Below are 72,089 nucleotides of genomic sequence, written 5' to 3'. Positions count from 1 at the left end.
CTAATCCTGATGTTTTGTTGACATTTCCTCATCTTAGTGATATGGCAAACAAGCTACCACAGTACCAGCCTGATCTTGATATTGGATTGCTAATTGGAAGCAACTGCCCTCTTGCCATGCAGCCACAGGAAGTCATTCCATCACAAGGTAATGGTCCCTTTGCTGTACGATATAAACACGGATGGACAGTCAGTGGACCACTCCATATTAAATACAACCCTTCTGACAACTCCCTTACCTGCAATCGTGCAATTTTCCAAGAAATACATGCAGTCCAGGAATACCCGACTCGAGATGCCATTCTGAAGATGTTTGAAATGGATTTTAGTGAGCGTGACATTGGAACAGTACCTGGTGAACAAGGTTACTCAAGAGAGGATCAGAAGTTCATTGAGATTGCAAAGACCAACATGAAGCAAGTCGATGGCCATTATGAGCTACCACTGCCCCTTAAAGATCCAAAAGCAACTTTCGCCAATAACAGAGAACAAGCTGAAAGGAGAGCAAAGTGGCAGAAGAAGAAAATGGTTCAGAACGAGCAATATCGTCGGGACTACACAGCATTTATGGAAAATCTTATCTTGAAAGGCTATGCCTATAAGATACCCAACGATAAATTGACAGTAGAGTCAGGAAAGGTGAGGTATCTACCCCATCATGGCATTTACCATCCAAAGAAGCCGACGAAGATACGTGTAGTATTTGACTGTAGTGCCAAGTATGATGGAACATCACTAAATGATATGCTCCTGCAAGGACCAGATCTCACCAATTCATTGATTGGAGTGCTGACCAGATTTAGAACAGAGCGTATAGCATTCATGGCTGATATCGAAGCCATGTTCTACCAAGTAAAGGTTCCGCCTCACCAGCATGATCTCCTGAGGTTTTTGTGGTGGCCTAATGGCGATTTAAGTGCAGACTTACAAGAATACGGCATGACAGTTCATATCTTTGGAGCAGTGTCCTCACCTAGTATTTCTAACTTTGTTTTGAGGGCTGTAGCTGACAGAGCAGAAAAGGTTTATGGACTCCCTGTTGCTGACACTATTCGGAACAATTTCTATGTTGATGATTGCCTCAAATCAGTCAGCACTGAGGAAACTGCAGTAAAATTAGTAGACAAGTTGAAATCTGCATGTGAAGAAGGTGGATTTCAGCTGACCAAGTTCACATCTAATAACAGAGATGTTCTCAATTTGATTCCATCAGAGCATCGCTCAAAACATGTTCAAACTCATGACTTGAATTACGATTTGCTCATCGAAAGAGCGCTTGGAATGCAGTGGCATATCAGTACAGATATGTTCGGGTTCACAGTTGACTTGAAAGAAAAACCGTTTACTCGGAGAGGACTACTTTCAACAATGTCTTCATTATATGACCCTTTAGGTATTGTGGCTCCTGTCATGCTGCCAGCTAAGAAAGTCTTACAAGATCTATGTACAAACAAGCAGCTTGGATGGGATGATGAAATACCAGCAGAACAGAAACTCATCTGGAAGGAATGGCTAGGAGAGCTACAGTGCCTGAACGTATTGAGGATGGAAAGATGTCTGAAACCGGCTGTGTTTGGAAATGTCGTGTCCACACAGCTTCATGTGTTTTCGGATGCAAGTACCATCGGGTATGGATGTGTAGCATATCTGCGCCTTTGTGATGATAAAGACAACATTCATACAGCGTTTCTTATGGGAAAATCCAGACTTGCACCAGTTAAAACAGTCTCCATTCCTCGCTTAGAATTAACAGCTGCCACTGTAGCAGTGCACATTGGTCAACTCCAGCTTGACACCAAACCTGACAGTGTAACTTACTACACTGACTCAACAACTGTTCTACATTATATTAACAGTGAACAGAAAAGGTTCCCAATCTTTGTTGCCAACCGTGTGAAAGTCATCAGAGACTTTTCAAAGCCTGATCAGTGGAAGTACATTGATTCTAAAACAAACCCTGCAGATATTGCATCTCGAGGCGTGACTCCTTCAAAGCTGATTGAGTGCCATGACTGGCTCAAAGGTCCCACGTTTCTTATGAAACTGAGTCAGAGTGGTCCTTACAACAGCCAGCTGTTATGATAGATGGTACTTTTGAAGAAGTAGCCGCTCTGACAGAAACACTATCAAAGGATTCCCAGGATACCATGTGTCAACTGATGAATCATTACTCTAGCTGGTATCGGTTGAAGCGAGCAGTAGTGATATATCACAGACTCTTTGACATTCTTCAAAGTCGAAGACAGACAAGGCAAGGTAACAGGTCTTCTTGTAGAAGATTCAATCAACCTTTCACAGTACAGGAACTAGATAGAGCAGAGAATGCTATTCTCAAGTTCATTCAGTTGCAGCATTTCGACAAGGAAATAGACTCGAGTAGCAAACGAGGCCGAGTACTCAAGAGTAGCTCAGTGTATAGACTCGACCCCTTCTCAGACAATGGACTACTCAGAGTCGGTGGTCGACTTAGCAGAGCAGATATTCCAGAGGAGATGAAATACCCAGTTTTATTACCATATAGAAGTGCCGTCACGTCACTGATAATCACTGACGTACACCTGAGACTTGGGCATGCAGGACGGAATCACGTCTTATCAGCACTGAGAGAGAAGTACTGGGTCATTAAAGCTAATTCTGCTGTTCGTACCATTTTGTCTCGCTGTGTTACATGTCGAAAAATGAGAGTACCAGCATGTGAACAGAAGATGGCCGACTTGCCGTCCAGTCGAGTCAAACCTACTCCACCATTCACCTACACAGGGGTAGATTTCTTTGGCCCTCACGTTATCAAAGAGGGGCGGAAATATGTCAAACGTTATGGTGCATTGTTTACATGTCTTGTGAGCAGAGGAGTCCACATTGAGACAGCAATTTCTCTTGATACAGACTCGTTTCTTCATGCTTTACGTCGATTCATAGCTCGAAGAGGACCTATCCAAGTAATTTGGTGTGACAATGGTACTAACTTCACCAGTGCCGTTAAAGAACTAAAACAGACAGTAGCAGAAATGAGTCAGGAACGTATTCAGTCTTACCTGCTGAAAAGTAATATTGAATGGAAATTCAATCCTCCATCAGCAAGTCACATGGGTGGCGTATGGGAGCGGCTTATCAGGTCAGTCCGACAAGTACTTTCTCCTCTTCTCAGAGAATTTGGTGAACGTTTGAATGATGAATCATATCGAACACTACTGTGCGAAGTTGAAGCTATTATAAACTCCCGACCCCTCACCACTGTATCTGACAGTCCTGATGATCTGAATCCTTTATCACCTAATCATCTGTTGATGATGAAGTCAAATGTGTATATTCCACCCCCAGGACATTTTCAGCGCAACGATGTCTACATGCGACGGAGATGGCGTAGGATCCAGTATCTTGCGAATGTGTTCTGGTCACGGTGGCGAAGAGAATATCTATTGAACTTACAAGTGCGTCAAAAATGGAATGAGTCGAAACGCAGCATGCAAGTAGGTGATATTGTTCTGATCACGGACCAAAACACACCAAGACTGCAGTGGCCTATGGGTCGAGTGATCGCAACTGAGTCAGACAAACGTGGACATGTGAGAAGCGTGGTATTGAGAACACTAAAAGGTGAACTACGGAGACCAGTGCACAAACTTGTGCTGCTTCTATCGTCATGTGAATAAGTGACATGTAGTGAACAATGTTTATCACACATTAGTCTGATACCAGACGTTTTGCTGTGGTATATTGTGTTAATTCTGCACGTTAGAAGTTTTTGTTAAACAGGAATGTTTAAGAGGCCGAGTGTGTACGTGCAGAACACTGAACACTCAACTTGATTTAAGTAAAGAAGTAAAGGTTTATTTTAATATTTAAAATTGTCAACACATCTGTGCAACTGCCTGTGGTGTAAAGGATTGTTAACTGAATTATTACACTAACCATTTAGAAACACGCAGGTTATAGGTTCGAATCCAGGTTGCTGACTAAACTTTTTCATATTTGTAACAATTTACATCCTGGCAATCTGATCACATGATCAGAAGCACATGGGCTCAGGCAGTCAGAAGGCCTCCATGTTGCGAGCGAAACACACCGAGTCAAGGCAGAACACAGATGTGAGTAACGTCTTCAATTTTTCTTGCTTCTATGTCCAAACGAGATACCAGAAAACTTATTAAACGTAATTGCTTATTTGCTTATTTTGAAATTAACGATTTGAATACATGTACATTTCATTAGGTTGAGTTGTATTGTTTACTCAAAAGGTATTTCGTTTCTTTTTTTTGTAGTTTTTCTGAACCTCTCGTCCACTGTTTTACAACGGTTGAACGTATGCTACAACGGCGATAAATGAAAATAAACTTTGGTGAGAGTGTTTCAGCCCAATGTGATTCTTGCCACAACAGTCTCAACGTCACATCGTATTATCAATCTCAACTCCCTTGGGTGTTTACATCGCTTGCTGCCACTAGGCGCACCGTGGCTCTCATCCTAACGAGGTACGCAATTCACAGCTGGGTGGACTGGCACATAGTCACGGTACTTTGTTCACAGTACTTTGTCTACGTTTACTGCACGTTACTACACCCACAACTGGGTGTTTTCGCGTATTCCTGTAGCCACCATCTGGCTGAATACGGTACACTAGTGGTTGTGACAACATGGAAAGATTCTGCACACAAAGTTGACTCCAAAGTTTTTAGTTAGTTAGTTCTAGTAAACTGGATCACAATATTGGCAATAGTTTCCCCCATGTTCCTGATTTGTGCCTAATTATTGGGCCTCGTCACATGTTTCCTTTCACCGTCTTTCAACACATAAACAACGCCACTTGAGTCAGAAGGTCCACATACCAAACATTTCCCGGTATCCACGCAAGTAGCCCTTATATTTAATACTGTAAATCCCGTAAAAACCGAACACGCGTTTGACGAACTGCCGGATATAACGAACTGCTTTCGATCAACTGTTGCATATTTTAGTGAAAGTGCGTATAACGAACTACGATTGTAACGAACTACATTAACTCGATTCTTTTTAATCGTCAACATATCCTCAGACTATTCCAGTAAGCAAATCATCTGAGATTCCAATACATTGCCTTACAACAGATTGTTGTACAATACAGTGCCTTACAACAGATTGCTGTACAATACATTGCCTTACAACTGATTGATGTACAATACAGTGCCTTATAACTGATTGCTGTACAATACATTGCCTTACAACAGATTGCTGTACAATACATAGCCTTACAACTGATTGCTGTACAATACAGTGCCTTATAACTGATTGCTGTACAATACATTGCCTTACAACTGATTGCTGTACAATACAGTGCCTTACAACTGATTGTTGTACAATACATTGCCTTACAACAGATTGCTGTACAATACATTGCCTTACAACTGATTGCTGTACAATACATTGCCTTACAACTGATTGCTGTACAATACATTGCCTTACAACTGATTGCTGTACAATACATTGCCTTACAACAGATTGCTGTACAATACATAGCCTTACAACAGATTGCTGTACAATACAGTGCCTTATAACTGATTGCTGTACAATACATTGCCTTACAACTGATTGCTGTACAATACAGTGCCTTACAACAGATTGCTGTACAATACATTGCCTTACAACAGATTGCTGTACAATACATTGCCTTACAACAGATTGCTGTACAACACAGTGCCTTACAACTGATTGCTGTACAATACATTGCCTTACAACTGATTGCTGTACAATACATTGCCTTACAACTGATTGCTGTACAATACATTGCCTTACAACAGATTGCTGTACAATACATTGCCTTACAACTGATTGCTGTACAATACATTGCCTTACAACAGACTGATGTACAATACATTGCCTTACAACAGATTGCTGTACAATACATTGCCTTACAACTGATTGCTGTACAATACATTGCCTTACAACAGATTGCTGTACAATACATTGCCTTACAACAGATTGCTGTACAATACATTGTCTTACATTGCTGTACAATACATCCTCTAACAATGCCTCCTCTTACAGTAACAGCCTTACAGCCTAACAATACAGCCTCTTACATAATACGTTGCCTTACATTACACCGCCATGCATACAGTGCCTGACACAGATGCAATGTTATTCCTGACTAGAATACAATATTACAGATGCAGTATTATAGATGCAGCCAATCTGACATTTAATATTCCCGTGCTAGGCATCCATACACGACTCTGTAGCAGTCAAGGTTGTCGGGACACCGCACCTGCATGAAGCATGTACCTTCCACTGAAATCTATAAATGGCTATAGGTATAGGCACCTGGTCACGAAGGATATTGAATTCCGAGTATGTGGTAAGAAAGAAGGGTGGCGATGTGTTTGATTCAAGGTCACCTCGAAGGTCACCTTCCTGCGAACTGAACATTGTAGTGACAGTCATCGCGTAAAACACAAATTTATTAACTCTTTTTCAAAAGAATATCCGATTTCAGTCCGCAAGAGATACAAGTTTGATTAATATATGTATTTAATTAACACCATTCACAGTAACTGTTTACTGTGATTAGGCCATTTGCCTGGCGAATGTAACTGGGTATGCACGAATTTGTGCATTTATAATGCATTAATTATTTTGGAGTGAACTTAAATCTCAGTTATATCAGTATTAGATTTTACAGGTGTACGTCGGTTATGGTGCAGTGTCTTTACATCTACTTATTATATTACAGAAGCGTAGGTAAACCTGTTAGGTCCGTCGGTTATGGTGCAGTGTCTTTACATCTACTTATTATAATACAGAAGCGTAGGTAAACCTGTTAGGTCCGTCGGTTATGGTGCAGTGTCTTTACATCTACTTATTATATTACAGAAGCGTAGGTAAACCTGTTAGGTCCGTCGGTTATGGTGCAGTGTCTTTACATCTACTTATTATATTACAGAAGCGTCGGTAAACCTGTTAGGTCCGTCGGTTATGGTGCAGTGTCTTTACATCTACTTATTATATTACAGAAGCGTAGGTAAACCTGTTAGGTCCGTCGGTTATGGTGCAGTGTCTTTACATCTACTTATTATATTACAGAAGCGTAGGTAAACCTGTTAGGTCCGTCGGTTATGGTGCAGTGTCTTTACATCTACTTATTATATTACAGAAGCGTCGGTAAACCTGTTAGGTCCGTCGGTTATGGTGCAGTGTCTTTACATCTACTTATTATATTACAGAAGCGTCGGTAAACCTGTTAGGTCCGTCGGTTATGGTGCAGTGTCTTTACATCTACTTATTATATTACAGAAGCGTAGGTAAACCTGTTAGGTCCGTCGGTTATGGTGCAGTGTCTTTACATCTACTTATTATATTACAGAAGCGTAGGTAAACCTGTTAGGTCCGTCGGTTCAAGTTCCTCGTATATCCCTGTAGGAAGCATACACATAAAACACATCCCTGTGATTGACGCCCTGCCTTCAGCGTGACTCCTGGAGGTGTCTTACAATATCTTTGATTGAGCTAATATACTCCTTGTGATCAGTTGATAACACGCGACAACCAAGAATGAAAGGTATATGACATGAATCGCATAGATGAACAGATTGTGTGAGCCAAAGTAGACAGAAACAGGAGATTCAGTCTGAAAGAAATAGAAACTGTACATCGATGCTGATTGTGACGCTGCATGTGGCCTAGATCTTCCACCTCGTGCACTGTTCCCTGTTCTCGTGGAAAGTATGGAAAACCTGCACTGAGGTATCCAATATCAGCAAGGTTGCTACATCAAATTTACGGCAAATAGGTATTGAGTTTAAGCTACTTTGACCATCAATTCTCTCCTATGATGTCGTATCAGCCAAATGTATCACCTAAATGATTCAGCTAAATGCTCAAGAGGAGAGCCCCAGGTCTTACAGGACTCAGAGGTTTAGTATTTCCGTAAACCCAAAGAACACAGGTGTGTGATAAATCAAGAAACATAGTCCGTCGATTCTATCCCAGAGTCATAGGTTTCTGATGTTGTCAAGGGATAAACTCTACACAAACCTTTACGGGGCATCAGATGACTACAACCATCAAATTGACAGACTTCGTTAGCTGGATTGGAGAGACGCCCCGGGTTTAGTTCTCTTAGTTTTTGAAATTGAGAAATGTCGTGTGAACTAGATGGTGACAGTGAAACGGCGGTCCTATCCTGCATTTTGGGCTGATCTACAATTCTGAATGGAGCCAGGCATTATCCTACTGATGAATGATTACTTGAAAGAGCACAACTGAAATGTGATGCTGAAGGAGGACACTTGCAATGTGGCGTTAAAAGAGGACAAATGAACTGCGATTCTGAAGGGCACCTGAACTTGTTTTTAGCCTACTAGTGCCACTGTGTCTCACACTAAAGCTGTTCTAGCCCGTTATATCATCTTTTCCTAAGCGCTGTCAGGACTTGGTATTCGTTTGTTCTCACTTTAATTATTTTCAACAACCTATTGAACGCATAGTATTTGCACGGCTTGTGTTCTGTTCACGCCTGTAGCTCAGAACGTGTGAAATAAAGACCTTTTAACCATGATGATGTTTATTAAAAGGTTTAGGAATTTCAAAGTAAATTTATGAGACTTATCCTGCGAAATAAACCAATTGAAACTTAGACAAACATGTACTGAAGCTGTATGTAAAGCAAAATATAGCACAAACAAGTCCAAAATATTCAGTATTTTGTATTGAGCAAAAACAGGAAAGGTACAACGATTCACAATAGAGATTTCTAGTACAGTGCAGAGTCTGAAGTTTGTGAGTGAAAAGCAGTTGACGAAGATGCAGGCAGTTGTTAAGTCGAATGATGTACTCCAGTTATCCGTGTATTCGTGTGGGTGTGTTAACACACCATCCAGCCTTTTATATACACAGTCACTGATTCTGGAGCATTCCAGAGAAGTATCGAAGCTTCACGATTGACAGGTCAAAACACACCAAAGGCGTACCTTTAAAACACTATTACCGATGAATGTGACCATAATAACTATCACTCAGAACTCTAAACATTGTGACCCAACAACAACTATTACTTAATCAATAATACAATTTACAGAAAATACACTCTCGTAACAAAAGACTTTTTGCAAGAAATGATAACTCCGACATCAGAGATGCTAGAGGACATTAACTGGCGTCAGGTATGGCCTGACATCAAGGACAACACTGATGTTTTATAGTGGATATGAAGGCAGACAGACCCATCACTGATTCTTCAGCTGAACGTTTCCAGAGGCACATTTACGTGATGTGTACAATACGTCTCGGCTTGATTACAATCATCTGATTCTCTGGTCCAGTTTCCTGTCTGAAGTAATATCATTTCACCATCGTTTGCAACTGCCAATGTCCATTTTGTTCTCACTGTTAATGAAATGTTTGAAGGGCATCTACACGTTATGGATGTCAACTTCTTTATTGTGAATAACACGACGTTTGGAAGTGCATGCTTGTGCCTTCATTAGGTGGGAGAATGTGATGAAGGAGCAAGCATACACTCCGAAACCATGCGTTATTCACAAAAAAGAAGTTGACATCCGGGAACGCTGCTTTTCGTACTTCACTTTTCTTTAACTGATTTAACTTGATATTAAACGGATGTATAGATCCGCGTATTTGGACGTTTCTGACAACATTACTTTGAAATATATTGCAGTTTTAATGCTATGCTGGTCTGTCAATCTTAGGTTCATGGCACAGGGAATGGAGGCAAATATGTACAAAAATGCCGGCATCAGATAGTAATAGTGTATAATCTTCCAGCACCTATTGATTTTGGAGAGACATCTAATTCTGAAATGTTATTTTATCTGTTGCAGTTGGACAGAACGCATGTATTGCTAAAACACCTTTATATGCTCGTCAATGTTCTTCTAATTTCCATGATCATTCAAAAACACTCACATTACGGTGGTGCAGAACGTGCACTGTAGGACATATCGACTTACACAAGTTTTCAGTCCAATTTGTACTTTGCCATCACATTATGTTGAGCCTGTTTGAATTGATGTAATTTCAACAGTGTTATTCATCCCAGTCTTTCCCATTAGCATCCCCGAGTCGACACAGGGGTTCCAATGCGCTTATTACGCATTGATCCCTTGGATTCACGCTGACAATCAGCCTTTGATCTCTGCCGACTTCTATCACACCTGAGATAGCTCATTTAACGTCCTCGTCAAAATAGCTCCATGGTGTCCATCTGGTAATTGATATACAAGATTGTAAATGATACTGATCTAGAGCGTCAGTTGACACTGTTAGGCTGGGAAATAACGACGCTTTAATACGTACAATTGTTTGCTCCCGATAAACGGATCACTCTTGTTAAACATTGCTAGAAAACGAGATAGCATCTGTATCGATCGATAATAACCTGATCAAATTATCCAAACGATGGATGGACATCCTGGATCTTCTTCTCTCCAAAAACGTAATTCAAGCTTGTCTATTCGTATGAAGTACATCAAATATCTTGCATTTGTGTCATCGATATCCAACGTCGAACCATGTGTATTGACTTCTAATGACAGTTGGTTGACGTATAATTGTTTCCAAAGAGGAGAAACTGGAAGTTCAAGTATTTTTTAAAGATTGTAATGGGCATATTCTCTTTGAAACTGAAACTGAAATTCTTTAAGGCACATAACTCTTGAACATGATTTGATTCTTGCTCACTCTGAGATTTGATTCCTGGGAAAAAACATTTTCGAATCAGAAATGTAAATGCTGGCCCTGATGCTTCCTATGACTAGTGATTGGGAGAAAAGGGTTTAAAGTAAAAATAAAAGAAACCGAATATTTTTCAATGTAAAATTAATGTCACTGTAAGTGTTGGAAACAGAGATGAAGAAATAAGTTTAGTTACGCTGTGAACATCTGGGTTAGACTTGGTCATCAGTAACAAGGCTTGTCGTGGAAGGGACTGATGGGAGCGGGTGCTCCATTGTTCTCTTCACTTCGCACAGATCTACCCTTGAAGATCCGTGTTAGCATTGATCTTCAGTACCCCAAGCTTGCCCTAAGAGACGATCGGGATAGGGTGGTCAGGCTCTCTGACGTGGTTACCACATGTCATCCTATCTCAGTTGCTAGATCTATGCTCATGCTGTTGGTCACTGGATTGTCTGTTCCATGCCGCTGGCATATAGCTGTAATATTGCTGAGCACGGCGTAAAACTAAACTCACTCACTCATTGTGTTCTCATTGAGAAGCACAGCTTTTTTGACGCTGTGGATGATGAAGAAGGTTGACGTGTTGCTGAGTCTTCATTCTCGAAAGGTCCCTGTGGGTTCGACTAGACAGTATCTCCTGGGAGAAGCCCGATGCGGTGTATATGATGCGAGTAGTCGGGGCAGGGGCCCTGAGCTAAACCAGACTGACCGTGCCAGGACCACTCGAACCCTCTTCCTTCGTCCATCCAGTTATATATAACTCAATCATTCAAATCGCCGTCTTATACAAGGTGGAACGGTTTCTTTCACATATAACTGAATCACACGATTTGTTGTCTCATACATGGTGAAACCATTTTCATGACACATTTGTTAGAAAGATTGTCACCAAGATTGTCATCTTGTAGAAGCTTCAACAGTTCTGTGGCCATATTAAATATCTGTTCCATCTGTTCTGTTTATCTGTGTAAGCACCGCAATGGTTTCATACCAGATTGTTCAGTGATGAAAAGAGCGTTGAGATGTTGGTATGAACTTTATTCCCTTGGATATGCTCAACAGACCCACTATGGCAGAAGCCTGCACTTAACAATAGTTCACGAACCCTTTTTGTGCTTTCATCTCAATGCCTGTGTCATACAATGGCTCAAACTATGTTAGCTCACAAAAACAGGTGAACGTTGTAACAATATACTTCATGACATAAACATTCTACAAATGGAGCTGTGGCGCTTGACTCATAGAGAAACAGGGCGAGACGGGCTTCACTCGTACTTGTTGTAAAGACTGTTGTAAAGCGTGTCAGTAATAAAACATAATCCCAAGCTCAACATCAAGGAGATTGAAATAGATTGGGTATTATCGTGCATGTATTGTGGATACAGGTAGTCTGATAAGAGAAGGACAGCCGTTACTGAAGTGACACATGATGGGCACACAATAATAACACAGTAGAAACTGATAGGTCCCTGAATATTCCTGTAATGGTATGTTGACTTTAGACTATTTATTGCACGGTATTCATCAGCACATGTATAGCACCATATTCATCCATGCACATGGATATCGGTATCAGTAACTCTGACGTTCTGGTACGTTAGCAAATATCCAGTTTCCATAGTCGCCCAAGTCATCACTAGAAGGGGCACGTAGATGTTGTATTAGCCGTTGTTTTCAGCTGGTTGAAATACATCAGATGTTTTCTCTTTAATCAAAGAGCATCACACCTCCGCAACGCTGACTTTGTCGTTAGACTTTCGTATTTGCATTATCTTTGAAGGTTGTGTGCCAGACCATATGGACAGAAAGACAGCCTGCTGCGAAGTTCTAGGTTGTAGTAAACGTTTTAAGAACGTCACCATACTTGATGGGTACAAGGAGCAGGTGGGTGTTGGATGTGTCGGCTGATCCCTGTCAGCGTTGATGCATGCTGTGTAACAAGGTGAAACTAACATGTTAACCAGGAACCAGTTAGTGAAACAGCCAGGCGTTAAGCCTACAAGCAGCCAGGCATGAAGCCAACAAACGGTCAGGCGGGATGCCAACAAACAACCTAGAAATGTGATTTAATTAATAAATGTATTCTAAAGTGTGGACAAAGCATCCCACTGCCCTTCAGATACGGTTTATATCATGTGAAACAGAGTTGACAAAGTATCCCACTGCCTGACCTTCACTTAAACACGAGTTACATTTAGAAAACAAATTATCATCAAGCGAGATGTGTAATATCACGAGCACAAAGCAATTCGTCATTTATTCTTATACCTAGAGCTATCTGTGTGCCAGGTAGTCCGCATGGAGTCCCACAAGAGTGATATATATCATATATAATATCATTTGGGTTTTTTTTTCACCTATGATACAAGCAAAACATGAAATCTGTAAGTCAATACAAGTAGTTCACAAAGCAAACTTTAAACTGTCAAAGTTATATTGTCAAGCATTTTAAAGCAACAGATACTTATTTCAGGTCTCAAATGTAGCCAGGAATATTCTTTGTGGAAATTTGCAATATATTTATACGAAGACATCTTAGATTTGCGTCGTCAGGCGTGCCTTGTGTCCGCCTCCCTTTGATTATCTGATCAATACTTCTAACGTGAACCCTAAACTATTTACCTTTAGAACAGTTACAATAACGCAGGATATTTTAGTGATTCTCATGCGGTATCCCTGCTCTACACTTAGCCTGTCCATGACCTTTCAACCATAAACCACCTGGTACATCAGAAGGTATGACGTTGTCGCGGTAAATATGTGGATCCCCAAAGGAGACATGATGTAGATGACCCTGTTATATCTACTACCCACGCCAGTCTGTCCAGTATGTAAAGTAGATGTCGGTAATGTCACACATGCTTGACTTGAGATGAACAGTATTACCCTCACAGCCGGTTTTACAATATCAACAGGCCCGACTGGAGGTGGCGACACCAGGAAGTGGCTGTCTGCGTGCCTACCAATGACCAGCGCACCAGAACTGTTCCAAGTGACGTGAGCAAATCTCAGTAATGAAATTTATTAGACGTAAAACAAAGTGACGCGACATGCGGTCTACTTGGGGTGTCTACAGCTAGGTTATGGGGTCCAGAGGTCAACCGATCTACAGATGTCCTGAGAATCAGGCGGAGAAAAAGCCCGGAGTCAAATTGATCATAGCAAGGTTTACTCAGGAAATACCAGTTCCACAGAATGAAGAAATAAGTACTCAAGACACGTGTAATCTGGCCACTTTTACAGAAAGCAATGCTTGACGGCACAGAAATACAGAAGTCACATGTAATTAACATTTGACAATTCATGTTAACTTTATACTTCTTTTGAAGTTGTTTTTTTAATTAACACATAGTAAACAGTATCATTTGATCCTGTATACATTGGGGGCGGGGGTTGAATGTAATATCCGATTTCGAAAGTCACGCTTACACTGCCTTTTACATCATAAATAATGACGTCAGTGCAAAACCCTCAACTAAAGTGAACATCAGTTCTTTGCAGTTGAATACTGCGTATTTGAACATCTTCCCGTGGACAAGGTTCATGCTTGAAATATGTCACTGTTCAGATCATAATGTAGGACATCCACCTTGACATAGCACGCAAGGATATTCCGTGTAAGTGGAAGGCTGAATTACCCTTACATATTATTGCTGGTTAAACAGTGCACCACTCTCCACAGCTTCTAGTCAAGAGAAGGACATTCTATAGACATCCGTCTCGAGGGAGGTACCAACAAAACACGAACAACAAACATTTAATTTGTCTGACTGTGGCTGCACGTGTGAAACCTCTCTTCAAAGTGTGCGGAATGTCCTGAAAATGAACGATGTAAACGTTGATGTAAACACAAATATACACATTAGATATCGCCTAGTGACGAGTCATGTGTTTCCTTTGTGCTGACGTCGCATTACAAGATGATGCAAGGTGTAGATACCGTGGTTTGTGGTTTAAAGAATTCTTGGATATGCATATGGAAATATTTTATGACCAACATCTGCAAACCAGAAACAAAACAAAGATTTCGCTAAGAATGCGTTTTAACAATACCAGGAAAGAGGTGCAGTGCGTGTGGGCAGTTCACTAAATGGCTAGAATTTAAAAACAAAAAGACAACTGCAATCTTTTAGATGAGGTTGCCTGCCTCTTGCAGTAGAAACCAGCCATGTAACAGATAGGCCCTGCACATAATCTCTTGACTATTGTAACATTCGAAAAACACTTTGTATTTGATTAGCTCTTTAGATTGTGACAAGAGTGCATTTTCCGTGATTTGATTTATTAATTATTATTGCGGTAGTTGTAACTGGGTCACAATATTTAAGGTTTTAGTGTTAGTCATTATGGGTCACACTTCCTACAGAGAATTATTCAAGCAGCATGCCTCTAGGGCAGTACTTTGGAGTTGTCTGCCCTTGGCTTTCTATTTGTTGACTTCCAGGAGACTGTTCTAGAATATTCCACGTTAGTGGCAATGGTCATATGTACTCGAACTTTCAGGAAATGACTGAAGGTATAAAGGCTAGTTGCCGTGTTGTCGATGGACACGGACACACATTACTAGATTACATAATTCTGTGTCTGCGTCAAAGCTTGATCTACATGACCCCTGCCTGACTGCTCGCTGTGTTACATTCTGTTTAACTGTTTCTTACTCTCTGTGTAAATCAAGACTTTGGTGAGTTTTACTATACATCTTGTGACCCATTGCCTTAGATTTTGTCTCATTTGCATTGTATTTGAAATCGGTATTGTGAAATTGACTTGTGACTTTGTATAACTTGCTCTCTTTGCTTAAAAATACAATATTTGAATGTTTTAGACTTGTGCTTGTTCTGTTCTGCTGGCTCACTAGGGATTTCTGGCACCTTTTGTCACGGCAAAGTTTTAACTGCAACAAAATAACGATTTGAAAGTGAAATTAAAGCAAGTAATATTGTTCCACATTTTGAAAATCTAAACCAAAAGGATCAATGAATCAATGTACTTAAAAATGTTTGCATTCTTCCTTCCAAGCAAACAGATAATTCATATCGGTATCCTGATTTAAGTTTGCTTAATAACTCAATATATTATGTATGCATTTATGTAAAATTGTATGCAGTGCTGTGTCGTGTCTGAAAGGCCAAAGGTTGGTCAATATTACTGAAATGTTTTACGTTCCCTTTTTTTGTCCTTCATGTGTACGTTGTGGTTGCAATGCATGCAGCTGTATATGTGCGGCAATACATAGATTGACGGAATTAGTACTAGTGTCTTATGAAACCTAACACTGGAAGTCTACTAAAACAATGAATCAGATGTCACTGGGAACTGATGAACTAAGATTCTTGAGATTGGAGAATTGGTTTGTCACTTTTATTTACCCGAAGGACTAGTTTTAGTGACGAGGTAATAAGTGCTCGCTATACACGTGGCTTGAGTTTCGTGATTCTCCTTGTCACAATCACTGGTACTATGAAGTCCGTCAAGTGACAGGCACCATGTGTGAACACTTCACAATCCTTGTAGCGAGTACACCCGGATTACTATACAGTGTACCGAACCTTTGCCCTCATATAGATACAGGTAGTTCAACAAGATTTGCCAGCTGTTACCTAATAAGTCAACAGAGAGAGGACATTCCAATAAATAGTAACGCTCGACCTAAATGGATATTGATTCTGATCTCAGGGACCTCTGTGGTGGCAGTCTATCAAATAGACCTGTGTTCCCCTCGTGTAGAATCTGTGGGTATTTTGCATTCAGCCGATTGTTTTGGATTGACGTATAGCGTCACACGACGTTCTGAGTGGGATACAGTGGTTTTATCTGCACCACCCTATCATGATGAAGAATAAGAGAACAGCTAAATTTTGAACACTCATTCCCCACACTGTCACGCTGACGTGTGTTTATTTGTCGCGATAAATTCAAGATGATCTGTGGCACTTTTAAAATTGCAAATGATTAGTAAAAGTCAATACAAGCTTGCAACGAAATGGTATAATGATTACACCATTTCAGAAGAGAAGGTGGTCTTGTTGAAAGTCTTTCAGACAAAGTTAAATACGTGCATGATGCCGCCAAACAGAAAAGAGAATTTAAATGAACCCATTCTGTCAACGCGTGATATGGTGTTGGGTAAAAAGCAACAAACTGAAATTGTAGAAACTACATTTGATTAACCTATCCTGTCCTATCAAGCTGGAATTTCCCTGCATGAAAAGTTTGTCGTTCAAACTGGCGAGGCCTGAAATAACAAAACCCATTACTTGTAAGCATCAGTGCACTAATTGTTCGCTCAAAGAACAAAGTGATATATCAATAATGCCACATTAAAGGCAAGGGCTGTAACGGAGGAAGGAATCAGTCAAACCCACACATCCATTGTCGGCTTCTGTCACGACTCTAAGACCTGGAGACATGTTCATCCTCTGGTTGTTCTGGATTCCAAATGGCCATGTTACAGTTAAGAATTTACCGAGACAATCAGTGTAAGAAATCCCCTGTGAACCAGCAAGACAGAACAAAGACAAGTCATAACGTTCAAATTGTATTATTGTGCAACGAGAGCAAGGTATACAAAGTCACAAGTCAATATAACAATGCTGATTACAAATACAATGTAAGTGAGACAAAATCTAAGGCAATGGGTCACAAGATATATATAGTAGCAAACTCACCAAAGTCTTGGTGTGAGAGAGAACAGCTATGCAGAATGTAGACACAGAGATCAGTTTGAGAGCAGATAATGTAGGTCAGGCGTTGACGTGTTTTGCTGATCAAGCGTGGCAGTGATGCAACTCCCGCAAATATGAATGAGTGTGTGTGACCCAATAATAATACTTAATTAATGACAAAAATATACACAAAATACACACTCGTAACACTCCCCCCTTGAGGAAAAGAAAGTTTCGGAAAAGAAAGTGCATCAGCACAAACATTGTCTTTGCCTTTAATGTGTTTGATCACAAGATTGAACCCTTGCAAACTCCACCTCATAAGTTTTTGATTCTTGTTCTTCATTTTGTGAAGTCAAGGGATTGTGATCAGTAAAAACTTCAATTGGCAAAGTGGTGGTACCAAGGTACACTTCAAAATGCTGTAAAGCTAACAAAAGACCTAATGTCTCTTTCTCAATGGTAGAATAATTTCTTTGGTGCTTGTCAAATTTCTTTGAAAAATAACAAACTGGATGTTCAATTCCTGAATCATCCTCTTGAATCAGGACAGCACCTGGACCAACATCACTTGCATCAATTTGCAACTTAAATGCTTTCTCAAAATGTGGTGCCTGCAATACTGGAGAATTCATGAGTATGGCTTTGACTTTTCCAAATGCAGTCTAACAACTACTATCCCACTGAAATTTTACATTTTTCCCCAAAAGGTTGGTAAGTGGAAATACAACATCTGAGACGTTTTGACAAAACATTCTGTAATAGCCAGCCATAGCCAAGAATCTCATGAGTTCTATCTTAGTTTGAGATACTGGAAAATGCACAATTGCTTCAACTTTAGCATGAACTGGTCGTACCTGGCCATGCCCTACAACATGCCCTAAAAATTCCACTTGTGCCTCTCTGAATTCACACTTGGCAAGATTCACAGTTAACTTCGCCTCAGACAGTCTTTCGACGAAAGCACAAGCCCTTTTAAGATGGTCATCCCACTCCATGTCAGAATCGATGACATCATCCATGTACGCCTCGACACAATCAAGGCCTGATGTGAAATTGTTGACGAGTCTCTGGAACATTATTCAGACCAAACGGCATTACCTTGTATTGATACAGTCCATCTGGTGTAGTGAATGCCAATATTTTCTTTGCATGGTCTGTAAGTGGAATCTGCCAGAAGCCCTTCAGTAAGTCCAACTTACGTATATACTTGGCTTGACCAGTGCGATCAATGCAATCGTCCACTCTCGGAATAGGATACGAGTCAGTTCATGAGAGTGCATTGACAGCTTTCATGTCAGCAAAGCAATGTCAAACACCTCCACTCTTCGGCACAAGAACACATGGTGAACTCCACGGACTGTCACTGGGTTCAATAATGTCATTGTCCGGCATGTATTTCACCTCTTTCCGCAGAAATTCATGTTTCACTGGATTCATCCGATAAGGCTGTTGTTTCACAGGCACAGTGCGATGGACCCATTTGGGGAACCTGTAGCCTGATTTTTAAATTGGAGTTTATAACATGCAGAAATCAAATCACTTGGCTTCTTACAATACGCACAAACAGGATCAGAACCACTGGTAGTCTTAGGCTTAGACTGAAAAGTATGTGACTGCCTGCCACTAGAATTTGAACCTGTTCTAACACCACCGTAACCTGCATGTCCTGAAGTCTTAACCGGGGAAAGGCCCTTTTGGTCAGAAAACTTTGTATTACCTGGAAACCTAAAAGAACTCTTGTGAGTCAAACAATAATCATCTGCCAACATTGCTTATGTAAGTCATCAACCTTATGTTCATCCAAATAAGTCTTAAGGTCAGCATGAACACTCTGCTTGAAATCTTGCATCAACACTAACCGTCTCAAACCGTCAGAACCTGTGACCTCCTTAGACCCACACCACCTATCAAATAATGTTTCCTTTTCTCTAGCAAACTCTACAAAAGTATCATCGTCCCTTTTGCGAGCATTTCTGAATTTCTGATGATAAGCCTCAGACACTAACTCATAAGCTTTCAAAAGTGTACTCTTGACAAGATCATAATCTGAGCTTTGCTGTACTGACAAGGCTGAATAAGCATCCTGAGTAACAATATTAACCTATCTTCGATAGATCTCTTGCAGGGTCCAGCAAATATACCACCAAATCTTCCTCCAACATTCACCATAATCGTAAACTTTGAGACAAATTAGTACCATTCTAATCAGCACCAAGTGGGATGTCTGGTATGTTTGCAGTGAAAGAATTCACCAACTTCAATCCATTCAAAACATTTCATTTATTCGTGTTGTAGACCATTATCCAAGACGACATTGTACAGTCGAACACTATTCCAGCAATTGGCGTTGGTCTCTACCACACTCATGCCCCAGAAGACAGTAGACACGTGAAAGATATTTCCAGGTTTTCAAGCATCAGTGACATGTGATAACAGATGCTAGTTTTCAGGTGCATATTATACTTGTCCGTGCATATGTTTCATCCATCGGTGACAAAAATTGTGTCCGATGCAATTCTCTATTTGGATCATACGATTCAGAATTATTTCAGGTGAACTTCTGACTAGACTTAGCATATTTCATAATATGTGCATTTATAATGAGGTGAACGTTCAAGCGCTAACAGCCAAATCAGGCATATCGTTACCCCTGATAACCCTAGCTGCTTGCTTGACGCCAGGTTTATAGTCACATGACTTATCCCACCGAGTACCCTCTTTGTATTCCGTGAACAGAGGCAATTTTGAACAAATTCACTTGCATAAGGTGAGACCACATGTATCACATGTGCTTCGTTGTGGGGCAGGACTGAGGTCTTAAAAACTCAAGCTGCCAAGCATCGTCACCCAAGCAATGACTCCATGCACAGGACCTCACGCCACCACAAATATATATATGCATAGATAGATAGATAGATAGATAGATAGATAGATAGATAGATAGATATGGACATTTTACGAACTATATATATATATATATATGTGTGCCCGCATATCTATGACGTCACAACTATGTGCGTAGTAATACGTGACGTCACAAGCTCGGTGACGCAATTCTCTACTGATCACTCATTTGACTGCGTTGCATCATTTGGTCAAAGGGCGTATTGTTGTCATCAAATCTTTGCTTTACGTTTGAAATGTAACAAAAAAGAAAACTCTTGTGGAATTTTCAATTAACCTTTTGAACAACAAATACTCTTTAATGTTCGCGTGACAATGTACACCTGGATTTCTGTGCCGTCCTCTCGCTTACACAGACGGTCGGTAGGGAAACTGTTGTCGGTATCTTCGCTAGGCTATGGCTTTCTATCGCCGCTTTGTAATCTACTCCATCTATCATAACAAGGCATGACTTTTCTGGGATCAAAGCACTGAGAGTACCATAACCACGGAAGTCTGTCCGGACACGATCACCGACCTTCGACGCCATGTTTGTTTATACTCTGAAAGTAGTCCCTAAAATCTGCATATGACCTCTCTAATTTTCATCGACATCCGTATATGACCCCAGCTGATACCGAAAATATCCGTTCTTTTTATCCTGCCGTGAACAGGTACTATCCACTGTATCCATTGATTGTGTCATATCACAATATATATCACATAATAATAATATCACATCACAATATATATCACATTACAATATACTCGTACATATATCACAACACATATCACAACACAATATGTACCAGAATACAATAAATGTCACAACACAGTTCACATCACATCACAATACACATATCACAGCACATTGCATATCATACTACAATATAAAACACATCGCATACGATGCATGAAAAATATTCATAGTTGCTGCATTTGATTTGGCTGCAAATGTAATTTAGAAAAGCGTACGTAAAATAATCTTCTCCATTTTTCAATATGGTTTATATCTTCCTCCGCCTACTGCTAAGCTAATTGAGTGCCTGTACGTGCGGCTGTTGACAACAACAGCCAACACATCAACAGTAACAGGTGCCGCAAGTTCCGCCATTGTTAGACTGAGATATTAACATCTATTGTGAAAGAGATGTGTTGGAAATGAGAGTGTACCTGACAGAGCTACCTGGTTGTCGACGGCTCTGATCGCGTAACGAGGACATTTTATGTCTATATCCATCCAAAGAAGCAGACAACTTATATTGATGTGACTGGGACGCACGGACTCAATCTGGAGCACTAAACGACTATCTGAAACAGACACTTCTTTAGGCAGCGTGAATTAGTGAAGCTTCCCCATACGCTCCTAGAAAGAGACCCTAAAAAGTACAACTTTGAAGAATGCAGGATAGAACAAGTTCTTTGGATAGTCAACGTCTTCACGGCAATAAGTGCGACATTTGCTGATTGCTGAAGGGTGCATCTGATGACTTCTGGGGGTAGTGGTTATAATAGATGAAATGCCGGAGGTGGTCTCAGGGGCTTGTTACCGAGCAGATGTTCTTAGCTCTTCGGGTGAGGGTGGAAATGATACCTTTCTTAACCTGTAGAGGGTGGCTGAAGGTAAAGTGGGTGGTAGCATGTAGGCAGTGGTGGAGAGCCTGATGTCTTCTTGCTACACCAGTTCGTCAAGGAAAGGGAGATTGTTGTTATATTCTTAGCCCTTTGTGAAACGTATACAGGGATGTAGTGAATTCAGGTGGTCCAGGAGGTGTTCAAGGTTGTCGTGGGGGTTGAGAACTATAAAGGTGTCATCTACTTGGGTGCTGGGGGATGTCAGCAGCTTGGCTTCGAGATCCGTCATGTATATTTCAGTGATGAAAGGAGAGAGCGGAAAACCTTCCTCATCGTTACAACTTCTAAAATGCCTCTCAAAAACTTGAAAACTGCATTTGATCAAAGCGTTACAAACCACCACTAACCTGACTCGGTAACTGAATCACTGCCAACATTAGGCCCAAAACACACCTCTGTTACCGGTATCTGTGTACCTAACATGGGTACACACGTGCATGACAGTTATGTGAAGTTCCCGTAGCGAAGGGAGCGATCATTTATGTGTCTGGTATTAGAAGGGGTGAACTCATGTTTCCCAGCCTCCGTGGCTTGGCCGTATCCTGTTCTAGGTGTTCTTCATTGTTGCTGATAGCACCTCAGATCTCACGACGCCGCCACAGACCCTGTACTATACTCGTGTCATTGTTATGAATTCAAATGATAAGAGATGAACTGAACACTGAAACACACAATATTTTCATCAAGCAAATAAGGATAAGAATGTCGTTAGGTATCAAGAGACAAGATGCTAAACAACGTACTCGTGTCATATCTATATATAAAGATCTCATTTGAGGAGTGGAACATGTTTATCTGGCCACTCTTCTCAATTTCTGTCTCTGCACACGCACGTACGCACGCAAACGTAGCACAAGTGCGGGGTGTTTTTTCATAACAAGTAGCTGCCATTACACCGACTGGTAGGACAGAACTGTATGTGTCATGCCTTTAGAAACATGTGTCACACCGTTAGGCAGCCATGTTGTTATGACATGTGCCTGTCATGCCGTTAGACAGACATATGGATGTCATGACGTTACACAGACATGTGGGTGCCATACTCTTAGATAGAACCCATGAAGGTCCGGGGGTAGAATAGGTTCACCCGTCGTCGGTTCATTAGTAGCAGTGAACTGGATCGGCTCTCAACAGACAGGTGAGTGTCACACCGTTAGATAGACATGTGGGTCTTACGGCATTAGACAGACATGTGGGTGCCATTCACTTAGATAGACATGTGGGTGCTACGCCGTTAAACACACATGTGGGTGTCACGCTCTCAATCATGTCGGTGTCACACCTTTAGACACACATCTGGGTGTCAGGTAGTTAGACAGACACGTGGGGGTCACGCCTTTAGACACACATGTCGGTGTCACGTCTTTAGACACACATGTGGGTGCCAGGTAGTTAGACAGACACGTGTGTGTCACGCCGTTAGACACACATGTGGGTGTCAGGTAGTTAGACAGACACGTGTAAGTCACGCCTTACGGCATTAGACAGACATGTGGGTGCCATTCACTTAGATAGACATGTGGGTGCTACGCCGTTAAACACACATGTGGGTGTCACGCTCTCAATCATGTCGGTGTCACACCTTTAGACACACATCTGGGTGTCAGGTAGTTAGACAGACACGTGGGGGTCACGCCTTTAGACACACATGTCGGTGTCACGCCTTTAGACACACATGTGGGTGCCAGGTAGTTAGACAGACACGTGTGTGTCACGCCGTTAGACACACATGTGGGTGTCAGGTAGTTAGACAGACACGTGTAAGTCACGCCTTTAAAAACACATGCGGGTGTCAGGTAGTTAGACAGACACGTGTGTGTCACGCCTTTAAACACACATGTGGGTGTCAGGTAGTTAGACACGCATGTGGGTGTCAGGTAGTTAGACAGACACGTGAGGGTCACGCCTTCAGACACACATGTGGGTGTCAGGTAGTTAGACAGACACGTGGGGGTCACGCCTTTAAACACACATGTGGGTGTCAGGTAGTTAGACACGCATGTGGGTGTCAGGTAGTTAGACAGACACGTGAGGGTCACGCCTTCAGACACACATGTGGGTGTCAGGTAGTTAGACAGACACGTGTGTGTCACGCCTTTAAACACACATGTGGGTGTCAGGTAGTTAGACACGCATGTGGGTGTCAGATAGTTAGACAGACACGTGAGGGTCACGCCTTCAGACACACATGTGGGTGTCAGGTAGTTAGACAGACACGTGTGTGTCACGCCTTTAAACACACATGTGGGTGTCAGGTAGTTAGACAGACACGTGTGTGTCACGCCTTTAAACACACATGTGGGTGTCAGGTAGTTAGACACGTGGGTGTCAGGTAGTTAGACAGACACGTGAGGGTCACGCCTTCAGACACACATGTGGGTGTCAGGCAGTTAGACAGACACGTGTGTGTCACGCCTTTAAACACACATGTGGGTGTCAGGTAGTTAGACACGTGGGTGTCAGGTAGTTAGACAGACACGTGAGGGTCACGCCTTCAGACACACATGTGGGTGTCAGGTAGTTAGACAGACACGTGTGTGTCACGCCTTTAAACACACATGTGGGTGTCAGGTAGTTAGACACGTGGGTGTCAGGTAGTTAGACAGACACGTGAGGGTCACGCCTTCAGACACACATGTGGGTGTCAGGCAGTTAGACAGACACGTGTGTGTCACGCCTTTAAACACACATGTGGGTGTCAGGTAGTGGGACAGACACGTGGGTGTCAGGTGGTTAGACAGACTCGTGGGTGTCAGGTAGTTAGACAGACACTTGGGTGTCAGGTAGTTAGACAGACACGTGTGTGTCACGCCTTTAGACACACATGTGGGTGTCAGGTGGTTAGACACGTGGGTGTCACGCCGTTACACAGATGTGACGGTGAAGGGTCGTTATGTACATATGTCGTCTGATATATCATTAGTTAGGCCTGCACAAGGTGTGTGTCATGCCATTTGGTAGGTGTGTACTTTAAGTAGAGGTGAGCTGGATCGGCGCTCAGCAGACAGGTGGGCGTCACCTCAATCCATTGCATGTACTGCTCAATGAACCTCTCGGCGTGCATTACCTTAAAAACTGGAGTATTAACCAAAGTCATGATTCAGTTTAGCCATCACGGAAAATAGTGTTTTGTAAAATCGCAAATAGTTCCTCTTAACTTTCAACCTGAACGAACCTCGAAGTTGTTCTTCGAAGAGATCTGTCGTGATAGCATATCCCTACGCCCTATTACATCACTTCCGTCTCTTAACTGCTGTTAGAGATAAACGCGCAAGAAGGAAGACAGAGATCCCTTTTTGATCTTTTTATACGACAATACGTTTCCTCTTGGGGCTAGAGTGACTTTTATCTCTCACTGCACATACCATTCCGTTTCACGTGAACATTAAACCCAATTTCTGTAATAGCTCTCATATTTACTTTCTGAACGAACATTCACCCGACCTGTCCCCGGCTGAGTTCCCCTACATTGCTCTTCCTTAATGACATGCTTCCCTGAACTAACCCAATAATCAGGTTGGGGTTCGCGAAATGATGTGATATGGAATTCAATGCTTGTGTTTGTTCGTTATTCAGTTCATTGTTAATATTCCTCTCATTTATTTCTTTCATTGTTGCCCTTTAATTAACATGAATGAAATTCGTGCCACAATCCCCAGTCCTAATGTTCGGCTTTTGTTATGATGATCCCAGGTTATTCGATATACTATACATCCACGTATAAGTACGTTCAGTATAATACGCGGCTTTATTGAAAACTGATATCATGGTAAAATATACATAATATAATATGTGTACGGCTGTACACTATTACTGGTCTTAATACTGACTTCTTGACGTAGACTGTTGTCCACCTTAGCGCTATATATATATATGTCCGTGCCTAATTCTGAGAGCATTTCCACATGTTATATTTTATGATCTGGAGAATCCTGACTCAGGGCAAAGACATTTCTCACAAAATGAGATAAAATTATCCTTTTCATCTCTGAGCAACTGGAGCATTATATACATATATATTTATTATGTATACGTAGATTGCAACGTTCACTACTTCTAATGGAATCAAAACGATGTAGAATGGGCGTATTAAGTTATTACACCGTAATTTTCAAGCTAGGTTCCTATGAAGCTTCTCATTTAGTACAAATAGTACCATTCTACCATATCATACATATACTTCATATGCACAAGCGTTCCACTACGTCTGCAGCTTTCAGTGCCATATGCGACCTATAACTCCTTCGATAACACTGATAGGAGAGCTTATTGGATGAATGATTACACATGATAGATATCCCCCAAGCTGTAGTTCATCACAGCAACTGGCGACGACGTTATCCATCGAAATAGCCACTGGCCAGTCAGCCAGTGGCTGGTAAATATATACTTTCGGATCAGTCACTGGTTATTGATTTTAATGAGATCATTTTTAAATATATTACTCTCTCCGACTTGTTAAGGTATAATGCACTTTTAAATCATGCAGGACTATGGCCTGGAACATGGCGGAATTGTACTTTTCTCTAATATTTTGCGTAGTTTCTGCATTCAGATTTCGAACTAGTGTATTGTGTTGTGTAGCTTCAAGGTGCAGCCAGACCGACCCGCTCCTCCTGCCTCGAGCTGGACTCAACACACTGTTCTATGACAGTCACCGCTCCGATATGCCGCGAATCCCCTCGGACCTCTCCAACACTTCCTCGGTTGTACGTGGTCATTGTGCGTGGTGCAGCCATGACACTCGTTGAAGCCATTGTAGGTGGTGTAGCCATGATAGTCGTTGAAGCCATTGTACGTGGTGTAGCCATGATAGTCGTTGAAACCATTGGACGTGGTGTAGCCATGATAGTCGTTGAAGCCATTGTAGGTGGTGTAGCCATGATAGTCGTTGAAGCCATTGTGCGTGGTGCAGCCATGATAGTCGTTGAAGCCTTTGTAGGTGGTGTAGCCATGATAGTCGTTGAAACCATTGTACGTGGTGTAGCCATGATAGTCGTTGAAGCCATTGTAGGTGGTGTAGCCATGATAGTCGTTGAAGCCATTGTACGTGCTGTAGCCATGATAGTCGTTGAAACCATTGTACGTGGTGTAGCCATGATAGTCGTTGAAGCCATTGTGCGTGGTGTAGCCATGATAGTCGTTGAAGCCATTGTGCGTGGTGTAGCCATGATAGTCGTTGAAACCATTGTACGTGGTGTAGCCATGATAGTCGTTGAAGCCATTGTACGTGCTGTAGCCATGATAGTCGTTGAAGCCATTGTACGTGGTGTAGCCATGATAGTCGTTGAAGCCATTGTGCGTGGTGTAGCCATGATAGTCGTTGAAGCCATTGTACGTGGTGTAGCCATGATAGTCTTTGAAACCATTGTAGGTGGTGTACCCATGATAGTCTTTGAAGCCTTTGTAGGTGGTGTAGCCATGATAGTCGTTGAAACCATTGTACGTGGTGTAGCCATGACAGTCCTTGAAGCCATTGTACGTGGTGTAGCCATGATAGTCCTTGAAGCCACTGTACGTGGTGTAGCCATGATAGTCCTTGAAACCATTGTAGGTGGTGTAGCCATGATAGTCGCTGAAACCATTGTAGGTGGTGTACCCATGATAGTCTTTGAAGCCATTGTAGGTGGTGTAGCCATGATAGTCTTTGAAGCCACTGTAGGTGGTGTAGCCATGATAGTCGTTGAAACCATTGTACGTGGTGTAGCCATGATAGTCCTTGAAGCCATTGTGCGTGCTGTAGCCATGATAGTCCTTGAAGCCATTGTACGTGGTGTAGCCATGATAGTCGTTGAAACCATTGTACATGCTGTAGCCATGATAGTAGTTGAAGCCATTGTGCGTGGTGTAGCCATGATAGTCGTTGAAGCCATTGTGCGTGGTGTAGCCATGATAGTCTTTGAAACCATTGTAGGTGGTGTAGCCATGATAGTCTTTGAAGCCATTGTACGTGGTGTAGCCATGATAGTCGTTGAAGCCATTGTAGGTGGTGTAGCCATGATAGTCGTTGAAGCCAATGTAGGTGGTGTAGCCATGATAGTCGTTGAAGCCATTGTACGTGGTGTAGCCATGATAGTCGTTGAAGCCATTGTGCGTGGTGCAGCCATGATAGTCGTTGAAGCCATTGTGCGTGGGGTAGACATGATAGTCTTTGAAACCATTGTACGTGGTGTAGCCATGATAGTCGTTGAAGCCATTGTTGGTGGTGTAGCCATGATAGTCGTTGAAACCATTGTACGTGGTGTAGCCATGATAGTCGTTGAAGCCATTGTACGTGGTGTAGCCATCATAGTCGTTGAAGACTTTGTAGGTGGTGTAGCCATGATAGTCGTTGAAACCATTGTACGTGGTGTAGCCATGATAGTCTTTGAAGCCATTGTAGGTGGTGTAGCCATGATAGTCGTTGAAGCCATTGTACGTGGTGTAGCCATGATAGTCGTTGAAGCCATTGTAGGTGGTGTAGCCATGATAGTCGTTGAAGCCATTGTACGTGGTGTAGCCATCATAGTCGTTGAAGCCTTTGTAGGTGGTGTAGCCATGATAGTCGTTGAAGCCATTGTACGTGGTGTAGCCATGATAGTCGTTGAAGCCTTTGTAGGTGGTGTAGCCATGATAGTCGTTGAAGCCATTGTACGTGGTGTAGCCATGATAGTCGTTGAAGCCATTGTAGGTGGTGTAGCCATGATAGTCGTTGAAGCCATTGTACGTGGTGTAGCCATGATAGTCGTTGAAGCCATTGTAGGTGGTGTAGCCATGATAGTCGTTGAAGCCATTGTACGTGGTGTAGCGATCATAGTCGTTGAAGCCTTTGTAGATGGTGTAGTCATGATAGTCGTTGAAGCCATTGTAGGTGGTGTAGCCATGATAGTCGTTGAAGCCATTGTAGGTGGTGTAGCCATGATAGTCGTTGAAGCCATTGTAGGTGGTGTAGCCATGATAGTCGTTGAAGCCATTGTACGTGGTGTAGCCATGATTGTCGTTGAAGCCATTGTACGTGGTGTAGCCATGATAGTCGTTGAAGCCATTGTAGGTGGTGTAGCCATGATAGTCGTTGAAGCCATTGTTGGTGGTGTAGCCATGATAGTCGTTGAAGCCATTGTAGGTGGTGTAGCCATGATAGTCGTTGAAACCATTGTGCGTGGTGTAGCCATGATAGTCGTTGAAGCCATTGTACGTGGTGTAGCCATGATAGTCGTTGAAGCCATTGGACGTGGTGTAGCCATGATAGTCGTTGAAGCCATTGTAGGTGGTGTAGCCATGATAGTCGTTGAAACCATTGTAGGTGCTGTAGCCATGATAGTCTTTGAAGCCATTGTGCGTGGTGTAGCCATGATAGTCGTTGAAGCCATTGTACGTGCTGTAGCCATGATAGTCGTTGAAGCCATTGTACGTGGTGTAGCCACGATAGTCCTTGAAGCCATTGTAGGTGGTGTAGCCATGATAGTCGTTGAAGCCATTGTACGTGGTGTAGCCATGATAGTCGTTGAAGCTATTGTGCATGGTGTAGCCATGATAGTCGTTGAAGCCATTGTAGGTGGTGTAGCCATGATAATCGTTGAAGCCATTGTACGTGGTGTAGCCATGATAGTCGTTGAAGCCATTGTAGGTGGTGTAGCCATGATAGTCGTTGAAGCCATTGTGCGTGGTGTAGCCATGATAGTCGTTGAAGCCATTGTAGGTGGTGTAGCCATGATAGTCGTTGAAGCCATTGTACGTGGTGTAGCCATGATAGTCGTTGAAGCCATTGTGCGTGGTGTAGCCATGATAGTCGTTGACACTCGACACTCGAAGCTATGGAGGGCATTACACGTTTACTTGTATCGCATGTTACCCTCAAAGTATCGCTGTTGGTACAAAGGACTCAGAAAAAGTTGACGACTGGAACCTCTCGAACAGTAGTCGTTCACCGGGTATGCAGTTCTCATGTCTACCATAATGTTTTATTACAGAGCCTTATTTTACACTGGATTCGGGTTTTAACATGGCAGTTACCGATTAACATATTTTTAATCTTCATAGAAAGATTATGTTCGATTGTACTCATCAAAGGCTTGATTATTGCTCTCTGAATGGGGAGATAACTATTGGATAGTTGAAGCAAATTTGTATCTGTAGTCGACACGTTTTGTAACACAAGCCTCATGGGCGAAGAATGATATTTTTCAGCACTTTGTCCACCGCGACCCACATGTACAAATATATAAATTTCAAAAACCAAATGTTTTGACAGAATCGAAATTGATATTTTACTGAGATTGCAAAATTTCAATGAAATCCCGAGTTTGGAGAATCCACATAGCATTAATTCCACTTTTTCATTTAATATGTAGACAGCCCGTCCTTTATTGTAAGCATGTGGAAAGTAATCTCCGTGAGACATAGTGTTGCACGTTCTGGAACTAGCAAAATATTTTCCTCACATTTCAAGAACTCGTTAAAGACACAGAGCAGTCGTGTGAACCTAACGCCTCCCAACAAGTCACAGGTCACACGCGGGATGTGACGCATATCAGAAATAACTGAATGATACAAAGTCCATTTACGAACCAGCTGAAGTAACATGCACATCGAGGCAGATTTGCAGATTTTAACTCAATAATACGAACTCTTAGTAATGCATTGTAAAATCGGATCCAATTTTCATCCCTTTGATTTACTTCATTTCTTATAAAATGAATATTCTCAAGAAATTATATGGAAGGCCACCGATTCCACTTGTCCGCCCCACGCTAAACTCAATCACCGTCGAGTGGAGAAGCATATCCTCAAAAGGGATATTGAATCCTATCTACCGGATGCCCTCGATGTGACTTTCGGGTTGCGCAGAGCCATGAAGCCAGCTTGAGAGTTTTACAAGGAAAGAAGAGCTCTTTGAAGTGCCGACATGGGGTCTTATGCTGAGTTACTGCCGCGATATTGATGCATATTTTTAAAGTATTGTGAGTGAACTGCTGAGCCAAGTATGACAGGGTGTGTATTCTTGACGCCACAGCTAATGATTGTTTCACTTTCTTCACTAGAAAATAACTTAAGTTGAATATCATGTCATGATTCTAACTAATTAAGTCTTTTAGCCCAAGGCGTTGTCATTCTTTCATATGAAATATTAGTACAAGTGAAGTATTGTGAACTTAACGGTAAACTTGGATTCAGCAATATGATGAAATGAGACTGACCAGTGAGAACACAGGGACTTACTGCAAAATGCCACGTGGAACATTCAAACCAGCTCAGACTGTTCCTCACTTTACCATCCAAAATTGTGTTCCACGGGAGATATCGCTTGTGTGAGATCAGACGATATATCCTAGGAAATATCGTTTTGACAGTAGATTTTGCACAATGCCCTGACAATGCTGTGGCGTAATCAGCATGATGACGTCACCATGCTATGACATCACAGCAAATCTAATGGCTGTGCTGTGTAAAGATGTATATTTTCATTGAAAACTAATGAAGAATGAGTTTGGATGATAAACAGAATCTCACCTTCGTGTCTGCTGATATCAGTTATATCAGAGCTACCTCAGAGCTGGCTTGGACAGGTATACCAAACACCTTCCTCATGCTTTATGTGATGTTTTGTTTCTAGGACTGCGGTACAGGTTACATCTGGTTACTGGACACCGTATGGTGTTCACACGAGCATATATCAGAAGGGCACCATGGCGCAGTGCTGTGATGGAGGACGGCAAGACGTCAACACTACCCGTTTGACAATAGTTTGGCGTCAGAGTGTGAAATATGGAAAAAGCTGTAGTTACTATAGCTACAAAACCCTGTACGTGGTTTCCATTACAACGGAGTCTATTGTACGATTCTGATTGTGCCAGTACTGTCCTAATCGGTCAGAATCACACATAATGACAGAACCCCGGCCGTAACTGTAAATAACGACTTGATATGACACGTGGATGTGTTGATGACATTCAAACACAAGTAGATGACGGATCACTATCATCACATAACCTTGCGTCATTACAGAGTCAATGCGTTTATAATTCCTCACGGAAGTCAGACGTTCTTTATATCATCTATCGTGGAAGGGGTGTGGAGGTTTCCGAAATGAATAATCAATCAAAAGAGTCCCTTGACAATCAGGAACTTTCCCCAGTGTACGTGCATCTCCTAGCCCACCCGTGCAGCGACTGGACCGTGACTGATAACTTCTAATACAATCTGTCATAACACGTCATAGCAGAGCAGTCGGCACATATGGCCATTCCATACAACAGATCCCTGCTGCAGAGAGATGCCATCATCCCTAATGATCTCGTCCAACGTGTGGGGAAAATGCACAAGATTACTACACTTAGTCTTAATCAGCGATGGTCTACTTTTCATTCCAGTTTGTCAAAATGATATGAAAATATGTCTGAAACACCGACACTACTTTCCACAGAATACTTCATTCCACACGTCGAGCATAGAGGCAGTGTGGAGAAGGAATTACTTTGGTTCCAAGTCTATTAGTCAGATTTCTTTCACTTCCCTATATTAGCTGTAAGTAGAGTCACTAAACTCGGTCATTCACACTAGTTAATAAATCTTCGTCTATGAACTACTGGAGCTCAGTGAACGATGTATTCCAAGCAGCAAGTAAAGGTGGTGTGAAAACTAGATACCAATGTTTAACAAATCACATCAAAAAGGAAAACAAGATTTGTGCACGATCTGCTGAGATGATGGCCGGTGCCTCTCATTGTTTCCCGTGTTGTCCTGCATTTGAACCCGACATGCCCTGTCACGGCTGTAGACTGACGTTCCGGTTGTTACACTTTTAAGTACAGAAAAACTTTATGCTTATCAACACCGATCACGTTCATCTTTAAAAACATAAACTGTCGCCATGACGAATTCTACATTTTGGAAACTTGATGCTGATTATATGATGCCTGTCCCGTCCATTCTGTCTGGATTCTGAACTATAGGCCTCAGTGATTTTAATCTACAAATCACTGTGAATGCCAGGTTGTTGTTACAGAGGAATGACATCGCTCCGTCAGTCAGTGTTACTATCCTCAGAGGAATTGAAGACTTCATTGTGAAAGCTGAGACTCCGTAACAGCCGGGAAACAGCGGAGAATAGCCTGGGGTCGCCCAGGTAGAGTACGGCGCCAGTGGTCCGGGACCACAACTCCTGAAATATGAATACAGGAAAACAAAGTCTGCAGCTGCCAAGTTCGCGTGATAAAAACAAACCAGTGAAGATTCCACCCAGTGATATACATGTATATGGATATGTTCGCTCGCAACCGCAATCATTGAAATGAGATCTCCATTGTTGACATTATACATCCCCATGACATGGAGAGGTGGGGGACTTGGGGAACACCTGGTACTTGACAGAAGGTCTCCTCTGCTAACAATGCTTTGGAAGGTGACATTTCTGTGTTTGAGACTTAAATGGAAACATTACGCAATACAATGTCTCTGGTATGAACGTGGTATTGGTTTAATGCAGTGCTCAAGTCGAACCATTTTGTACCAAGCTGATAGCCTCAGTAAATTAGGACAACAAAGTTATGTTCCTAACCTCGTTGTGTTAAAAGGTGAAACAACCGGGTCAACCACACTGTTTTCCATTTCTACTTATTTACAAAGGGATTACTGATGTGGAACTTGGTAACAATATTGTACGCTATTACCAAAACATCAAATGCAATAACAGCCACATTTGCATGATGTGTACAAATATTTAAGCTAAGATGTAACACAAAGTCGTAATGCATGTATTTTGTCATCCCTAGGTAACGGACACAAGTGAATTATGTCGGTGCAATGTGGCAATGATCTCCCCCTCACTTAGTCTGTGTATCAGACACGCTTGTCATACTAACAATATGCAAACTGTGAAGACCAACATATGCTGCCTTGATGCTAACGTTATGTAGAGCATCACAGGTTTACAGTGTGAAGACCAACATATGGTGCCTTGATGCTAACGTTATGTAAAGTACCATAGGTTTACAGTGTGAAGACCAACATATGCTGCCTTGATGCTAACGTTATGTAAAGTACCATAGGTTTACAGTGTGAAGACCAACATATGCTGCCTTGATCCTAACATTATGTACAGCATCACAGGTTTATAGTGTGAAGACCAACATATGGTGCCTTGATGCTAACGTTATGTAAAGTACGACAGGTTTACAGCGTGAAGACCAACATATGCTGCCTTGATGCTAAGACTAACAGTCATTCTCTTGCTGCTGCCCCTGGTCAATGTATAAAATGCACAGGTGTATATTGTGAGACAACAGACTGACAGCTTTTCGCTGTAAGATTGTAGGTGGATTAAGTTACATATACTTCACACACACACACACACACACACACACACACACACACACACACACACACACATTACTTGTTACCTGTCCTTAAGTAGTCAATTTTAATCTTTAATTCCAATCTTTAACAAAATAGTTTATACTGTTTTCAGAAGCCAAACTGGTTTGAGAATAAAACATATTCTAATTACCTATTCCAACTACAGTGCAATGAACTACATATCACTACAATTCAGTTGTCATGAGGTCTGTTTCAGTAGCAGTGTTATGTAACTACTTCACAAGCACAAGTCGTTCATCCCCATCCAGAACTGCATATTATTATTCAATGAAGACTTCAGCTCTTCTACCCAGTTCAAAACTGTATGGTGAAGAGACTGTTTTGTACAAACACATCTGGTGCGACCGTGTGGTATATATTTATGCTGCAGTGTGAAGCATACTTGTGATGAAAGACGTATACTTGGAGGTAACACGCAGTTGGACTTTACCGGAAGCTCTCCCAGAGTTAATGATGTTCGCTCATTGTTAGAAATAGTCATGTCCAAAGGACTTGAAAGGAAGTGAGGTCTAGTTATTCATATTTGGGGCGACTGTATGTACTACATATATAATTGATACATCTCCACCAGATCCTTTCAGGTCATTGATAAGCCGTAAGTCCGCCCAGCCGCCTTCGTCAGCTGACTGATAAAAAGTTAAACGTTCGGAAACGTCTGTTTTGTTAAAACAGAACTATATGTTTTATTTCAATTTTTTAACAATGTAAACGCTTTGTGTGATCTCAGTAAATATAGCATGGTACTTTGTATTATCGCTTAACATCTGTAATAAGATAATACCAACTTGGCCTTGTTCAACCAACAAGACAACAGCACGCACAACTTCGTTTGCCGTCACTTCACAAACCATCAGCACATTGTTGATAACATCAACTGTGAGTCCATTTCCATTATTGTGTATACTACTAATTATGTTCAGCATCACAGCGACCAGCACAGACGAAGGGTGGGAGACTTTGTGATTTACAGGATATCCACTTGTTCGTGCAAATTAGCAGCCGTGAGTCTCTGGTTTAGTACACGAAGCCAGGGTTAGGAACATTACTACCTTCGGCGCCTTATCTAAACGTAATGATAGCATTGGTGAAAGTTATCTAAAAATACGCGTAAGCAAAATGTACATGATCACCAGATATCTGTTCAAAAGCAGTATGCGATATCCACAAGACCGGAAGTATGTGTTTATGTGTTTTTGATTTGCATAGTGTCTGTAATATCTGTACGCACAGACATACTCACAGGCACTTCGGGTGATTATAAATGCAATACTTGCACTTCATCAACAGTCAACATGCCAGCCGGCCCACCTCTACACACCTGCACCTGGATCGAGGGGAGACCGCACACGCTTGTTCATTGAAACTGCTGAACTGCTGTTTTCTTGTTAGCGTGTATACTCTTCCTGGCCATGTTCAGTGATCGATGGTTCAGTACTACTGCCCAGACCGATAATTGTGTGGGAGAAAACAGTTACCTAACCCCCACCATTGTGGCCAAATTGTTCTCATGGACGTTAAACAGATCGTTTGGGAAAATGTTTCACTGATGACATTGGTTGAAGTTCTGCTCTTTCTCTGTAATAATCAAGGAACATTAAATTATATCCACAGCAATCCATCAGTTTGTAGTGCACGTACGACCTTTCAGAGACATAATGACGCTGAAGGCTAACAATAATTAAGCATTCATAGTCGGTATCTCTATCAATGCAGCCATTACCAGCGTTAAGCGACCCCGCGACAAGTGAGTCGAGAAGCTCCTGTGCCCCACAGTAACACCTGCTTAATGGATAGTTATGATGCCTGGCTTATAAACGAGTTAAACTGTTTACGGTCGGAACGTTTCCTCACCTTGTCAAGTCAATACATGGCCCTGGTATGATGAGGTGCAATTTATTGACACCATGAGAAGGATAATAAACAAACAACTGGTGTTTAGTTACTATATCTGCGATGTTGTTATCGCAGTGATTGTAGCATGGGGTTGGGCATCTCATATGTATCCACAGAACCGGTGTGGTAATCAGGATTTGTTTGAACACGTTACAGAACAATAACATGGTAACAATGCTTCTTCTGCAACAATCGATTGGTACCGTGTTCGCTGCCTGTTGTAGTCGTCGTGTCCACGTGAAACTCATCATGCAGCAGGAGTGCCGTCTCCGACGTTAGAGCGTGCAGTACTCTGTCTCAGTGGGAAGAGGTACAACCTCGACCGTAGTTATTGGTTCCTTTGAAAACTGGGAAAAGTCAAGGCTTGAGAAACCTTCCACTGTTATATGGTTGCAGCCTGTTTCATGCTGATCGTTTACAGCCTTGATAATTTAATTGCATGAGTGATTGATTTGTTAACGACGTCTCGATTGCAACTGTGGCTTGCGTAACTTGAATTGCCACGCAGTGCATGGAATCGTTCAAATATTTTATGTTCCTGTGATGCGCAATTTAAATGTTTGCCGTTGATATACTCAACTTTGAATCCTGTTCACAAGATAGTATGCTTTATTGTGTGTAACAATTCTATGTATTTTGGTATTGTCTTCAAAATGTTAAGGTTATAAAGAACAATATTTAAAGTCAGAAGGTATTGTCTGTATGCCATGAGTATCCCCAGCTGAAAAGAAGATAACAAAACAAAATAAAAGAATACGTTACACTTTTTTTTCTTTCATACTGAATCACTGTGATATAAAGGCAAGCTATGAGATCATGTATCGAATGGAATAATGCGATAACCCAAAGAAGTATTTTATGATTTCCATTACAATCTAAATCAATAAAGTATGTGAAAGTTGCTTCAGCCTGCTGGTAGTACCGTATATCATCAATGGTGCCATTACCAACTGAATCCACTATCTGGCTCAACTGGTGTAAATTAATCATTCATACATGTTGTCTGTAACTTCCCCTGAGTCATCTGTAACTTGCCCTCACACAATGAAGCAGATTTACACCGGTCAGAGGGATTGTTATTGACTGCTGCATGTAGGACCAATCAAACCAACTTCTGACAGAGTCACTTGAGCAATTCACTTTACCCCCGGAACAGCTGTAAAATCGGGCAGGAGAATTTTGTGTTAAATCTTTCTTGTTAAGACTAACACCAGAAGTGATTTACGTTCAAATGAAAACGTTAAGGCGTTGATTTCATTTCATTAAGCCCCGTGTTAAGATTGTCGGTTGGAATAAAAACAAATTTTGGTCTTTTGAACTTCGACCGGTGCTGTTCCAATAAAGGTTCTCTCACAAGAGCAATATTTCGCAGTAGATCAATAAAGTCTATAGACAGTCGAGTTTAGCTGTTGACAGACTTTCACAAGTGACCAATAAAATTCTCATCTGGCGTGAGTTATTGACGTTTAAACGTCAAAGGAAGAACGACAACTCTTGTCGACCTCACAGACCCTTAAGCCATTAAATTCGACCTTACGTATCAACACAGTGTTTCCATTAGCCTAAAGAACTTGAATTATAAAGGAAGTTCTATTTTACAGAATGCATCCAGTGTGCACGTCGTATGCTTTTTTGGACACCTGCTTACATAGTCGTTTTCTGTGGGAGCTGGTTACTTTGTCGTAGTCAGTCAAAGCTGGATACATCGTCATGGTCTGTGAGATGTGGTTACATAGTCGTGGTCTGTGAGAACTGGTTACATTGTCGTGGTCTGTGAGATTTGGTTACATAGTCGTGGTCTGTGAGAACTGGTTACATTGTCATGGTCTGTGAGATGTGGTTACATAGTCGTGGTCTGTGAGAACTGGTTACATAGTCGTGGTCTGTGAGATGTGGTTACATTGTCGTGGTCTGTGAGAACTGGTTACATTGTCGTGGACTGTGAGAACAGGTTACATTGTCGTGGTCTGTGAGATGTGGTTACACAGTCGTGGTCTGTGAGAACTGGTTACATAGTCGTGGTCTGTATAAGATGCTTACATTCTCGTGGTCTGTATAAGATGCTTACATTCTCGTGGCCTGTGGGAGCTGGTTACATTGTCGTGGTATGTGAGAGCTGTTTCCATTGTCGTGAAAGCTGCTTACATTTGAATGGTCTGTCGGAACTGGTTATATTGTCGTGGTCTGTGAGAGGTGGTTACATTGTCGTGGTGTGTGAGGGTCAAGGCCACTGATATGAAGCAATAATGTGAAGGTACTGACATTCCGCTCATGTACAGCTAACACCTATTAACTGTCGTCAATGTGTCACCGTCAGTGTCATCTTCACTGTCGATATGCCATCTTCAGAGCCAACATCTTCAGGGTGGAAATGGCATCTTTAGTTTTTCATGTCATCATCGGGGTCTAGATGTCATCTTCAGTTTCGATATATCGATACGTCATCTTCAGGGTCTATATTTTTGTTCAGGATCCACATGCCATCCTCAGGGTCCACGTGTCATTTTCAGGGTCTATATATCACTTTCAGTGTCAAGACGCCATCTTCAGGGCCCACATGCGATCATTATTATCGACATGGCATCCTAAGAGTCCACATGTCATCTAAAGGGTCCGGCAGATAATCGCACACTCGATACGCGAATCTAATATTTGTTTTGGTTCACAGATCCAAACAGTGAAGCATGATGTAGTTTTTATAGTTCTATACTATTCCTTTAAACGCTGACATCCAGTTCAGATAGTTCTTCCGGTTTAGATAGGATTCCATATCATACGTCATAAGTCGATTTTCAAGCAACAAAGCAAAAATGTTCATTTGTATTTACAGTGGCTATTAAGTATCGCATGATGTCACGTTTTGAGCATATTTAAAACATATCCCAAATTCAGTTTTCATTTTGGCCCTGCAATGTAATGAGAAAACGTGGGCATGGAACTGTTGCAAACCTCTATCTATCGTAATGCAATGCAGAGTGGCTAGTATTTTAGCCATTCCATATTTGGTAACAAACCTACTGACCCCGTGACATTTAGAAACCTATGCAGCTTGGCGTACGTCTCCAACAATGATCGGACCGCGTATCTAACATGTATAACTGAAACACGAACAGAGATACTACAATACATAAATTGTCTTGTCTCAGATCAGATTTACATTTCTGAAGTAAAGGCGGTCTGATATTACCGTAGTCGTAATGGTGTGTGTAATTCCATACGATATGCCTCCATCGCCAAGAGTCTCACAGTTGAAATATAAGTGTTCCTTGCTGTGAACGATGAATAGGTTGTGTAATATTGGTGATGATGTGAACATATTTACACAATAAGTATATGTAGGGCACACTGCCATCTCTGTTTTAAGTGAGTGTATGAGTTAGTGAGTGAGGGAAGGAGTGAGTGTGAGAGGGCGTGTCAGTGAGTGCGTTCCCTCATATCTTATGTCTGTATCTATAAGGTTCCTTTTTCATGAACTATAGTTGTCTTCATTGACAATGTCAGAATATATGTCTGCCTTCCTCGGACCTACTGAGACATGTTCCGTTTACCAACTGATGTTTTTCATGTTGAAGCAGTTCCTGCTTTGTCCTCATTTTTCCGTGATGTGCTCCAATAATCGGAATGAAAACAAATCCCCCACAGATGATTTTTAAGAGACTACTCTGCCTCGCTCCATTTAGGCCATTATTTGTCTCTTTTCATTTATCTACGGACGATTTCAAACCAATCAATCTTGGATATTTGCTGAGAAAATACTTGTGTTCAAATGTCAGTAATTGTGTTGACTATACATATTGACTTACTGCTTCTCTGCCTTCTCGTCAGATGGACGACCCTTGTCTGTGGGGGCGGGGACTGGTGGTATACAGACCCCCTGGTGTGTCTGTGGAGCTGGGGACTAGTGGTATACAGATATCCCTGGTGTGTCTGTGGGGCCGGAGACTGGTGGTATACAGACCCCCTGATGTGTCTGTGGAGCCCGGTACTGGTGGTATACAAATATCCCTGGTGTGTCTGTGGGACCGGGTACTGGTGGTATACAGATATCCCTGGTGTGTCTGTGGGGCCGGGTACTGGTGGTATACAGATATCCCTGGTGTGTCTGTGGGGCCGGGAATGGTTGTATACAGACCCCCTGGTGTGTCTGTGGGGCTGTGGACTGGTGGTATACAGATATCCCTGGTGTGTCTGTGGAGCCGGGGACTTGTGGTATACAGATATCCCTGGTGTGTGGATGTGTTGGATATGGCTTCATGAAGTAGTTGTTAAAGTGTCTTGGAAGGTCTGGCGCCAGCAGCACACCATGCGTCTCTCATCCACACACCGGCAAACATCAGTGATCCTGCAACTCTCTGGCCCAGGTACAGGAGAAAACCTTAAAATAAACTCAATACAGTTCCATTCACAGAGATATTCTAATATTATTCCACGATTTACCACAAGTGTATCCTGAACCTATTCTGGAAACGTTTTTCCATTACCATGCACAAATAAAACAACTTAGAGGAATGTGTCACTGTGATATCAAAGAATCCATGCCTGGTAGTGGTGTTAAGCGACTCCGTTTGCTGACCATACGTCCCCCGTTAGCCTGTTCAGAACTCAGGTGTACGTCTTGTTACACATAACCGTGGTAGGCAATGTCTAGTTGCTGCCATCCAATACACACACCATTTATACTAAGTGAAGCGTGAATATAGTAGTTGTATTATTTAGTTCCCGTCGGCCTGGATCTATAGTCAATGTTAGCAAGAGCTGTAGACAGTGTCGTGTTTGGTTCCCGTCAGTTACCCGTGTCTCCGTGTGTCTGGATCTATAGTCAATGTTAGCAAGAGCTGTAGACAGTATCGTGTTTGGTTCCCGTCAGTTACCCGTGTCTCCGTGTGTCTGGATCTATAGTCAATGTTAGCAAGAGCTGTAGACAGTATCGTGTTTGGTTCCCGTCAGTTACCCGTGTCTCCGTGTGTCTGGATCTATAGTCAATGTTAGCAAGAGCTGTAGACAGTGTCGTGTTTGGTTCCCGTCAGTTACCCGTGTCTCCGTGTGTCTGGATCTATAGTCAGTGTTAGCAAGAGCTGTAGACAGTGTCGTGTTTGGTTCCCGTCAGTTACCCGTGTCTCCGTGTGTCTGGATCTATAGTCAATGTTAGCAAGAGCTGTAGACAGTGTCGTGTTTGGTTCCCGTCAGTTACCCGTGTCTCCGTGTGTCTGGATCTATAGTCAATGTTAGCAAGAGCTGTAGACAGTATCGTGTTTGGTTCCCGTCAGTTACCCGTGTCTCCGTGTGTCTGGATCTATAGTCAATGTTAGCAAGAGCTGTAGACAGTGTCGTGTTTGGTTCCCGTCAGTTACCCGTGTCTCCGTGTGTCTGGATCTATAGTCAATGTTAGCAAGAGCTGTAGACAGTGTCGTGTTTGGTTCCCGTCAGTTACCCGTGTCTCCGTGTGTCTGGATCTATAGTCAATGTTAGCAAGAGCTGTAGACAGTGTCGTGTTTGGTTCCCGTCAGTTACCCGTGTCTCCGTGTGTCTGGATCTATAGTCAATGTTAGCAAGAGCTGTAGACAGTGTCGTGTTTGGTTCCCGTCAGTTACCCGTGTCTCCGTGTGTCTGGATCTATAGTCAATGTTAGCAAGAGCTGTAGACAGTGTCGTGTTTGGTTCCCGTCAGTTACCCGTGTCTCCGTGTGTCTGGATCTATAGTCAATGTTAGCAAGAGCTGTAGACAGTATCGTGTTTGGTTCCCGTCAGTTACCCGTGTCTCCGTGTGTCTGGATCTATAGTCAGTGTTAGCAAGAGCTGTAGACAGTATCGTGTTTGGTTCCCGTCAGTTACCCGTGTCTCCGTGTGTCTGGATCTATAGTCAATGTTAGCAAGAGCTGTAGACAGTGTCGTGTTTGGTTCCCGTCAGTTACCCGTGTCTCCGTGTGTCTGGATCTATAGTCAATGTTAGCAAGAGCTGTAGACAGTGTCGTGTTTGGTTCCCGTCAGTTACCCGTGTCTCCGTGTGTCTGGATCTATAGTCAATGTTAGCAAGAGCTGTAGACAGTATCGTGTTTGGTTCCCGTCAGTTACCCGTGTCTCCGTGTGTCTGGATCTATAGTCAATGTTAGCAAGAGCTGTAGACAGTGTCGTGTTTGGTTCCCGTCAGTTACCCGTGTCTCCGTGTGTCTGGATCTATAGTCAATGTTAGCAAGAGCTGTAGACAGTGTCGTGTTTGGTTCCCGTCAGTTACCCGTGTCTCCGTGTGTCTGGATCTATAGTCAATGTTAGCAAGAGCTGTAGACAGTATCGTGTTTGGTTCCCGTCAGTTACCCGTGTCTCCGTGTGTCTGGATCTATAGTCAATGTTAGCAAGAGCTGTAGGCAGTGTCGTGTTTGGTTCCCGTCAGTTACCCGTGTCTCCGTGTGTCTGGATCTATAGTCAATGTTAGCAAGAGCTGTAGACAGTATCGTGTTTGGTTCCCGTCAGTTACCCGTGTCTCCGTGTGTCTGGATCTATAGTCAATGTTAGCAAGAGCTGTAGACAGTGTCGTGTTTGGTTCCCGTCAGTTACCCGTGTCTCCGTGTGTCTGGATCTATAGTCAATGTTAGCAAGAGCTGTAGACAGTATCGTGTTTGGTTCCCGTCAGTTACCCGTGTCTCCGTGTGCCTTGGTCTATACTGATCCATATCATGACTACCTGTAAAGCTAATAATGGATCAACTGCTGCTGGCATGGCTTCGGGGGAATGTAAAATCTTCTTCAAATGTAATGGATTAAGTCTAACTGGGAGTTGTATGACACAGTGTGTGTGACCTTCACACGAGAGAACTCCAGGACTGAATAATAACATTCAGTAAATTCAATTCGTGTAAAGTATTCACTTTCCAGCTAACTCCTAATTTGTACAGTGCGTCTTTGCTTGAAAATAGGGAGACAAACGTTTCAAGCGGGAATACCTATGAGTTTTATTCGAAAATTAGATGCAAACAGTGAATATCTCTCACCCACCCACTCACCAACTCACTCACTCATTCACTCAGAGTGAAGTGTGTCTACTGCCAGTTTATCAGTTTTGCTCTCGGGGTTTATAACACTTGGATCCTTGGCGTGGAGCTAGGTGGGATGTGTAATCCGACTTTATAGAGCTGACTATGATACAATCTTCAGTCGGTGCAGCAGGACGCAGGTGTATCCAATGGAGATAAACTTTAAACTTTGAAGATTTTTCACATGATTTTTCAGAAGTTTCCCGAAACTAACGCTCAAGCGAAGGTAATGATCTGTTTATATTTGTGCGGGGACATATAAAACATGCTATGTGTCTTGTCGGTTTAGTAAAACCATATAAATATACGCCTTATTAGACGCATGCTGTATTAGGCTTTCATTAAGCAAAGACCTGCAAAGTGTCTGTTATGTGAAATTTCATGCTCCAATCCCCGCCTTGCCGATAAAAATAAATCGAGGTAAGGTGGTGATAGATTTTGATTCGTTAAGTCCAGAGATGCCTCGGGATTCATTTGGAACATCCGGTTTGTAATGTTCTGTTTCGAGGGGAGACGTAAGCGTTTTAGATTCCATATAACACGGTCCAGCACGGTGGTTCTGGCTAAGTGCTTAGTGACAGTAAATGATTGATACGGAAAACATGCAGTAAACTGATGTTGTCGTCATTACGAGTTTAGTACATGGCGATACGAGGAGGGCTTGGTGTTTATATTGCTTCAGCCGAACCAATGAAGCATACATTAAAAACGCAGTTTCGCTAAAGAAACATTTTATTGCTCCGTTATCTCCTTAAATGTCTCTGCCTTACGTTAAATCTCAACATCACAAGATATCGGATATGACGGACGTCCTTGGTTCACTTTAGATCAACGCAGTCCAGATAATTTAGTGAACTTGTTAAACATGCAAAGTAACATCAAAGGAATGCAGTTAAGGGAGTACTGGTTATCGGAGACGTGACAGCGGATTATGAGCAAGCCTAAGTTGTCACCGATTTGTCGAAGCATTGACGGTGATTTATGTGTTGCCGTATGTCCCTTCTACGTTGGAGCTGACGATGAGTTCTACATTCATTCAGCCACAGTAACGATGTGGTCAAATATTAATTTTACACTTTTCGTGCAGATTCATTACATACACTCAGTGCTAAAGTACTGAAGGTTCGATGCATCAAAGTGTTGGAGATCGTGATCGAGTAACAACGCCCGACCCTCTGTTTATACAACCTCAATGAATGTACGTTCTTATGACTTCCATATCTCTCATTTGCTAGCCAAAGTGTGTTCCTGAATGTCACTTCGTCCTCAAGCAGGTCATATTGTACCTGTTGCTAATGTAGGACTGTTGTCATCTTCACCATTCTACACTGCGGATTGTGATACATGCATTTGTAAGCATGCATATGAACAATTCATACGAAACATATACAATATCTATATCACAGTAATCACCACCTGAAGTCGACCATTGTCAGCTTTACATTATACCCATGGCTTTGACGTTTCAAATGCTAATACTGTGGGTGGGGTTAGTTTATACATACGTGAACAGCGTATTCCGCCATATTGTTTCCTTCTGCAGGCCATGTTGGGTTACAAGAGATTTCAAGAGTTTGTGTATAAAAAGGGGTGTTTGGGGTGTTCTGGTTTCAGTTTTGGGTTTGCTTCTTATTTCAGCAAGTGAATCAACTGAGACACTGATCCGATGCTCGTTCTTTATGCTCCTGCCATGGATGGGCAACTATTCGAGAAGATTGCAACATGGATGCAAGAGCTTGCAACTTTATGGTGGGAAAGAACATACTTTTACTACGACAAACATATCTAACGCCTTTGTTCCTTCCAAGATTGTGATCAAAGAAAGCGATCAGTCAGGGGAATTCCTTCAGAAGGCAAACAACGTGACATTTGCCGGTAACATATCATCTCGCTGGTCACCCTTGACCACTGAGTGTGTGGCCAGGGCCATGTTTTAGCAGTTATCCTGCCTCCCAGACTAAATCAATCACTCTTGTCCACCTTACTTACTCCTTTCTTTCAATTACCCACGACAAATGTGACATTCACTCTTCAAACCAAGGCAAAATCGCAATTATTTCCTGTGTGTGTTTCCTTCGATTGACACACTCCATTGAACACAGCGACTAGGACCGTACAACAGATTTCTCCTACACATAATAGGCAAAGCCATGGACAGTTGACGCTGACATCCCCTTGCCTGTCGTGCTGTATGGCGTGGTGCATTCTTAGATCTACGTTGTCCCTTCAATTACATGCTATATTGAATCAGCTGAATTAAGTGACCCAATGCACTCCTTTCAAACGAATGTATAGTGGTTATGACATTGTCGAAAGAAGAATTAGCAGTTATTTTCAAACTATGTTTCACACAACGAGAGCATAAGCTTGATTACTGCGTAGTCTGGTTATTGTTTCTGATACTGATATGAAACCAATGCAATATGACATTATGATAACCAGTGTTATATGCCTATCGTCGTTAACAATACATATAAAAACTAATACAATACACGCACATTACAAGACTCGAGGGAACTACTCCAGAATAGAGTCAATTGTAATTAGTGATGTAAAGAAAACATTACGGAAGGAGAATTTTGTTCTGCTCTCTCTCCCTTTCATACTTTCTATTTCGGGGTCAGGATAATCGTTACGCCAACACCTGGCATCATTGCTAATTGTTAGTGAATCCTGAACAAACTCCAGTGATATAGAAGGGAACACACGACCGACACAGCTTTTAGCAGAGATTTCCCCAAAGGATAGCCTAAGATCCAATTATCGGGGTCATCTCATATCGTTCGACGACGGCCAAACAGCTGATTCCTTACCCACCTGAACTGCGAAACCGCCTTGTCTGCTTGCTGTTTTCAAAGATTCTCCTCAGGACTGTCTGCCAACGTGGCTAACTTCATCGTGTTCCTGCCCCTCTGTCCAGCCTATCATTTCAAAACGTTTAGGAACGTCGGTTGTCCTAAGATTTCATGAGATTTACGGTCCAAAGATATTACATATGTGCATATTTGCATTTGAATGCGCTTGTGGTAGCATATGACACAAGCCGAATCGATCAATGAAGATACATTCATGAAAAAATATATACATTTACTGACTTACTGTTTGTTGTGTCGGTTGAACAGCACTAGTCATATCCTAACAAACATTCAGGTATACACATTTCAAGAATGTTCATTGTTGTGACACATTCACTGTGCAAAGTTGCGTATCTTGTTTGTTTTTTTTTTACAGAAATGAGACTTTGTTCGAATCCCGCGTCATCCCAATTATGTTTTTGAGTTTATCTAAACGTGGGTTTCATGACATCAGTAAACGGGTAACAACACCTATCCCACTTGGGACTCCCCTCACGCAACAGCCTGACCAGCCGTGATATAACTTGAGTATTGTACAAACAGGCGGTAAACACAACTCTGTCACATATTCCCTGTGTTAATATTTTTGTGTTTGGTTGTTGTTATCATGAAGACAGTAAGAGCAGCCGTCACTCCCGCCTGACAGCTATCTACACTACGATACTCATTTTCCCTCAAGTCCCTGGAAGAATTAAGCATCGAGAAAACGTGACTGCTACGGTACCAGTGTCAAAGCAATCTGTGTATATTTATAGCGTTTCTCGTGCAGTAATCTACAAGGCGATGACTCAGAGAAGCCCCTTTAAGCATCGTAAGAAAGAAAGCTCACAAGTGGGCTATGCAGTTCTCAGGAAAAGCTACCTATGAAGGAGTTTCGTGCGTATCATTACCGTCAGATAAAGTTTCATTTTTCCTTAATTTCCCAGCAGTCCAGGAGAACCCACAGCTTGTTCCATCTGTCAGGGAATGTTATGTAAGACGTCACGTTAATTCCTGTTCCGGATATCTTAACATTACAGGAATTACTGTCCAATCGCGGCTCATCTTGGCCGTTTTCTGCAGCACAAGCAATATCCTGTTACTTCCGCCCTGAGTAATTTGTTCATGGTCTAGCATAAGTCTGTTTCATTTGGAATATAATGCATACGGACATTCTACCAGACAAGCTTTCTACTTCACTGTCTCTCCCTGTGGTGTAATGGTCCCTCCTCCGTTCTGGAAGTGGAACAAATGTATATTTTGAAAACTTTAAACTTTAGAAGTCAAGATAGGTTTTAATAAAATTATTAGATTACTGTAATCATGATCATTATTCTTCGTGATTCTGATCTCGCTGATATGTGCCACGATTGCATTTCGTAACAGCCTATTGTAAATAGAAACAGCTATAAATGAAACAACACACATAAATATACCAGGCACATAAAGAAACACAAATGACGTCATCGATCGGCCACGTTCTGGACGTCGACGTGTAACAACGGCAAGACAGGACAGATGGATAAGGGTGACCCATCTTCGCCTGACTGAAGTGATGATTGCTCGCACCATCCCAGTACTTCGCCGTATTCACCCAAACACAGTCGACAACGTTTACATCATCACGGGATCAGACCCCGACGTCCCGTCATACGACCTATCCTGACATAACGTCATTGACAAGCTCGCCGAATGTGGATCTGTAATCATGTCCACAGACCTTTGTCTTGATGGAGAAACGTTTTTACAGATGAGTCCCGGTTTAACATTTCCCATAGTGAGGCCTGCGTCTTGGAGAGGAATCACTTTGGTGGTGGTTCCTTGGTGACTTGGGGTGGAATAACAGCACACCAAAGAATTACTTTGGTGATTGTTCAGAGCAACCTAACTCACGTGGGCTACAGGGATCAAATTCTTTGACCTGTGGCAATTCCTTTTCTCCTACTTCATGGCAGCATGTTAACATTCCAACAGAACCACGCCCGCCCTCATACTGCAAGGGTTGCTATGGATTTCTTGTAACACCACAATGTTGACTTACTGCCTTGTCCTGCAAATTCACCGGATCTCTCCCCGATAAAGCATGTTTGGGGCGTGATGGATCGACGTCTACGCCGTCTTCCTCATCCCCCAGATAACGTCCTTGTCCTTGCAACAGAACTTGAGAGAATCTGGCATGAGATCCCGCACGCCGCCCTTGCACGTTTGATAGGCTCTGTGCGTTTTCGATGCGCTGCTGTTCTCAATGCCGATGGTGGACACACCCGTTATTAAACTTGTGACCTAGTCGTTTGACCCCTGTCCCGCTTGTGGAGTCGTGACGTCATTGTGATTGACTTTTCAATTGAAATTCTCCCGATTTGTTATGGTCTCATGATCCCTCCGTTAAAGATTATATAATATTATACTTTTGACATTGTTATCATACTTATCAACTAGGACAATTCACAGTTTCTTTATGTGGCTAGTATACAATAAATACATACTAATTCACTTATATAGCGCCTAGTATCCCTCTGACTAGTCTGTCGCTGGACGCTAGAATCAGAATGTGAGCATTGTCCCATCTAAGCTGGAACAACATGTGCAGTTCACCGTTTATGTCATACTCCTACATACCGCCATATGAATGTTGCACGCACATCTCGTTGAATAACTGAACCATCCGACATCTAGTTTGGGTTTAATAGTTCCAATGTTTATTAGACCCACGTCTCCAAGAACGATGGAGTAATGGTGTTGTATACATGAAGAAATGCTACCTTCACAACAGTGGTGAGAGATCACGGAAGAAAGGGTGAAGTATATGGAGCCCTGCAGGTGTAGCGATACATGTAGTCCAGCATGGTCATCATGGTAGACATATCACACGTTCTGTCTCAGTCTGTTCTATCATGTATGTATTTTAGAAAAAATGTGACCCGTAAAAATATATATATTTTCAGGACGCATTTCCACATATGCAATCAACTAAATGCTTGTTACGTAACTACATATGGCGATGAGGGAACCAGGACATCAAAGCCATGCCGCTTCCCCAGACAATACATTTTCATTATGGACTTAAAATATGGAAGAAGTAATTGGAAAACTGTTTATTATCAAATCCATCCTTTGTCTATGACGTCTTCTGTGCTATGTATAATGTTACCTATGGGAAATATATTGCAATGCGCAGAAGATAGTGCTGCTCTTGTCAGCTGACAACAGTCATCATAAACAACACAGCTTTCTAACTCCTGGATGTTTTTATTTCAATTAGCAGTCATCATGAAATGAGGGCTGAACACATAAAGATCATTACAGAAACGACACAAAAAAGATGAAAGAATGATAAAATCTAAGAAGTGTTTTAAACTGCCTTGTACAGAATGACATGTATTGATTAAAAACAAGAAAGAAGCCAGCAATGAGTAATAGGCCCAAGTATTGTCTTCTTAAATGAATCGATGATTTTCTCATGTTGAGTAGTAAGACTTGTTTCAGTATTACATTAAAGGAGTCCATTGGGGCTATGCCACGCCGCATTAATAATGCCTCCTTTGTGACGACCAATTTACTGGGGTGCTTTTAGGTTCTAAATGCCATCAGTGCATCCATTGGCAAGTCAAACATTGCTTTGGATGTAAGTTACGCCCTGCTTCAGTCAGTACTAGGTCTCATTATGAACAATGTGAGGGAGCTGTTATCACATACTTCGTGGGAGACTATTTATCACGTTGTTGACTGCGTTTTTCCTGGAATTCTGGCGAGTTGTAGCATGCATAGCTTAGTGTTTGATACATAGAATATACTCCACTATGTTACCCTAGGTTTTGGATACAAGGAATAAAGGTCATTAAACTACATGGCCTAACTCTGTACTCAGCAATATAGTATGATGAATAAGGTGGGACAGGCATACGCCGTTTGCTACTTATTTCAGTATGCCATTTTGTCGGTATTAGTACCAACTTACGAATGTCAGCAAATGTGTATATTAAAGCAAACAATGATCCTTTGTTAACAAACTATATAGGAATGTGATGCGAGATGTACCCAATTGTCGGTGTATTGTGACATGATCAGGTTAACGGGGACTAGTGTGGCCTGTGCATCAAACGTTGCGTAGTTGTAGAACTGCTGGCCTGATGCCAGACCAGGAACCCCTTACAGACAAGTGCCGTGGGCATGGTGCTGTGCGCACCCACCCACACTATGATACCCACCCACACTATGATACCCACCCACACTATGATACCCACCCACACTATGATACCCACCCACGCTATGATACCCACCCACGCTATGATACCCACCCAGACAGTAACGGCCTCCATGTACAGTAGTAGTTCTTTGGGGGATTTTTATTATTTTTTATTTCGTTTCCTGCAGACCGAGAGACAGAGCACCACGTTTAAGAGGAACACATGGCAACCGTTCCCCACTTCCTGAGCAGCACCTCCACAGTACTGACACGTGAGGTCAGTGTCGGGTTATAGATCTACAGCACTCGAACTGTGTATATTGTAGGGACACTGAACATTGTGCCATACCATTGTGCTCGACCAGACAAACTCAGTTAATATCAACCCTACACCTTCTTGCACAGCACCTGGCATAGATGTATTAAAGAAAATGCGTATTACGTTTCAAATAATATATGTGTTTCTGCGTCTGGTCAATGAATATGCATGCATTTTTTTGTTTTCTCGATACACCGGTGCAACTTGACGATGTTTAGAACAAGCTCCAATCCTCCAACACTAACTTGCCTGTTTACAGTGAAGCGTTTAAACTGAACTGGAGAACAAATATTCTTGTAGTGCTATCATTATTATTATTAAGCTGAAATAGTATCTACTTTTCGTGGAACGGAACGAGTATGTGACCTTCGCCGAACTGAACTTTGAACCACTGAACTGAACTGGTGTCAGAGCTGAACTGAACTGGACTGAAGATTCGGTAAATGTCCAGGATTGTTTACAGTTCTGCTGAATCAACTACACACATAGTTATGGGGCACTTTGCGGACCCTTTAGGCCTGACTCTTTGGGCACAAAGTTTGAAATTAAATGTCATATGGTTTGTCTAACCCTGAAACGATCCACGTCCAAGCATGTTGACAGTGTTAGTTCATCTCCACAATTGAATATCTCTATACTGGGTTGGCTGTCATACATCAATCATCCCTCAATCTATGCTGTGTTGGCTGTCATACATCAATCATCCCTCAATCTATGCTGTACATTTCCAAGGCTTCCTGGTCACTCCGTCCGATGTGGGTAGCAAATCAAAAACTAGAGAACGAGTACATCTGTCAATCAATCTTGCACCAAAACATAATTAAGTATTCCAGTAAAAGCCCCATTTAACCATCTCTTTTATTATTTCACAAGGAAGTGACGTTGAAATTAATATCAGCCGGCAGTCGGCATAAGAAATATATGGAATTGTCTTGCATATCAATGCTGGAATCAATCATCAAAATAATTTTCATGACAAAAATATTTTCTCTAATTGTAAAAAGCGGGCGCGAAATGAGGTGTTTGAGGTGTGGTGTATGACAGATGCAAAACAAAGCTTCATAGCAGATTCTTTCAGGGGGTTAAATGACAATGTATGGACATTGTACATGCATTGCTGAGACACAACTTCAAACATAATTGACCGTGCCATCATCGCCTATACTACCTAGAATAACACGTGGTTGCTGGGAAAACACCATATAAGTCATAGTAGCTGGTACTAGGACATCATGGCTTACAATTGCACAAGGTATCATAGGAACACTGAGAGTAATAGCGGATGGCGGGGCATGTCACATTGATCCCTGTCTGTGGCCAAGCTACACTGAATAGCATAGCAATCAGCTTTCGTTATTCTTCAGTGTTGATGGACATATTGGCTTACCGGATTTTGCCATGGCGATTATCAGGATTAATATGAGCTAAACTCGTCAAAAACAGATTAGACGACACAAGACACGTTTAATTGGACAACTGATGGTCAGGTCTCCATGACTCACTCAAGGTTAAATGTCAGTGATACTACGAAAATACAGTACAGCAATATAAACATGGTACATCCTCAAACAAATAAACACACTCATGTATATGTGAACATCATTACAAAATTTGCAGAATAAAAAGTTTTTAAAACATTTTAGTCGTTTGAAAGTAAATGGTAAAACTGCATTTGTACCTGAAGCAAACAGAAAACGAGTGGTTCAAAGTTGAGGATTTTCAAATGGTTGCTGTTAATTCAGGTCAGTAAAATACACTAATCTTCAGGTGGATAAACCAACGGCAGGGAATTTGCTGAACATTATTGCTTGATATCTGAACATAGGCATGCTTGAAATATAAGTTACATACTTAGTGACAAATACATTGAGAACCGTATTGACAAAGATGGAATGGACCTGCTTCCTACAATTCTTCAACTTCACGTACAGCCTATTAATATCGAGCATACGTTAGCAGTCCAAGACAGTCAGTGTCTTCATACGATGCCGATGCTGTTATGGAAGTCCATCATTTCTAAGACGGCCATTTGCTGATACACGTCTGCTTTCTTTCAGTTTTTGACTTGTTTGATTGGCATTATTAGAAAGTGGTGAGTAATAAGAGGGTAAGATTCATTATGGATAACAACTTCTTTATTACATATGATGCGACGTTCCGGTATGGATCCTTATACCGTTGTCATACTGTTGTCAAGCAAGAGTGTCTTGTTTGACAACGGTATAAGGACCCATACCGGAACGTCGCATCATATGTAATAAAGAAGTTGTTATCCATAAAGAATCTTACCTTCTTATTTCAGTTTCTGGGTTGTTTTAATCACCGATATGGCACTCACACGAAGACAGTATTACAATGTAGTCTGAAGAGCAGTTGATGAGTGAATCAATGAAGAATTCAAGGATTCCATATTGTTTTTACGCATTAAAGTTTTGATGACAGAGCTTTCATTCCTCAGAGTATTTCTTGAAAGTATATAGACAGAGATGGAATAATATCCAATGCACCATGGATCAAGGAGATTTTAATAGTTTGTCCTGTGGGATACAAAGTTGAAGGACGAAATTACTGACTGACATGAATTAATTTTATTCATGAGATTACAAACCTTACGCATATATGTTTTCCATTGTGCAGATGTTTATGGACATGTCCCCAGGTTATCTGAATACTTATGCATGGTATAGGTGTTTTCAAACTCCCTGGCATTGTATTTTGTCATTTTTGATCATTCAAGTTGTTTGATCAAACAGTTAGTACGCTGATGCTTACTACAATATCTATGATATCAGTCTTGTCGGAACATGTAGGACATGTATTTCATGTAGGACAGCCAGGCTTTTGATGGCATCTCTCTTTGACAGTGTGGGTGTATTCCAATTGTGTCCTCTCGATTTCATTTTTGACAATATCACGTACTCAAACCTTTACTTTATCCCACTCATAATGCCATGAGTTTATTTTCTCCTCTGACCCTTTACACTATCCATTGATTTGATGACTGTTTTACAGTTGTGCTTACTGGATGCCCACGAATGTTGTCATCAGTACAAAATGAGTCACGTGTCATTCTATGACCGACAGACTGACAGCATTATGACGAGAGCAGCTACAAGATGGAGAATTTACATCACGAGTTCACATTCAGCAACGCGTTGCTGATATCGGAATAACTGATTAGATGGTGTTTATATAGTAATTTGCTTGCGCTTACTGAGACATTTAGTAAAAGTCGGTACAATATGGCAAGTCAGAAAGCTATGAACATGCTGTTGGGGCCAGTTTCCGCTTGGTCAGAGATTTAAAAAACCCAAGAATCAGTGACTCAGTATGGTTTTAGTCCGCTTTTATCAGTATCCCAGCAATAAGAGCACACAAAGGACACACAAACATAGGCTTCACACATTGTACCCGTGTGGAGAATGGAAAACCGGGTCATCGGCGTGACGAGCGAGCGCTTTAACCACCAGGCTACCTCGCCACCCCTGTAAAGAATAATACTGATGTTGTGGGTTATATTGGTTTTTATCGTTTGAGAAAACGATCAGCAATGTTTGATAGAATCTTCTAATTATTGTGGATACATAACGTAATCATTTTCTTACATCTTGAAGTCGCAGTTTATTCTGGAGAAGTAGCATATTTTCCAATCATCAGTGCTAGTGTTTAGGCTCCGTCTCTTCTGCCACCGTGGATTTTGGATACCAGCAACAACCAAGGGAGGCTGACAATTCGTTTGCTACAGAGATCACCCACCGCCTTTTGCTGCATTGGTGTACCTAAACGTTACAACCAGTATTTTGTCTAGATGTGATACAAGGTCGACTGCTTATGCGTTACTGCTGGACAGATATTTTCTTTAATATCGCAACGTTTATCTAAAGGACTGAATAATTATCGAAGATACCATCCAAGTACCAGATGGACAAATATATTTTATGATAGCTCACCATTACGTCACTCTCGATTTGCGTTGACACCATTCTCGAATCTCCATGACAACATTTCATCCTGAATCCAACACCTTGTAGACTTGCATGAACAGAAAGGCCGATCGTGCTCCGAAATTACTCCTGAATGCGCCATTTTTGCTTCCGCTTTATTTTCTGGCCGAGTTGTTGGCAAGGCCGAAAACTTGTGAATTAATCATTCTTTTCCAATAGAGTGGCAAAAAACCGCGAATCATCTGGACTGGCCAATAAAAAGGTTTCATTCTTCTTTGTAGTCGACAAACTGTTGTGCATTATACATTACTTTAACGATGACTAATTGAAACAGAATGCTCATTTCATAAAGGTGCATCGTCCACAATACCCCGTGGGGAGACAGATGAACCTGCACTGACTCAAACAACGGCCATGTCGAAGTGATGTGCTGGAGAACAGAAGAAGGAGTATTACGTTACCTTGGTCAGTATTGAACTATGGTATATCACCCAAGCACCTGCTGCCACAGGTGATGTAAGATCAGGACGCACTAACATCTACTGACCACCATGTCATCAACCAACGAAACATTATAGTCATCACTAAACTATCTGGTACTGGTCTCAGTCAAGACGCTGGGTCCAACTGAATACCAACAATGTAGATAGTAGATTCTCTTTTTCGTGTCTTTCTGTGTTTTAGTTCCGAATCAGCACTTTCCATGTGAATTTATACGCCTTGGAACTCACTGGACCTGTTTAACTTTTTTGACATGAGATGATACATTCTTGACAACAAAACACGTGATGATGAGTGACAGATGACATCAACAACTCTATTAATCTCGCCATAACCTGCTGACGGAAAATGACTGTACGGCTGAAGTCCACATTAAAGGACGATATGGCGTACCCGTGTGACTTTATATATTCTAACTCTCTACATTCTCCCTCAAACAATCTGCTGACACGGGAACGGTGGTGTAGCGTAACATATTAGTAGCAGCGTTCGCTAGTGCTTAAAACACGAGTTCGATCCCAACATTGATACCTACGTGTCCTCTGCTGTGATATTTCTGGAATATAGATTAAAGCGAGATAAAACGTCTGTCTCCAGATGTTCCCAACAAAATTAGTTTTTTGTTATAGTCATTGCAATTCCTACATTCTTATTACCAGAACTGGTTACATGTTATCGGATCAGTGCTCTGCTTTCAGCACTGCGGATCGTTGGAGAAATCTATCTACAGTCAAGGGAGTTCCCTTGCATGTAGTCAGATGTCAGGAATGCTGAATGCAACGTAACGACATGGCCTACAAGCTCGCTCGCATGTTCGTTTGTCGCTCGTCTTGTTTTCACATCACATGTGTTTTGGTGTTCTTTTCGCACCAAACATGATTGACAGGTCCCGTGAACTTTGTTCAGATGCTACTCACCGTTGATTGGCTACTGACTTCGCGGGCGTTTCAAGTTATGTGCATACATTAACGATCAGCAGATACACATCACTGAACCTATTCCTTCGTTCGATCGTTTACCAATCTCATAATATCTGTCTACTTTAATCTACATAATAGTTTTTGATAAACCACTGTACACATGAGCAAGTGTAGTTACTTGAATGCTTGTAATAAACTATTTGTAATAACCATGTCTGCATTGAAAACATCTATTATCAAACGTTAAACAGGATTGTCCAAACAAAGGTTAATAAGGAATGTGCCACAATGTAATCTAACCGTCTTTTTATAGTTGATCTTCCAGTTTGTCTATAATGACGTCATTGCAAATTTCAATGAATATGGCGGTGTGCAAATAAACGTGATTTTTTGTCAAAACAGTAATTTCACAAAGGTCTCCAATACATCTTCTCCACGGAAACAGTATTTGGCGCCACTCTGGGTATCTGATTTGTTCGTTTATCAACTTAAATCCAGGCAATGTAAAATCTCCATCACAACAAATGGAAATTTACACGTCAAATTCATTGTAGAAAATAGCATAATATCCTGGTACATATCGGGTAATTCTGTCGATGCAACAGGCACAAACGAGGCTGAGATCTCCAGGGACAAGTAATCATGTTAGTTTTACCGGGATTTATGAGTATTCAAACAAATATAAACGCTCTGATTTCACCATTATCTTCTCTAAACAACAAGTCGACGCAACCGAGTCCAGGTTCTGTCAAAATGGCGTCATTTTATAAAGTCTCGTGAGAAATAACGGCGTTAACGTTGAAGGATTCAAAGTGACGGACACGAGCGACCAACACTGCTCGGGATCTTGCGTCCCATGGGGCCTTAATGAACGTACATTTGTACAGAGACTGTCAGACAACAAATTACTTTACCAACTTCAGCAGATTTTTTCTTTCCACATGTGTAGTTCTGTATGGGTAGAACTGTGTGGTTAAGTGATATGTGCGCTGTAAAGTTGACCTCTCGGACCTCTTCTGTCGAAGAAGGATTATCATGTATTAAAGTCTTTACACGGATACATCAACGTCTCTAGTTATTAAGATGTATAATGCCAACAGAGGCATGAGATTCAGGGACCTATAAGGTACTTTTAGTTCATTATGTATTGCACAAGAGGTAAGCTAGACTTTGTCATGATTTCAAATGAATTGCGTTTTACACCGCTTGTGGCAGTAGGACTGTTGCAGGTACAGAAAGTAGACTCAACATACTGGAAACAGAACCCAGGACGAACGAACACTTCTACCGCTAAGCTCTTTCCTGGGCTCAGGGTTTAGACAATGAGGACTCCATGTCACGCTTAACTGCAGCAATGTATATTTGAGAAAGTTTTTACAATCTCTCGATTTATTCTAAGTTTCCAAATAAGGAGGTAAAGGGCCCAGCGTCCGTTAGTCCTACCTGCAACATTCTGTTGAAAGAGTAACCCACTCACTGATTCCTATCAACCTGTGCGAAATATAACTTTGTTTCAGTTCAAAGAAACTTTGGCAGCTAAATCGATGGATCCATGCTCACTACTTCACCTTCAGCAGTCACAATGTTAGCAAGTGGTGCATAACCCAGAGGGTGGTTCGTTTTGAGCCATAGAAAGTTACCTGTTTTTACAGCGGATTGGTTATATGCCAGGTGCACACAGAGAAACTACACCGCCACATTATGCTTGTAATCAAGGCAGTCAGACTAAACAGTCATTCGTAGCCCACGGCTACATCGTCTCGATGAACACGCAATGATAAGGCAGTGTTGCGTGATGGTTCTGCCATGCGTGTACTGAACTTCCAAGATAGTGCTGCAATATTCAAGACAGGTTGACTCAAGTACAATTAGTGAAAGTCACACCGGTGACACTTAACACGCAAAAAGATCTTGTTTCTTGCAAAAAAAAACACTTGTTGCAATGCATCACCGGTACAAAACATTGTGTTCGTGGTAAAATATTGTAACTGGTGTGTGTGAATTATTCAACTCAATAAGACGAGAAACCAGACAACACAGCGCACATATAATTATGTTCTACTGACGATACGGATATCATTTTACATGGGTTTTCATGAAACCTTTAGGCATCCGTTTCAACCAATCAAGCATGTATATCTTACACATATACGTGACATTCTCATTATAAAAGAAATACAAAACACTTTCTACCGCCACAAGTCCGCGACCTGATGAAACCAGATGCATGGTGACAGGCGACCTCGCGCAATGGCATGCAATACCCAGAAAACACGACACAAGCCAAAACTTGGGATGGCACCGAATCTGGTCACATTTCGGCCAACAAATGCGACATCCACAACCTAAAACCCTGTTACCCACAACCACCCACTAATATATAGCACAGCCATCTATTAACTATTCCCTCGAACACTGCAACCGCGACCGACCACCGGATACCTGTTGATGATAACACGCAACACCGGGTGTACCAAGGTCTGTGACATGGTTTTATTATTCATAGGCCGCCGTCATTAAGGTATTCATCGAGATGAGCAAGATAAGCATGTGATTGAGAGTATTGCACGACCCACACTGCCCAGGTACACGCTACCTTGGACAAACCTGATCTATAAACAGACTACACAGTGCTGATCTTACAACGTATTCCATCCGGTTCATTGCATTATATTCAGTTATTAGTCATTTAGTTTTGCAAATGTTTAATGTGTGTATCAGAGTCCCCTTGCACAAAACTATCTATACAAAGTGAATAGTATATTTCATAATGGGTGTCAGGGTCACCTTGAAGAGCTGGGTCCTGATATAGATCGTTTAATATTGGTCACTAGTCTTCAGGTGTATTTTACAGATGGTGGATTGCGAATGAAAGGTTCAGTTGAAAGCCCTGTATCATTTATTTTCTGATATTGCTTAAAAGTTGTCCAAGAATTTACCCATTTCACTGATTATACCAGTAAGTAAATAGAAAATACCAATGACATCACCTCATCTGTTTGATACTTAGTTGTATGGGCAAGAGGGGTTTCTTCAACTTTCCAGCCTTCGGCTTTCCTCTGATGCCGAACATTATTCAAAACGCTTCAGTCACTGATACCTATTTTCTACGTTTAAGGTATTTAATCAAACGTGTTCTTTCTTCGAATTTCAAAGCAAAATATACTCAACCCACAGAAGTATTAGTCCCTGTTTCCCATTACAAACCTAGCGTGTTTGTACAAGGACGCAAACATGAGGTCATGGTTATCTTCCCCACAGTGAGGATACAGTCATGGTACCAGCGTACTGTCAGCCGTCATACACGAAATCAGTGACAGCCAACACCAGCACACTTGTAGCCAGACACAAATGCGCCGTAGTTCTGAGGCTTTGCCGTTACCTGTGTTGTATAGAGAGCGAGTCACGGTCATCTTATATTTATGTGTCTGAAATACACACATGACACAAACCAGTGGGCTCTATCAGTGTTTAATATATAATGTCAGAGTGGGGATTATAAATAATCAAAAATTATAATAGTTTTTATGGATGTGCAATTTCTTATTCTGTGAAAAGCGATGTTTTGACATAGATTCTCATGTCGTTGGCCGGCAAGTGACATTCATCTTAAGTGTCAACGACATTAGAATCTATGTGGAAACATCGCTTACCACAGAATAAGGAAGTTGCATATCCATAAAGTTATCATCATTCTTCATAACCTGACCTCGACAGATACCAGCGCTGGCAGTAGTCACCAGTAGGACAGAAGCACCATGTCGACTTGTGTGTCGTCAGGACGACCCATTGCTAGAAAACAGGACGCATGGCTTCACCACGTGACCTACCCACATACCTGCAGCGCAAGGCAGTTTCGGACGGGTTCGTCGTTTACCTGGCCGACTCGCCATGGTCACCTCTACAGCCGAAGCAGTACCATGATAGCAATTTCCTGCCCGAAACCATCAGTTCGAGGCTTATTTCTGACTCATCAGCACAGTCCCCTGTGACGTCATTGGTGTCAAAGACACTGAGTATGACTACAACATCAGTGGTGACGTGTTTGATTTATTGACAAATCATGTTGTACTTCTCAGAACTAGCATGTTTGCAGACTTCATGACAAATGCGGGACTGATACAAACCAGACCAGGAAAGGACAACGTTACTCAGATGAAATTTGACCAAGCATCCTTCCCATCATGCAACAAGCAAACGTCATTTCTCACACAGTAGGACTGACAACGGGATTTTGGAGGGACCATAACATCCAAGTTTTGTCAGAGAATTCCAGATTTCCAGATCCAGAATTCTCGAAATGGAACATTGATGGGATGAGCTTGTCAGCGTCTGCAGTGACGACATCACCCACTGACCCTCCTACAGTTGGCACCAGCACTGCAGCAAGGATTAGTGAACATCCCACAGGCCACAAATGGTAATCTGATTGGTTCTGCTTGGCGACGATGCCGGGTAGTTCCAGACAGGGAACCATGATATACAGACGACCGCCACCTTGATGTTAGACTGTATCATGTGTGCCACAAGGAACCTCGGTCAGTGACAATGATAAAGTTCATGAACTGTTGAAAATTGTTGCATAATACATAAATCATACATCTATAATGACCTTTGCGTTTCTTGTGTGCGGAAGATAACATTTATTACAATGCTATACGTGTTATTTGCACGATGTAAATTACATGCATCAGAAAAAGGAATACTTTGTAGGAAAGTGGGCTTGATGTCACGCATTACTCAGCAAGCGTCATATTTGTTGGGCGGACATGTTCCGGTACACACTAGATGAGTGGTACGGCTTTTTGTTCACATCTTGCATACTTAAATGCATACAGACTCTCCTCACACTCATGGGCGCATGGAAACAGCTTCTTTTTTATGTCTAATTAAATATCATCGCTGATAATACTCAGATGCAACAAGTCTATGTCCATCGTCAACTCTCTATCCTTCACTGCAAATTTGAAGATCCTTGCAATACACAACAATATTAACAAATCAGTCAATACGCTTTATGCTATCAGTCACAAATTCTAAAATAATGAGGGAATATTCAAGGATCCTTTGGATCTGCTGGAAGTGGAAATATGGCAAACATTATTTATTTTGGTGGAACTGTAATCTGTCAAAGCTTGTAACACATTTAGAATAAGTAGTAAATGATTCATCCATCCTTCTGAACAAAGGGCGCGCAGATCAATAGTCCTGTGTAGTGTATGGTAACCTTGTACTCCCGGTAAACTGTTCTGAGACCTGCATGCGAGTTTTGTCATTTCTGTAGTGATCTCGTCAACAGGGGGATGTCAAATTTAGGCGGCACCTGGTTTTCAGGTTTCCGACAGGGATGATTGAATACTGTATTAACTACTGTCTTGCCATACGACTGCAAAGTCCTTATCAAAACGTGTGGTTGAAGTCGACGCTCCTCGATCTGTGGAGAAATTCAGTTATGATGGGGTCGAGGAGAAACGTCATCATTCGTCACATGATAGTCGAGAAATTTATGCAATATACATTTTAAAGGGAATATATTTTGTCAGATAAATGCTCTTTTTACAATGCATGGTTGTTCCGATTACCAGGCTATTTCACGGAACTACATTATTATGTGATATTATGTGTATATTAAACTGGCTACTTTCACACATACAACATAACTTATTCACAAAATACAGCAGAAAAATTGTGATGGTATATTCTGGACGGATGATAAAGTACAATCTATCTTTATACTATAGCCCTAGGCACACGAGACGCATACATGGAACATTTTTTATTGATACAACCTCAAGGCTTTGTGTGACGGTTTTGCCAGATCTAGGTGCAGGTGCCATCAAATATACATGGGATGGTTTCAATTGCCGTTGCTCGATGCCTGTTCCAGACTATAAAATTTCCAAAGGTAGTCATCGTCTGTTGGATAAGACATTGTTATGGAGTTTAGCGCTGATATCCAGCTGTTTACTTTTATCTACAGTAGATTGGTTTGTCCGTAATGTGGGTCCCCGAGATACCGTTATCTACAACATGTACATAAAGGTGTCTGCACGCACTTACAAGTAGCTGAGGAAGTCTTTACCTTTCAAACTTCAGCCAGTAAACGCATCAAATATATAGGAGGAGGATAAAGTAACGGTGAAAATATGTTCACAGATGTTGACGCCTCAACACGCACGCACACACGCACACACGCACACACGCACAAGCATACACCTCGCTATATATTCATTGTGAGCTCAATCTAGGATATTACTGAGACACACAGACACATACATAATGTCAGTTTCCTAATTCAGTCGTGATGCTCAATTTGTGATTCTTATCATTGTGACGATAAGAATTATTCTTTTACCAGCTAAAATGTATCAAGTCTACAATGCTACCTGAAGGAGCAACAGAGGCGGCCAAATACAAGATCTAACAGCCTTTGAGGTCCTGGTTTGATCATGCCGGTGACCTTCATCACAGTCGTTACTAACGTCTGTCTGATGATGCTCCTTTATTCATTCTTTATTACGTGAAATACGATACCGCTAATAACTAACTCTTTTAAAGCTACATGTAGCATCCCGACATCGTCGACATGTCCTCATTATTGACACCTATCAAAGACAAAACAATCTCTTGAACATAAAGATTAAAGGCAGCATTTGTTTTGGGTTATCCTGGAACATGAAACAGATCGTTACATCCTTGATTTCCCTTTTGTGGCTAGGAAATCACCTGTGAGTATTAAGCCTCATGACAAGGTCTCGATGGCATTTCACCACAACTTTCAAGGTCATGTATCGTCAGACAGCCTTATATCATGTTGAGCAATCATGACCACACGTTAATGTCAAAGGAAAAGAAAATGACAACATAAAATATATCAACCGGTCTGCTTAGCCATACACAAATTGCCAGAAATAGATACTGATTGGAACTTTTTACCATACCGTGAGATACGTATGTGAGAAGATACTGTGTGAAGAATGTAAAACCTGAGGATGTAAGGTAGCTTTGTCACTTAAAAATACATGCCAATAATTGACTATTGAAACATAAAGAGGAAACTTATCACGTGAATTTAGTAACATTACAAAGTAACAAAGTGTAAAGTTTATTTTGTTTGTTGTTAAGCGCCACTCTCAGCACTATGTCAGAACTATACAACAGCAGTATGCAAATAATCGAGACTTGTCGCAAGAGGTGACTGGGTGGATCAGTAGTCAGGTTCCGTGACTTGGTTGAGAACATATCTCTGTTACATGGATCTTTCTTTTCCGAGCCTGCTCAGCTTCGGTACGTGTCTTTGAAGCTAGAACGCTCATTGTGTCTTCACCTTCCAAGGAAAGGCTTGGCGTATCAGTAGTAGTTACCACCAACACTTACACCACAGCAGAGGGAGTGAGAAGTCGGTTGGAAACTTCCTTCACTAAGTACCCCCATGTCACATGACTTTCATATTTCTCAAAATGCAAAAAAACGCCTCTATAGACAGAACCGGTGTTACATCAATTGTGCATTTATATAACACCAGGCATGGGATATAGGTCTCTTCCACGGTGGCACTGCAGTGCACCATATACCAACACACAGATAAAGGGGCAGTAATCATACATGCATTACCTCTTCTTTTTTGTTCTTTTCTTCTATGACATGCAAGTACATGACATCATACGGTGGGAAGTGACGCATGGATAATTGCATGTAGGCTTTGCAGTGACTTGGGAGACTAGTGCGTCGTCTATGACAAAACGTTGTTACATATGTTACCGTTTCACTTAAACTTATTTATACCCACTGTAAAGACAAACGCTGAAGGTAGTAAAAATATCACGCCATGCATATGTTTTTCACTCCATGATGAAGGCGGAAAGTACATTGCGCAACCACCTAATCGATTAAGTCCCCTTATATGACTTTTACTAAAGCGTTGTTTCATCGGGTTTACAAACAGGTCCCAGTAAAGCAGGTGAACAGTTGAATTGCCTTTGCATGCGTTTGCGATAAACGTCACATTCTGAAGATATAGCTGGAATTCTGCCATTGATTGTACATGTCGTTTGTTGTTTTCATGTAGACAACAAAGTTAAATTCTACGTTCACTATAGTCATTAGACGCAATTAGTCTGTTCTATATATTGCCAAGGTATGTGTAATATCGTGTATCTCTATATGCAATCCACGTCTGTATCAAGGGTAATCATATTAGTAAGATAGTGAATGGCGCTTGTGTTACAGACCGACAACGGTGATGGTGGATGTTTATCGTTTAGGGAGTAGATGCCCATGTTCATCACGGACTAACACTGGACTGAACCTGTACCTACTTACACCATCAGACCTTGGTCAGTCGGGTAGCCAACCATCATCTGACCCTGACCACATGCAGTAACGGACTCTCACATATGACACTTGGTTAGTTGTTTTCATATACATGTAATGGATTTTCAAAATTCCAAAATCATACAAAACGCTTTATCAACTATGGACGATTACATCAGAAGTCATGGTTATATTGTGTAAAAGCGGTTAAAAGAGCGGTGCGTGAACATAATGGAAATAGTTTTTAACAGCATCACTTATCAAATAAATATCCGTTCTCCCTAAAAGCCTCCGTACGCATGGCAATTTAAACTATTCTGTGGCGAATCTCCAACAAATATTCCTCTAATTCCATTTATGCCAAAAACTGATCACTATTAGGTTTCACTTTATGGCATTCCTGGCACGCTCCACTCTTCTGACATCCACCAAACATCTCTCTGTGAATCAACGAGTAAGTGGTTGTCTTACAGTGTCTGTATTGGGTGCACTATCGTATCTTGTAAGTTACTGGGGTCGCATTAAAATGTCATATGAAGTCCATCCCTGCTTCCACTGCATGATAGCCTCTCAGACCAGGCAGAATAATCCTTACAACTACAATGTCAATAAGACTGAAATACGTCAGTGCACTAAATATACCATAGATGTGTCAAAAAGCGTTAAACATCCTCACTTGAGGTTTGAAGGCGATACCTCTTTCTTTCTTTCTTTCTTTAAAAAGCCAAATCATGATCCACTGTGGCACTGGTACCATTACCAAATAGTGCTGTTCCGGATCCTGATGTCCTTGGGGGGTTTCTAGTGCGTTGTGATCGTTTAGAACCGTTTTAGGTCTTCAGTTTTCATATTTGTCTTTCTCCATCCTTGTCGTTTTATTCCAACCACGAGGATTGGATAGGGCACGAATTTCACGCAGAGAGTCAAATCTAAGACAGATCCTGCCTCAACTCCCTGCTTGTACTAACTCAATAATCAGTATTTGAATACATTCGGAGGGTTTCCGTTGTTTGTGCCTCTTTGATTTGTGAGAGAGTATCTTTGAAAAGTCGCTAGGTGACTATCGTGGCGATCCAGCACAATTAACCGTTAGCTCAGGCGCTCTACAAAATGGCCTGGGCTCCTAGCCGCTGCCTCTAGACGTGTCTAAATCTCCCTTCAAACACAACCATTGAGAATTCAAATATAATGCTCACACTCCTGGGCTCTTCCTGACAGAGGAAATCACAGACACTTGTGAAATTAAATCTGTCTACACGAGTTATTGGATTAGGACAATACGGAACCTATTAACACCGACTCCATCTTGACGTATATTTCAACACGGGCATGATCTAGAGCTGAAATGCGTTTGCATATGTTTCGATCAATAATTCAAATATTACTTATGTATCAGTTTATTACATTCGTTGATCGAGGTCTGATCCAACGACGTTATCAACATTCACATTGATCATTTCAAGCGCTACTTAAAGGTCACATGCAACGTAAAACACAACTTTGCAGATTCTGGTACCTTTGGGTATTCACTTACAGAAACAAATCATCGAAAATGCCAGTTCAACCTATAAAGTTGAAAAAACGCGATGAAAAAAAAGCCCGCGAAATCGGAGTTCAAACGTTTCACTAAATCCCCCCCAATGCTGGGGGGAAAACTGGTTTCAACAGTTGTGCAGCGCTGCGTCCATAACGCATGCGCAGTGAATAGGTTCGCGGAGCTTGAAACAGTATGCATGTTCAGCGTCTGAGGTCGTGAGCAGTAGTCTAATCTTGGTTGTGTACGCAAACAAGTAAATAATCAACTCGTTACGTAAAAAAAAAACTTGTTGATTGTGGTAAGCAGTCTCTGTCACAGAGAAAGCTCAGTGTCTGGTTTATTCACACCTATATGTCTGCCTGCCTGTTTGCTAAATACAACATGCAGTACACAGCTTCAATCATTGACCACGTGCAATTTGAACTTAACACCTATCAGACTATATGACATAATGAAAATAAGTTGATTTATGACTCGTGCACCCGAGTCCCGTCTCTGCCACATTATGTAATTAGGCACGTGTGATACACATGGCATGTTTTTATGTCTGTGGGTTGCAAACAAACTACATTTATTTTTTTCGGATGACTGGATCTGATGGAAACTGGTGCAAACTCTTGTCAGTTTCAAGTCCTGCTCTGTACTTGGACGAATGACAGATTCCAACCACGCAGTAGTTTGTCTCTGCTGACATGATTTTTGATTGGATCGAGCGCAAATTCAGAGAACATGTATTTTCAAAACCCAACATCTCTCTAAACATTCTTCATGGATAACGACTTCTTTTAGTGTATATGATTTTGTTTGACAACAGTATATGAATCCACACTGAAACGACGCATCAAGTACACAAGAAGAAGTTGTTATCCATAAAGAATCTTACTTTCTTGTGACTCGCCATACTTGTAAAATGCCCATCAAACAGATCATCTTTCTGTACTCACAATGAACCCTCAGCATATCAGCAAATGAAACAGTCAGTCAGAAGCCGTCGTTACACTTGAATACTCATCCACCCGCTATGATTGGGTTCGTTCTCCCGAGGGCTTCGTTTCGAGGAAAGTAAGCCCAAGTACAAAATATTGCACTTTTGAATCGCGATTGTACGCTTATAATTTTGTTTATTTGTTTTTTTAAAAGCAGCAATGTATATTATATGTCATGAATAAGTGATACATGTGTTTTAATTGTGTTTGATTTTTTTGTTGCATGTGACCTTTAAACTTGTTCACACGCAGCCAGACATAGTGAAGAATACAATGACCAAACAATTCACAAAGAAATTACCACGTATAATCACAGGTCCTCGTGTCTTTGCGAGATTGTTTAAAAAGATATTGTTTTTTAGAAAAAAACCCGACTCAAACAGCTTCCCAGTGCAATACATCATGAAGTATTTCAAGTAGAGGGTCATTTCAAATCTGTATATGTATTTTTAAGTCTGTAACAGTCGCAAAGACAAGACAGCCTGTGCGTATATTGTTTATAAGCATAACATGATGATTCAAAACGTAACACTGGACGCAGGAGCTGTACCCATCTGGTGTCGAGGGCAAAAGAAAGGCAATAAAATTGAAAACTTTGTTTGTGAACATGTCCAGTCTTATTAATACACTGATAGTCGTGAGATCTTGACCACGCCTGTCACCACGTACACGTTCCTACATACACTGGCCAAAGAAAGAAACGCATAATCAATATACCAGTTTACCTTTACCTGTTTTATATAATCGGATTACACAATATGTAAAACAACATATTTTTACACAGGGTTAGGCACATGTTTCATCCACTACATATTCACTGCTCTTGGGTCAGTCAGAACCTGGTGTAACTACCACGAGCATCGATCACTGCTCAGCACCGCCTGGGGCCTGGGCATGGACTGAATGAGTCGTCGAAGCTGGCGTGGTGGAATCCTTTTCCATTCATCCGGCAATGCATGGTTCAGGCGTTGTAGCGCCTGTGCTTGTGGCTGTCGGCGTCGCACACGTCCGTTTAGCAGATCCCACAAATGTTCAATGGGGTTGAGATCCGGCTATTTGGATGGCCACCGCAGCACATTCACATAGTGGTTGGCAGATAGTCTCTGATACCTCATGCACTGAGCGCTCTAGCGTTGTCGTGTGGAAAATCTCTCTTCTGACGTTAGAAGATTCATCACGGTAGCGTACAGCAGTGGAATTTCCATGTACGGGTACCAGATCTGTTCTACCATTCAAGGATATTCCTACCCACATCATGACACTCCCACGCCGTTTCTATCAACTTCATAAATACAGTATAGACTGTAGCGTTCATTTTTCCGTCTGTGGTCACTTCTGCCATCATGGCGATACAGCAAGCATCGCGACTCATTACTAAACCAGATCCTCCTCCTGTGCACTAGGGTAGCTGGTTGAACGTTTCTGCACCATTGCAGACGTGCACGACGATGATGATGTCGCAGAGCAAGTTCTGTACATGGTCGCATTGTCGTGTCCCATGCTGCTGTAGCCGGTTTGTGATGGTTTGCGCTGACACTCTATGATGTCCAGCAACATTGTTGGCTGCATATATCTTGCACTGATTGTCCTGTTGCACAGATGTAGCACTGGGGCGGTGGGGTAGCCCAGTGGTTAAAGCGTTCGCTCGTCACGCCGAAGACCCGGGTTCGATTCCCCACATCGTTACAATATGTGAGGCCCATTTCTAGTGTCCCCCGCCGTGATATCGCTGGAATATTGCTAAAAGCGGTGTAAAACCAAACTCACTCACTCACTCACTCACTCATTCACTCAGATGCAGCATTCGTGGCCCTACCAGTTGGATCTCCTGTAGAGTTGTGGAGTCGAGACTGGAGATAGTACTCTGCCTCACGTTGAAGTGCATGGCTACTGATGACTGACTTTCTCGAGTTTCCAGACAGCCAATGACTCTGTTTCTACACTCTTCATTCAGTCTTGGCATCTTGAGGGTCGCAAATGCCCTTAGATTGATTCGCAACGGGACTATCACATTTTTATACCCATCGGTATGAAGCTTTAGTACCCGTATTTGCACTTGCAACATGCTTACAGCTTTTTCTCCATCGATTTTTCCAAGTTTTAAGTCAACGTACTGTATTTTGGCGACAGTTCCCCAAATGAAGTGGACGGGCTGCATTCACAGTTAGCAATGACATCTACATTTATTTCAAGCATTTTTATTAAAACATTCTACTTCTAAAAAATTATTTTAACAATTTCCTGCCCAGTACATTTAAATGCTCTCAATGCAGTTGAACTGGAATAAGTGGAGACTTCTGTCCTCCACTGGGTACTTTGGTGAAGTTTCCGCCCACTGGGGGTGTCTCCGCGAGGGGGTCAGGTGGTTGAGCTTACCGAGTATGACATGTTGTGTGGGCGTCGGTATCAGTCTGCATTACACATACGTCATGTGGTATTAATAGATTAGGAATGTAATATTTAATGCTTCCTGAAATCAAGAACCTCTTACTTTCTTCATACTTTTCTATTTTCTCTCATTCTATGGAATGGGTACGTAAATCCAGCGTCTACATTTCAGGCAGGAATTTCCTGGACAGTAATAGTGCGTGTCTATTCTGCTGGTTGTTTACAATATGTTATGATATTTTACCAATATTGGGGATGTTAAAGAAAGTACGTTTTCATAGATGTGCTTGTTGATAAAGTTGCCGTTTTGATCGCTAATGATTACTGTACTGTCTGGCGGTTCAAATAAATATTGAATTTAATCTGTTAGAATAAGGTCAAATCTCCACAGCGCTTGTAAACTCAAACATTTAAAGGTAGGTACGCACATACAAAGGTATTTGGAACCATCTCTCCAGTGACATACGAGGGGATGTCAATAAGTTTTGAGGGTTTCATAGAAAGACACAAAATATTGGTACGAACTGCATTTATTTTTCAACATAGTCCCCTTGTGAGTCAAGACACTTGTTCCATCTTTTCTGCCAGGCGCTGATGCCATCTCTGTAGAAGGCGCCATTTTGGTCCTCAAACCAAGCCTCAGTAGCAGCAATAAGCTCATTATCATCCTGAAATCTACGACCACGCAAGTGTTTCTTCAGATCTGGGAACAGATGTTAATCACTTGTTGCCAGGTCTGGAGAGTGGGATGTGGCAAGATTTCGTACCCGCATTCCTGGACAGCAGCGGCTGCAACGCGAGAGGTGTGTACTGGAGCATTGTCTTGATGTAGAAGAATACCACGTCTGATCTTGCCCCTGCGCTTCTCCTTGACTGACTGTCGCACTTGCCTCAACAAGTTAGCGTAATATTCCCGATTCATTGTTCTTCCTTTTGGTAAGTAATCTATGTGGATGACGCCTTTGCTATCCCAGGAGACTCTCGCCATTACCTTCTGCACTGATCTGGAGGCTTTGAACTTTTTGGTCCTGGGAGAAGTGACATGTTTCCACTCCATGGATTCTTGTTTGCTCTCAGGATCATAGTGTTGGATCCAGGTTTCATCACAGGTTACTAGCCTAAAGTGAAAATCTTCTGGATTCTTGTTGGTTAGCATGGAGTTGCTTATGGTGAGCCTTGTTTGCTTTGTACAGTGAGCATATAGTTTTAATAGAGAATGTAGATATTTTTCCAACGCTGAAAACCAATAAGTTTTATTCTTATTTATACATCTGATGTTCATTTTACATGTTAAAGGTCACATACAACCAAAAGATCAAACATAATTAAAACACAATTATCACTTGTTCATGACATGTAATATACATTGCTGCTTGTAATACAACAAAAATTATTAGCGTACAATCGCGATTCAAAAGTGCAATATTTTGTACTTGGGCTTAATTTCCTCGAAACGAAGCCCTCGGGAGACAGAAACCAGTCAGAGCGAGTGGGTGTGCACTCAAGTGTAACGACGGCTTCCAATTGGCTGGTTCATTTGCTGATACGCTGAGGTCTCATTGTGTGTTCAGAAAGATGATCTGTTTGATGTATTATGTATTATAGAAGTATGGCGAGTCACAAGAAAGTAAGATTCTTTATGGATAACAACTTCTTTTATTGTACTTGATGCGTCGTTTCAGTGTGGATTCATATACGGTTGTCAAACGAAACCATATACATTAGACGAAATTGTTATCCATAAAGAATGTATCTTGATATGTTGGACTTTCTAAATACATGTTCTCTGAATTTGCGTTCGGCCGAATGAAATATTATCTCAGTAGAGATGGAGAACTACTGTGTGGCTGTAAACTGTCATTCAAGTGCACAGCAGACGAAGTACGAAACTGACAAGAGTTTGCACCAGTTTCCATCAGATCCAGTCATCCGAGAAAATTGTTTGCAACCTACAGACATAAATACATGTCATGTGTACAAGTATCACACGTGCCTAATTACATAATGTGGCAGAGACAGGAGTCGGGTGCACGAGTGCATAAATCAATATATTTTGTTTACAGCGTATAGCCTGATTGGTGTTAAGTTCAAATTGCATGTCGTCAATGATTAAAGGCCGTAGTACAAGTCGTAAAGCTGCATATTGCATATTGTCTTTAGCAGACAGGCAGACAGACATACAGGTGTCAATAAACCAGAGAGCTTTCTCTGTGACAGAGACTGCTTACCACAATCAACAAGTTTGTTTTCATGTAACGAGTAGATTATTTACTTGTTTGTGTACACAACCAAAATAAGACTGCTGCTCACAACCTCATACTCCGGGCATGCATGCTGTTTCAAGCGCAGCACAGCTGTTGAAATCACTTTTTCCCCCAGCGATTTCACGGGCTTTTTTTTCATCGCGTTTTTTTTCAACTTTATAGGGTGAATTGGCAATTTTGATTATTTGTTTGTAAGTGCATACCCAAAGGTATCAGAATCTGCAAAGTTGTGTTTTACGTTGCATGTGACCTTTAAGCCATTTATTACGTACCAAAACGAGCAGTGAAAGTGTGTGGACGTTGTGGAACCCACCAACTCAACTTTAATGTGTGTTTTCTGACAACCTACAGTGCAAATGTCGGAAAGGTTGTGAGTTCTGTAAGTTGGAATCATCATCGCGGTAAGTTCCACAAGAAGTCAGTCACACAAGGCTGCACATCCCACAATGTAAAATGGTTGACGAGTCATGGTAACATACTGAGAATGGATGATGAAGATGACTGTACCAGCAGTAGTTTTCTCGGTTTCTGGAAAAATCGTAACCCAGAGGCCGTAGTACAAGTCGTAACCCAGAGGCCTTAGTACAAGTCGTAACCCATGGAAGGTATTTCAGAGGCCGTATTTCAAGTCGTAACCCAGAGGCCCTAGTGTCACATACCAAAGTAACCACAACAGAAGAATAGTTTGTTTTGCAAAACTTTATTCCTCCCCTTAAGATATAAGTAACCCCAATACCTATACTAAACTAATTCTACAGGTGCAAATACAA

General features: G+C 41.7%; 3 protein-coding genes across 3 annotated transcripts in view; 2 read left to right on the top strand and 1 right to left on the bottom strand.

Moving 5' to 3' along the window:
• The window catches only part of LOC137272157 (uncharacterized), a 4,698-nt gene extending 2,617 nt beyond the window's left edge, over positions 1-2,081 (top strand). Inside the window, exon 2 of the mRNA XM_067804511.1 lies at positions 1-2,081. This exon is cut by the window's left edge and continues 1,985 nt beyond it. Within this exon, the coding sequence (XP_067660612.1) occupies positions 1-2,081 (2,081 nt within the window).
• A 969-nt stretch (positions 2,082-3,050) lies between these two features.
• LOC137273060 (uncharacterized) lies at positions 3,051-3,652 on the top strand. Its single transcript, XM_067805508.1, has one exon. It carries the CDS (start codon positions 3,086-3,088, stop codon positions 3,650-3,652), a length of 567 nt encoding a protein of 188 aa, XP_067661609.1. The 5' UTR covers positions 3,051-3,085.
• A 22,833-nt stretch (positions 3,653-26,485) lies between these two features.
• LOC137272156 (repetin-like) lies at positions 26,486-68,630 on the bottom strand. Its single transcript, XM_067804510.1, has 2 exons — positions 68,484-68,630; positions 26,486-29,644 (listed from the first exon to the last, which is right to left on the bottom strand). Exons 1-2 carry the CDS (start codon positions 68,628-68,630, stop codon positions 26,486-26,488), a joined length of 3,306 nt encoding a protein of 1,101 aa, XP_067660611.1.
• Between the last annotated feature and the right edge of the window lie 3,459 nt (positions 68,631-72,089).

The sequence above is a fragment of the Haliotis asinina genome, chromosome 2 (genome assembly GCF_037392515.1).
Source record: "Haliotis asinina isolate JCU_RB_2024 chromosome 2, JCU_Hal_asi_v2, whole genome shotgun sequence".
NCBI classification, from domain to species: Eukaryota; Metazoa; Mollusca; class Gastropoda; order Lepetellida; family Haliotidae; genus Haliotis; species Haliotis asinina.
This window is presented reverse-complemented; position numbering and strand designations above follow the sequence as displayed.

Coding starts and splice junctions, on each gene's coding strand:
- LOC137273060 (XM_067805508.1), top strand. CDS start 3,086: ATGGGTGGCGTATGGGAGCGGCTTATCAGGTCAGTCCGACAAGTACTT.
- LOC137272156 (XM_067804510.1), bottom strand. CDS start 68,630: ATGCCAAGACTGAATGAAGAGTGTAGAAACAGAGTCATTGGCTGTCTG. Junction 29,645..68,483: donor CTCTACAGGAGATCCAACTG/GTAGGGCCACGA, acceptor TGCCCTCCATAG/CTTCGAGTGTCGAGTGTCAA.